The sequence below is a fragment of the Protopterus annectens genome, chromosome 9.part0 (assembly GCF_019279795.1).
Source record: "Protopterus annectens isolate FY-2018-M chromosome 9.part0, PAN1.0, whole genome shotgun sequence".
Lineage (NCBI taxonomy): Eukaryota > Metazoa > Chordata > Ceratodontiformes > Protopteridae > Protopterus > Protopterus annectens.
The window spans coordinates 275,421,916-275,494,004 of NC_056743.1; positions in this window are offsets into that span (position 1 = coordinate 275,421,916).

Genomic DNA, 72,089 nt, shown 5'->3' on the forward strand with positions numbered 1-72,089 from the left:
CTGCATCTTGCCTGAACATGCATTTGAGATAGAGTGTGAGTGGCCAGCTATGCGAGCTACAACACACCCAAGTCCAGGTTGCAAGACAGAGGTATTTCAGCACCTGGGACTCAGGCACTTGTAGTAGACTATGGAAAAATAAGAGGAGTTCTTTATTCACCCATATTTTGATTGAAAATGCTTCTTGTACTTTTATATTTGTGACTTTATATGTTTTATTTAAACCTAACAGGGGGACTTGGATACTGTGGTTATAAACTATGACTCATCCCAGGATGTAAAAATTTGAGCAAATAAAATGTCATATATTAGTAACTGTTTAGCTTTTTTCTAACTTCAGCATAAAAAGATGAACCATGACATATCATGGCTAATTAGTTTTTTCTATTAGTTTTGTTGTTTTTAAATGCTGGCGTTTTGTGTAACTTGATTTCACGGTGAGGAAGAATGCACTACCCAAAGCATTGTTTATTAAAAGTTACTTCATATTACTGCTGTTCTTGCTTTGTTTAATTTCCTTCATCTGGATAAGCAGTTGCAATTAAAGCCTGAGCAGATGGCATTATGCTATGGAATTCCAGAATAGGACCCCACTACATACAGCTGTAATACCCAGCTCCCATAGTTTGGGACAAGAGTGAGGAACGCTCATACGATACCATATACAATGACCCTGCTTTATAATTTTCCATCCACTGTCATTCAAACAGTTATTTGAAAAGCAAGAAGACAAAAAAACAGATTGAGGTCAGCCAGAGTAGTACAGAGATGTGAAATGAAGGAGTGCTACAGCAGGACAGCAGAAAGGAAAAGAAAAATATGAGAATCAATCAGCTACAAAAGGCTTTTTCAGAGCTTATGAGGAGGTTAGTACAAAGATGGGGAGCACTGGTTGAAGTGACACACTGACTTTACAGCAAGCTTAGGAACAGACACATGATCCTACAGGAAAGATAGGAGGAGAAAAGAGAAAAGATGGAAAAGTAAGGATTAGAGGGTGTGTTCATGAACCAGAAGTAGAGAAAAGGAACAGAGTAGACCAACAGCTAATCAGAAATGGGAAAGAAGGAAGGAAGTTGTGGAAACTAGGTAGCAAATATAGCACTGGAGGAAGGGTATTATGCAGGATCAGACAGCACTGTGGTCAGCTAGGTGCTGATATTCTGTCACAAAGGAAACATTAACTTTAGGAGTGGGGAATGGGTCTGGTCACAGTGAAGGCTGATGTAAAGACTGGTGCTGGATAAGACAATAAAGGTCATAAGATAGATAGTGGAGAAGGGTGGCACCAGGCCACTTTGCATAGTTCACTCTGGATCCACTTTTCACTATGGAATACCCCACAGGCTTATTTCTAAGACCATTATTATTTTCTCTATCAGGTCCACATTCCACTGTGGAGTACCCCCAAAGCTCGATGTGAGGACCACTATTTTCTCTTATTAGGTCCACTTTCCACTGTGGAGAACCTCAATGATCAGATTTAGGGCCATTGTTTTTTCTCTGTTTATCAATGTCATAAAAGTTGAACATTACCATTAAACCTAACTATGCAAAATCGTGTAACTTTACCCACAGAAGTAAACTAATTGTCAGTATTGGTAAAGTCAGAGGAATGCTATTTGCCATCCCTCAGAGGCTTGTGGGCCTATCTGTACTCAAATGCTATGACATACACAATAATCTAGTTCCCACTGTGAACCAACAAAAATAATTAGGCTTGACATTTCACCCCAGTCTATCTTTTATCAATATAATGAAAAACAGTGCAATGAACTCTATCACAATTAAAATTATGTTGTAGATTGTCATACCTACTTAATCCAGAAGTCAAAATATCCTTTGGAAAAAAATGTTTTAATTCCCAAACACAAATAAGCTTACCCATTATGATACTACACTCAAGCAATAATGCATGCATCCTTCAAAACACAGTTAGCAAAAAAGTTTGATTTGCTTTGCCTACTGACTAAAGAACTTATCATTTTGATTTATTAAAAAAATGGCTACCTACTACCATCAGGGTAATCTTGCTAATTAAGCATACATCTTTTCAAAACAATACAACTTTAGTACTGACCATCACAACCCACAAAACTATCACAAGATATTATGCCCACAGATGTAACAGTGTCCCTGGATTGAATTAGTCAGATGCTCAGCTGTTTGAGTTGTAAGACAAAGGGCTTTTTCTAAAAATAGGTTCTGCATCAGGGAATAGTTTTCTACTTAACATCAGGCTAAAATATCTATCAAAGCTTTCAAAACTAAGCTAAAACAATTTCTTAGTAAAAAGAACAAATTGTATTTATTACTCAAAAGTTACATAATTTCTAGAACAAAATTGCACCTGCATATTAAACAAAATGCCACTCTCACTTCCTTCAAAGAGAACCTTGATGTTCTGATGGGCATTGATAACTTCATCCTGAATGCAGCATGTATTGCTGGTCTGAAAATAGGAGGTACAGGCCAAGGATGGGTACATGCAAGATGCAAAGGGTCTCATTACATACTTGCCTTGTAACTCCTAGGTCTCTGTGATCATAAGTGTATATTTCATAGATTCAGGTTAGATTGCCATAACTTGCCACATGTCTACAATACAGGAAAACCATGCTAAACCTTAATCAGAACTTCTACTGTCTAAACTCTATTCATATGTAAATACTTACAAGATGTGTTGTCCCAACAAACTATGTATCATATTACAATAACTGCTTTTTCATTTCTGTACTATATGTTATATTCAGTTCTGTACAACAAAACCTGTATTAAAGTAACTGCTTTTTCAAGCCTGTATTACATAATTGTGATTTGCTTATAGTATAAAGTACTGAACTTGTACTTTTTTAACACTGTAGATAGAGCTCGGGCTGTGGATGAAAACACCCAGCTGACCAGCCCACTTACCCATTTAACAAACAAACAAATGGAGAAATAAACTCAATAAACTGGTATCACAGAAAGTACAATAAGTAGCCTGGAAGCACAGGGTGGACAGCAAATATCATGACTTTAGGTACATGCTGACTTTCAGAGGTGCTAACCAAGCAAATAGTGAGCAGACAAAGGAACCTAGGAATTGGGATTTAAACTTTATGGTAAGACAAGAGATAACATAAGGGTATATGGGCAACTAAGAGAGGTATAAACTGGGAAGGAGTTTCATGTTGAGGATGGGCTCCACCTTAGTAGTAAATGAGCAGTGTTGATGATGCATAGGTTTTACAAACATAAATGCTGCCCCTTTCAAATGAGGTGGAGACATATGGAAGAAAAAGAAATTGAACATGGAAATATTAATATGACAGACTAGAACTAGGAGGGGAATAGGGAACTACAATGAAAGATGTTTAATAAGCTAAAATGGAGGAAAATGACAGGAAGCAAAAAGGGGGCCAGTGGGCAATTTTTTGCAATGTCATGAATCTAAAATTCAAAACAAAACACACACACACAAAAACAAATTATAAAGCAAGTAAGTCATAAAATCATTTATACCTAGCCAATACTCTTTCATGATGAACCTCCACTAGAATGCAAGGCAGGTCACATGAAATAATGAATTTATAGATGCCCATCCATCATAAAGGCTTACCCTGAAAGCTATGAGAGTGCCATTGTTATACATGTAAGGGCATTTACTCTAGATATGGGGTAAATTTGGTGTAATATATCTGTCCCTTCACCGTGTTTTATTTATATGTCCGTGGGGATTTAAATCCTTACTTATTGTGTTCGCCACAGGCAGAGAAGTGAAGAACCAGTGGAAAAAGATAGTTGTGTGGATCATCCAAGGACTTGACAAGATGAATATATTGGTAGCATCACATGACTAGGGCAGTCAAAAAGAGGGAGTGTGATATAGCTTTTCCAAGTCCTCAAACCATTAGAAGTGACAGGAAGAGGAAAAGGGAGGGAGGACTGGTAGAATGTCAATGATGGGATAGCCTTCAAGGCTATGAGGAGAAAGAACAAGGAAAAGGTGGCAATGTAGTGGGACAGAATATAAGTGGTTAAGAATATGAATATGTGTGACACTGTAGTGGGTCAGAATATAAGTGGTTAAGAATGTAAGTATGTTGTTACTCATACTATAAGCAAAAGGTGGAGAAATCTGGTGGCTGGACCCCATATACCACCCTTAGGACATATCATTGGGGGAAGACATTCAATTGGTACACAGGTTCAGGACTAGAAATAGAAAAAGATGACAGTGGTGATACAAAGCTCTGGTTACCTAATAACAGCCTGGTCCATTTCATCTAGACAGAACTCTGGAAGAGATAGAAATTGTTCAGTTGGTGTAAAAAAAAATCACCAAACATTACACCATTCTAAATTTTAATACTCATCTGATCTGTCAGCTTTCATCATGAGGAGATGAGATCTTCACTGGTAAACGGGTATTGAGTTGGAGTATTTTTATATTAGGCACAGAAGGGTAGACCCAGAAGGCAAAGACAGTAGTGATGAACTACCTAATTATGGATTACAGATATCTGGCGGTGGAGCTGTGGAAAGAATTACGAAAATGGAAAGAAATGGAGGAGGCCAACAGCCTGTGCACAAAATTCAGAATCATTCTCAAAGGTATAAATGGGTGCTAGGCCAAAGTAAGGAAGGTATACATGGGTGTTAGGCCAAAGGAAGGAAGGTATACATGGGTGTTAGGCCAAAGGAAGGAAATTATACATGGGTGTTAGGCCAAAGGAAGGAAATTATACATGGGTGTTAGGCCAAAAGAAGAAGAAAGGTATACATGGGTGTTAAGGTCAAAGGAAGGAAATTATACATAGGTGTTAGGCTATAGGAAGGAAATTATACATGGGTGTTAGGCTAAAGGAAGGAAATTATACATGGGTGTTAGGCCAAAGTAAGGAAGGTATACATGGGTGTTAGGCCAAAGGAAGGAAGGTATACATGGGTGTTAGGCCAAAGGAAGGAAATTATACATAGGTGTTAGGCCAAAGGAAGGAAATTATACATGGGTGTTAGGCTATAGGAAGGAAATTATACATGGGTGTTAGGCTAAAGGAAGGAAATTATACATGGGTGTTAGGCCAAAGTAAGGAAGGTATACATGGGTGTTAAGGCCAAAGTAAGGAAGGTATACATGGGTGTTAGGCCATATTAAAGAAGTAAGGTATAAATGGGTGTTAAAGATGAAGTATGGAAGATATATATGGGTGTTAAGGCTGAAGAAAGGAAGGTATATATGGAAGTTTGGCTAAAGGAAGTGGAGGTATAGATGAGCGTTAGGCCAAAATAAAGAAGGCAGGTATAAATGAGTGTTAAGGCCAAAGTAAAGAAGGTATACATGTGGAGTTACGCCAAAGGAAGGAAGTTATAAATGGGTGCTAGGCCAAATTAAAGAAGGAAGGTGGAAATAGGCGTTAAGGACAAAAGAAGAAATATGAAGTTTAGAAAGAATATTAAGTAAGTTAAACAGAAATGTTAGTCAGTACTAGAGAATAAGGAGAAAGCATTCAAATGTTGGAACAAATTAGGATTGGAGGAAGAGAAGCAGGTCCATATTAAGCCAAGAATAAAAATAACTAAATGGGTGTTTATTTTGGCCAAGACTGATTTGGATAGTGATCTAGCCCAGGGGTAAAGAATAGTTAAAAAGAACATTTTGGATAATTTCTAAGTGAAAAAAGGGGATGTTAACCTAATCATCTTGGGCAAGAGTGGAAGTGAGGTTAAAGATGAGAACATTACTGATGTAATAAGGTTATTTACCTCAGTATTCATAAAATAGAGTGTGAAGGGTGCCAAGCTGGGAGGGGAAGAACTGTATGTTAAGTGCAAATGGATGATTTTTCCAGTAGGAATGAGTGAGGTAAAAAAGTGGCCATAAAATAGGGATATGTATACCAAAGTATCTTAATGGTTTAGTAATTAAAGTACAAAAAACACAATACCATGGCAGCACTACTTTCAGAATCTATGACAGATAGCTTCCCTGCAGGAAAGCACCAGATAAGTGAAAAATGCTTCAGTCTTCTCTTTCAACAGTGGTGGTACAAAAGCATACACAGACAATTATAGACCACACAGCAAAGAAGGTAATTAAAAAGACTCTGGAAAAGACAGACAGCTACAGGGCCCAAACTATTACAGCTTCACTGCCAAGAAGAACTGCCTATCAAGCCTTCTGGAGTTCTGCAACAGCAATGTTAGATGAGAAGTGACAGAGATGTTATTTATTTAGAATTCAATGAGGTCTTTGAGGGAAATATTGTAGATTCCTTGTTAAGCTCAAAGGACAGAACTGGAACAGATGCTTACAAACTGTGTTGGAAAGAGTTGTGAGGAAGAGGCTAAAAGAGGTGAGGGAAGTAACCAACGAAATGCATCCAGAATCAGTGATGGGAACCTTGTTCAATATATTGAGCATTGATATGTCAGATGGACTGGCTAACAGGGTCAGCTTACTTTAAGGTACAAAAGTCAGGGCCAAGGTTCTGGATGGGAAAAGTTTGAAAGAGAACCTGGAAGTCCTCTGCAGTTCAGCAGAGAAGTAACAAGTGAGGTTCATTGTAGATAACTGTACTGTTCTGCATTTAATATGCACCTGTATAAGTATTATTTTTCAGAGAATTTTGGGCACTTGGAACAAACGTATTGAGTAGTTTGTGAGTTATGGATCCGTGGGTCCTTCATGAGAGTATGGGACTGCTAATAGCTTTTGGGCAACACTTTGTTAGAGAAGGCAGCAGTTATATAGTACATGCACTATTCTTTCAGTTGTCACTCTATGTAAGGTAATGTACTTATGTTGGCTCCTTACTGTTCAAGACAAAACTGATGCTCATCTCCATCTAAGAATATGCTCTAGTCTCTGTGTTTGCTATCCAGTAAAATATTACTTCAGCAGTAAAAGGGAAAGGTCCTTAACTATTCCTTTTGCAGAGCTCCTATCCTGACTGGTCACAATTTAATTCCAAGCCAGAAACTATTCTCTTTGGGGTTAGCTCCTTCATGCAGAAGGATGATGCCTTGATTGTGACTCAGATGAAGTGGCATTTATTAGCACCTCAAGCTTCCAATTGTGAGGAATTGACCGGGGGGTGTTCTGCTGCAGTGCCAGTAACTACTTGACAGAAAGAATAAGAGAGAGAGAGAAGAGAGATGCAGGAATGGAAAGTATGGGCCAGGGATATGTATTTGATACTACCATGCTGTATCCATGCAGTGGCTTTTGTAAGGCATGATGGGAACATGCACACTTCTAAAGGAAGGCACACTAGGCTATCACATCTGTAAGTGTGCATAGCATCCAGCAATGGAGAGCTCAATAAAAAAACATGATGGCTGCATGGGTGATGGTCTCACATTAGTGGCATTAGCCCTAAAATATGGACTTAATTGTGATGATCATCTGAGAATGGGTTCATGGTTAGAAGGCAGGAGGTTAAAAGAATACAAAAAAAGACTTATTTTCTCCGATAGTACACAGTATCCTGGAGGCTAGGAAACCAAACAGCAGTAAATTCTACTTACCTAACATGGAAGGGGTTTTCAGTGTGATATGAATATAACCATTTCAGTCTCTTGAAAAGATGACTGCCTTTTGTTCTTGTATATCTGGCCTCGTTTGTTAAGTTCTTGTCTACCTTGTTCCTCATTTCATTTTGCCAGAAGTAAACTCCTGGTTCAGAATACTTCAAAGTGCCTTCCCTCAGATAACATCCCTTATTGTCAGCCAGCTCCATTTTGCATCCAGATGGAACTATTCAAATTATAACATGCAGAATGATGAAAGGTGATGAACAGACGGAGTCCTAATGCAAATGGTTGAGATGTAAGGTGTGCACATCTTAAAGAACCAGCAAGCTGTAAAGTGCTTTAGAATCTATGGACACTGCGGAATATCTCAGGTGCATTATATTTTGTAAAAGTGAAGCATACTTCATTCCCTTTAAATAGCTGAGATTGGGGAAAGGAAGTCCAGTGGCACACAACTTGGTGAAACTGCCAGATGCCTGCCTTAAAGCATTTCACCTGCAGCATGTTCACAGTGGAATAAAGCACACCACATATTTTGAAAATACATTTTAAAGAGGAGCAGCTTGTCTGCATATAAGCTGTTTTTGTGTTGATGTGTAAGCTCTGCAAGAGGACATCTACGTGCCCAGTAGGATTCAATGGTCATCCAAGCAAACTTTGTTTCTGAAAATAAAGTCCGACGATTTTGTAGAAGGAATACAATCTATATCTTTTATTCCTGGTCCAATTTGCTTGCATCACTGTGCAGATAAAAAGAACATTCGACATTCTTTTACTTTTGCTTACTATGAGCTATTTCTTTTTTATTTCTTCTGCAACCAGTGAAGTGAGAGCATTTTAATGAATCACAAAAAAAAATGGCATAATAAGTTATTCTACAGGTTATTACAGCATGGAATTGTTCTGCTTCTGAAAGCAAATTACTGCCGCATTCTCCAATATTTATGAAGAAAACTGCCTGACTGATAAAGGAGTACTTAATTACAGGCCAGAAGGAAGAGATTACAGCAGACTATGAGTTAGTTTAAAATAATTAATTTTAAAATCACAATGTGGGCAAAGAAGATAAGACAAAAGGTACACTGGAATTAGGATATTAGAAACGCAAAATGTGTTGCCTTGGAGCACTCAAAGCCATTGGGCTCTACAAGGTAGAACTGCAGTTCCTTTGTAATTAGTAGTAGTGGCAACACTAGCAAGAGAAGACAGATTTTCCTGAGCCTTAGAAGAGTAGCACAGGTCAAAGATAACCCAAGGGAGGTTTGCAAAGGTCAGGTCTTGAAAAGCACTTCATGCAGTATGCCTGTTGTTTAATGCTGTACACGAAAGATCCGCAGTAAATTACAGATGGAACTAAGAATAATAATAGGCCATGCATTCAGCTAATGGATTTGGAATATTGCTACCAGTCCTTGGACTTTTGTATCTCTTACACACACACACACGCACACACACACACATGCAGAGAGGCACGTCAATTGCAAAATATGCTGCGTTTTCATTGCTTTAAAATGCAATGCACAAATAGCTGTAAAATATTAAATATCTTATATATTATTGAACAATGCATATCTGCCAAGTGTTAGCAAAAAATAATATATCAGTCATAATTACATTGCTGTTAAGATGCTACATGTTTTTTTTCCTGCCAATTATTGCATATCTATAAGGTGAACATGTACATATTTTCTGCTTGATGCTAAACTATTTCTCTTGCTTTTATTGTTCTGTTATACAAATTATTTATGTGAGTGTGTGTTACTGAAATCAAAAACTTTCTGCAATACAAAATATTTGAACTGTATTTAGTTATTCATTTATTCATTCAGTCATTTATTTATTTATTGCATTTGGTAACCAGTATAGTCCAACTTGGCTTGAATCGCTCTTCAGCACAAGCTGGGGGAGAAAATCGCCAGTGTAACAGTAGTACAACACAATCAAAATAACAGAGATACATTTATGTGGCATTTAAACAATGCATTATAAGACAGGCTTTCCCTGCGGTACATAACAATGTAGAAGAATGCTTTCTCTGACTACAATGTACATATACAATATACAATGCAGTATAGATTAGGACTTTTAATATAGTGTACAAGCCATTTGGCATAAAGAGAAGCTAAACTACAATATGACCTAGATTGTGATGCTTGTAAAAGAAATATCTTGTCCCATTAATATTCTCCCTTGGAATTCATATCAATATATCCAGTTATGCATGCATATATACACATAGCCGGCCTTAGGCATAGGCCAATATATATATATATATATATATATATATATATATATATTTGGTGTAGGTAGACCAGGATGGGGGCACCAGGTGGTGTGGTGGGGGAGCTGTGAAGCCCTTTTGCCTAGGGCACCAACTGACCTAAGGCCGCTCCTGTATATACATTTATATGTTTATGTATAAATCTATATATATATATATATATATATATATATATATATATATATATATATACATATAGATATATGTTTATCTACTTACACAGGTATACATGTACAAATACAAGTACATCTAGTATGTGCATGTTTATATATTTATATACACATAAATATGTATGCGCAAAGCAAGAAAAAATATTTCTATGACTGTCAAGATTTCCTTGTAATTTTATACATTAAAATATTACAAAAACATTAACAGCCAGATTCGCAGAGGTTACCATGAGGTGTACATGAGATGTACACCTCGCCAAAACCTTTCTGTAGTCAAAGACATTCCAACAACAGTGTTTTTGTATGAAGATGTGCAGCACCAGGTCTGGCTGACTTCCTGGCTGTGCTACATGCTAATGATGTAGTACAGGGGTTAGACATATACTAATTAGCTATGTGATCTCCCACTAGAACTGCTTCTGGGAAGGTATCTATGTGGTGAGTGATTCATGGAGTCACTTGGCCATGTCGATTAACATGGCCAATCCTTACACCTCAGTGCCATGTTGATCCATTGTGGTAGAGGTAAGTGCTGGTAATTTAGTGGTAAGGCAGGGTTATGAGGTGGGTATGCAAGTGTATAAAAGGTGCTGCATGTGAATTTGTGTTTACCTAGGAGTGTGTGTGTGTGTGTGTGTGTGTGTGTGTGTGTGTGTGTGTGTGTGTGTGTGTGTGTGTGTGTGTGTGTGTGTGTGTGTGTGTGTGTGTGTGTCCATGTGTGTGTGTGTGTCCATGTGTATGATTGTGGGTGGGTAGGAGAGTTGAGGTGGCTGTCATACTTCCACACACCCCTAGACTAATAAGCAGAGCCTGCCATATTGGGTGTGAGGAACACTAGACATCAGAGATAACTCCTAGAAGTTGTACCTGAGCAGAACATACACAGAATGGGAATCACAGTGGAGGCACCATTACCCACCATGTGAATATATTTAACAATATGTGAGTAACAGGAACCAATACACAGCGGAAATCTCTTTTCACTTCTCATACCTTAGTGTCATTTTTAGCAGCATGCAAACCTGTGATGGGGGTACTAGATACCAGTGATAATATGCCGATTTATGACGTGAATAATGGCAATGTCTGGCATTAATGTCTGACTGAAATCTCTGATCTGTGAGGTTAGGTAGAGGATGTATAGGGAATTTTCAGACATCACAGGGACACATATAGAAACTGTGTGGGGGGGGGTGTTTATGAGTGGAAGTGAATAGAGTGCTCTGCTAACAGCATGCAACCACCAATACTGTTAACAACTACAGTACGTGCTGATTTGCAGTTCAAGGTAATTAACTGCAATTCAGAGAAATTAATATTAGCCCATAATGAGTTTTTTCCTCATTGACGCTAATGTATGTCTGAATTGCAGATAACCATATTCCTGGAACAAGCCCTTTACACCCACAGTGGGAATCGTTATGAATTCCCAGGTGTATGTTTACAATCAGGGAAAAGGAAATACTTTGTACTTCTCACTCACCATTCTACTTACCACTACATGTACTTTGTATGTAAAGTTGCATGGAAGCTACTTATTTCATCACTGGAAACCAGAAAGCACTTTAACCACTGCAATAAGTCTGTAATATTGCATTCAGTCCTTACGTTACTGAGGTGTTTCCCTTTTCTACATGAGTCTCAACAGAGTTAGAAGTGAACAGTGTACTCTGATACCAAAGCAGCAGACAGTGTAGAACTAAGTGGATTCCTGTAGTGAATCATACATATAATTTCAATTATTACATCATATTTTTTTATTGCTGTAAACCAGATAAGCCCATCTGATGCAAGCATAAAAATAGCTGTAAGAATTTAGGCTGGTTTCCAGGAACTATTAACAAAATTGGTGAACTACCCACCTTTGTCAAGAAAAAGAGGCAAAAACTTAAAAGATTTATTTTAGAACAGGTTGAATAAAGTGTCATCCCCATCTACAGTGAGATCTAGGGACATGTACAGATATCATGATTGCGTTTATTCTAAGTTTGTCAACAATGGTGCATCAGAGTTCAGTCTAAGAGAACAAGGTGGTTGTTCCAGGTGCTTTCACTTGTAAATCCAAACCTGTGGTTTATTTATTTTATTTATTTTACATTTATTTACTGGGAAAGTCCGACTGGACACAGGTCCTTTTTCAGCGGAGGCCCGGAGAGAAAAGCTCCTCATTTACATAACAAATCATAGAAGAGAACATAATAAAAATCCAAATTACAAACAGATAATACAAAGGAATAACCAGTAATACAAACAATAGCAGGTAGTAAAAAATAATAAATGAGAATACAGAGCGCTACAAAGAGAGTGAAGACTCTAATTACATGAAGAGGTAGTAGTATACATGCAATCAGTATATCCCGGTTAACATGGATAACAAATAGATGAGAATACAGTAGAAAACAGTGAGTGGACATAAGTTGTTGCACAGGAGTGATAAATTTGCTTGGATATATATTGCCTGATGTGGCAAATGCTAGGATGGAAGAACAACTAGGGAAATGCACATCATAATTTGTAAACACATTTATTTCATTCCCTCCAACAGAGCTCTGGAAGTTTGCACTATAACTTCCAGTGGGTGGAGCCAATGTTTTTGATAGAATCAGATTAAGTCCTCACATTTCAAATAAATGTTAATATCTCTGGAATGATAACTGTAATTTAAAAAGTGTAAATGTCAGACTCTTCAGCATAAACTATGTTTACATTGGTAGCATTCCTCAGATTCTAGGTCTTAAACTGTAAACACAATAACTATTAAGTTTGTAATATTCTGTGAACAACTTCCAATATCTCAGCAACTACTCAGGTTACACACATTCATCAGCAGCATTTTATTCGTCCAGTTGAGAGCTTTCATATGAGGCTGACAGCTCTGTCTGTGCTACTTTGTTGCTGAAATATTTAGAAACACGAAATATATGACAATATGAATACATATTATGGGAATAATTAATATCTTTTATCTGCACTAGACAAGAGTTCAGATATCAATACACTTGTGTTTGCCATTATTTAAGCTTTACGAAGAAATATTTCAGTGCTTTGTATGTAGCATGGTTTTGAAATTGTTAATGTGAATATGATAAAGCAATATTTGATGCCTAAAGGCATCAGTAGGATGTAACTGCAGAAATGCTTAGAGATGTCACTCAGCTGTTAATAGTCAAGGATGACCTCTCAGCATTGCCTGTTTAATTACCTTACTCAAAGTACCATAGCTTGCAAATGGAAATTGAAGGATTCCAACCCAGGAATACAGAATGAAGCTGACTGACAGCTTACAGCGCTGACTTTTGAGCTAAACTGCCAAAACATTTTGTCTCACACTCTTTCAACGTTTCCCTCACTCACTCACTCCTTCATTCCAGATATGTAACATTTATCATGGAGAAATGTTTGAATGCAATAACGCATGCTGCAGCTGTTATCAGAGTTAACTAAGAGAGATGTTTTGGTGGCTGTAGAAGGTAAGCTGTTACAAACAGATTAGGCAGAGGTAATACTACCAAAAAGTCCAATGTATGACAGAGCAAAATTGCATGAGAATAAAATTTAGACACCTTGTACTACAAGCGATACTCAGGTTCTGTAAGTAAGGCTCACTTTTAGTATGTTACAACTTGGATGTTGCCAGGAGATGCAATGCATGATAGTGGAAAAGAAATACTGCAGCACCTTACACTACCCCAAGTATCATACCTCTAATTGTCCAGATTTTTGCAGAATATTCAGATTTTTACCTCATATTTTTTGTCTGTTCCTCATAATATTTGCACTTTTCAGGCAATCACTGAGGATTGAAGACACTAAATAAAGATGTGATTTTCAGACTTTATACCCTTCAAATAATGCATGCTAACATAAAGCATGTTATTCTAGCAACTTTCTAAGTTTATAAGAGCAATATTTAAAATCTGTCCTTGTTTTAGGGTCTTTATTCCCCCATTATTTTAGGCTTTATCCAGATTTCTTGCACTGAGATGGTTGAGAGGTATGCCATATATGCAGATGTATACATGCACACACACACACACACACACACACACACACACACACACACACACACACACACACACACACACACACACACACACACACACAAGGACTTCAGCATCATATTTATTATCACTGTGCAACATCTAAGGTAATCATCATGGCTTCTCATGCTATTGGATGCATTATATGCAAAATATTAAAGTAACACAGCACCCTCTGCCTGATAAACTGATAAGAACAGTAGTAGCACAGGTATCGTGGGGACATAAACATTTTGCAAATCCGATATTTAGATACTCTGAATATATGTTAATGTAAAATGCTATATAGTGAAAGTAAAAGATGTAATACATACTGTATTTCAATATCTACTGTTTAGTACCTCTGTCAGCCTCATTATAGTAATCCCTGATTGTCACATATATGCCAAATGTGTATCCTTAGTTGAAACTACTACCCACTTTAAGTATCTAAACATCTGGAATGATACTACTTGCCTTTCCAATGTCATTGATTAACACACAAAACTTAGTTTCTTTTTTTATTTCTTTTTAAGATATTCAAGACAAATTACCTCAGAAGCAGGCACTGTAGTAAATAAAAGTAGTCCCTTACCATAGAGTATGATCACTGTTTAAAATTAATATAGTTTTTCTGAATATGCTGAAGAAAGTAGATAGGCAAATATTTACTTAATTTAATTTTCATCAGAGACTTACCCCTTCCCCACAAAACACAAACAAAAAGTGCTACATTTTAAGCAAATGTTCATCCCTGATCCATTTGAAACAGAATATCTGCTTTTTTTTTGAAAAACTTTTTCAGTTGAGTGCTTTGTCCTTGCTATAAGCAGTGCACAATGAGCACTTTATTGGTGTCATCAGTGCAACAGGTAGTGCACTCTCCTTTGGTGTTGGAACACTAGAAGGCTATGGTTCTATTCCTACTACAGTTGTTTGGATTGCTGACAATGCAGTGCAAGCATTGGGGGGGGGCCTTCACTCTTGAATCCGTCATCCTTTGTATAAGATGTTAAACTGATATCGCATCTAAATGAGTTGCTGGGAGCTCAGCTGGATACAAAATATCCCATGGTACCTAATGAAAATTCTATGGAACTTTTATTTATATTCTACATTAACAAAGACAACTAAGAAACAACCAGAGAAATATACACTACAAAATATATAAACTCGTAAGTATACAATGAAAATAAAACAACACATTTTAAACATAATAGACAGTATATACATCACCTCAACCCTTCTGGCACAGCAGTTTTCATAATTTTCCTAAAATTACATCACAGTCCTAAACTTTATTATATAATAAATCATGACTATGTGAAACCCACAAACGCCAAATTGTTCCAACTAACAAAACATCCACTTTTGAAAGACTAGAATTTGTCACATGTTGATAATGGCCATACAAAATCATATTAAAATTCAATGTACATCAAAATAAAGCAGAAAGTTTTTCCAAAGTATTTTGATTCTAGGACATTCTAAACAAAAACAAACAAGCAAAAAAAATTAGTAGAAATATAGTCTATGGGGCATGGCCAAGATGGCTAACTGAGATCAGCAACTGCTGAAAGCTCTGTAACTGAAAACTTTTCTCTGACAGAAAATATAATAAAAAGAAATAAATTTGGATATAATTGTTAGCTAATTTTATTCTCTAGTAGTCAGAGACAAGATTTATAGCTTCAAGTTCTTCAAAAGCTGTAAATTTTCTGTCAGAATTTCATCTGCTTGATTAAGAAAGAAGAGACTTCATCATGAGTCACTCAAGAAATGGCACTCAGGATTCTTGTATTAAAAAAGACATGCAGTCAATATGCAAGATGTATTACTTAAAATAGACAAACTGGATAATAAACTGGAAAGTTTCAAATGAGAGACCATAAAGAAGATGGAACATATAGAAATTCTTAAGAAACAATAAAGAACACAACTCAGCAGAATGGAAGACACTTTAAATGATCATGAAGGAAGAATAGCTGAAGGTGAGTCTCAGACTGAATTTCTTTTAAAACAAAACAACTAGCTCATAGAAAAACTCAATGATTAAAAAATAGACAGAGATAAAATAATATTAGAATTTATGGTACACCTGAAAAATATGAGGAGAGTCAAAATAATAAACGTCTTAACTAAAAAGGCAGGAGAAACAGAGGCAATCTCCAGAAAGGAAGTCTATTCCACAAACGACTAAGCATCAGTTAAAACCACAGGATTTGTTCACCTTAATACTCAGTTGAATAGTACTTTTAAGCACAAAATCTTCAAATGAATGTGCTTTTCATCCCAAACCAACTTAAAGCAGGACTTCACCAGAAAGAATCAGAGCACTTTTGAACACACTCTTAAGTACTAAAACTTTGCTTGCATCATAGTTGATTAATAAATCAAACAAGCACAGTAGCTAAAAATGCAAACATTTAAAGATACACCAACAAAAATTCATCAAGGTAAACCAATATACAAGTAAAAAAGTATACAAATAAAATATGTGAGTATAGTATATTCTAAAACTTTTAAAAATATGTTCTAACTTTTGCTTACAAAAAAGTCATTGTTTATAAAACTTTAGTTAAATTCTGTATACAGTCCCAGGTGAAATCTAAGAGAAGCACATTACAATTTGTTAGCTCTCTGTTTCAAAACAGGGGTTAAAAAAACATGATCATTAATACCGGGGGGGGGGGTGAATGGCATCCAAGTTCAATTGCCAGTAAAGTTCCCTAAGCTCAAGTTTGTCATGACATGCCCCTCCTCTGATATCAGGGCTAATTCTTTCCAAAAGTGTAAATGAAAACTGATGAAAATTAGTACAAACCAAAGACTGCCTATAAAAAGCATAGCTGTCATTGTGTGTATGATATAATGGTGTTTATAAATTAATTTCTCAAACTTTCTGTCTGTTTTTCTAATGTAAAATACAGAACGCTCAGAGCACAAAGCAAGATAGACCACTCCTTTAGTGGTATAACTACCTTTTGCAGGATGAACAGTACTATTCAAGGAATTATTTTAAGCTATTACATGCAGTTCAAGGATGTACTTGCATTGGGATGCACAATTACAAAACAATTATCAGATCACCCAGATCAGCATTTTTTAATGATGATGGAAATTAATTTGTTGGTAATGAAATTCATATCTACAGTGAAGAAGCCAACCCATTTGACCCTTCAGAATTTCCTCCCCTATGTTGGTCTGACAGGCTAGCCATTCGATCTCATTATCCCCCTGATGGTCATTTGGAGGAGATGACTTCTCCACCTTACCCACTATGTCAGCATGGGAGGAGATATGGCAAGGGCCAGTCCAGAAGAAGAAGGGGGGAAGGCAGGGGAAGGGGTTGGACACCATATAAGCCTTTTTGATTTAATGGTTTCTTGCAGCTCTGGATACAAGCAATAAAGAAAGGTGTGCTTTACCTGGCAATTTGACCAATCTTATCGAACTGCTCACTTGTTTTTTACACAAGATCACAATTCTGGCAATTGTACTTTTGCAGCAATCAATTTGGACCTATCTAAGTGCTCAAACATAAGGAACAACAAGACCAACACCAAAGGTACTGTTGTATTTAATTGAGCTTATTTAGGTGGTGTTCTTGGGTCTGAAACTTCATGTAGTGTGATGAAGCTTCCAAGTTTTAACACTTGGTAAATGCAGGATATATCCATCCCATTTCACAATGGGACTGATGACTACAGTGATGAAGGTGATCATCTATATGGTTTCATTGTATCCCTCTAGAAGAAAGTTAAATAGTTGCATGGACTACAACTGGACAATTTATTTTTGAATGAAAGTATTAATGTCTAGAGAATCCCTTAGGTACTGTAAATTCCCCAACAGGGTTATTCCAGGTTCTAAGTTTTACAATGATTTGGTTGATTATTCAACAGACAAGGCATAGAATGGTTAGAGATGATTATTAACAACAACAGAACTATTATAGATTGTCTTAATATTGAAGTTACCAATTTGAACAATAGAATTACCAATGATTTATTATTTGATATGCACAGGGACTGCTACAACAATGTTTTTTTTCTAGCATTGATAGACATTCTGACATTATTAAAAGTAGAAAGAACAAAAAGTGGTTGAGAGATAAGGAATATTATGATTCTGGTAATGTTTTTTTCTTTCTACACAACTAACATTGGATCTCCCAGACCAGCATCTTTTAATGATGATGGAAATTATTTTTTGTTAATGAAACTCATATTTGCAGTGAAGAGGCTAACCCATTTGACCCTTTAGAATTTCCTCCCCTACATTGGTCTGAAAGGCTAGCCAGTCAATTTTATTATCCCCCTGATGGTCACTTGGAGGAGATGACTTCCCCACCCCCCCCCATGTCAACATGGGAATATATATGGCAAGGGCCAGTCCAGAAGGGGAAGGGAGAAAGGCAAGGGAAGGAGTCAGAGATCATATTAGATATGCAGAGTGTCTTTAATACAAACCCACTCACTGTTCACTCAACCACAATGGAATTATGATTAGCTGCAATAACTTTATGATTTTAACCATTACTTTAGAATACTTTTCACTATCGGAAAAATACTCCACATTTTTCCCACTCCTAGATTTGATTAAGCTGATTCATTAATACAGAACATGTTTACATGTAAATTAAATTTTGCTATTCAACTTAAAGGGCAACAACAGGATTCTATTATTAAATGCTTAACCTCTCTGTCCTTTTTTCCCTGTTTATTCTCCCTGCTATGAATAAACAACAACACAGCATTTAAAATATTTTTAAATTGACTGTTTCTCTCCACTGGAACAGTACCTTACTGTACTGTGGTGGTTTTACTTTCAAAAAACGTTTATCCCACCCTGAAAAAGTCTCCAATTCATTGATGTCATCAAGGCCACTGAATACAGGTAGTGTTCTGGCCAATTTCCTCCCCAAACTGACATCACCATGACCATCCTAAACACCCATCCATGCTGTGATGTCAGAGCTCCCTGGTCCTTCCTTTGCCCTTATAAAAAGTAAAGGCTAGAACAAAGGAACTACATCAGTCAAGTCTCCTGCTGTGAGCTGTCAATCACAGCAGGTAACAGCTCAAATTACCCTTAGAACTTTGACAGCTAGGGAAGTTAGGTATGAAGGGAGATGAGAGATGAGTCAAAGTAGTACAATTCAGGCTTCATAAAAAACTGCAGTTTAGCCATTCTAAAAAGAAGCAGCAGTAAAAAGCACTTTAAAGTCTGTTCTGTGACATTTGCACTATTTGTGTTTTAAGTAGTCAATGAACGGCATGAAATCTTACTTAAAATTAACTGACTGAAAGACAGCAGTGTATGCATGTAAAATCAATGCAGTGACAGGAGCTTTAGCAAAAAATAGGCTTGCTTGATGTAACTTTTTACAGACGAGCACTGCATTGTGGGATACCTAGAGGCAGACTAAACAATCAGAATTACTTCAAGATGCCAGACTCCATGTGGTCATACTCAGAAATTACATATACAAATATTTAAAAACCTATAAATAGTCCCAGAGTGGTGTTAAAATGTAGAAAACACAAAACCATGATGAAATAAACATGTTTTTGATTCTGTGGGTGTGGTTCTTCAACAATAGTATAGACTTTGACTCTAATGGAGCTAAACACAAGGAGAAGAGCCTTACTATACCTTATCCCTATCCAACAGTACAGGCATTTTCTAATACTGTTAAGACAGAACTTTACAAACATTTTGCTAAAGGGAAAATGAAAACCTATGGTTCCAATTTATCAGTTCATGAACGTAGGTTACTATTAGAATTAAGGGAGAATCACTCTTTAAGAATAATGAAACCCAATAAGGGTGGGGGTGTAGTACTTATGGAATATTTTGACTACATTGGTGAAATGAGTAGTATCTTCCGCATCAGTGAAACATACATGGTTACATCCCACAATTAGTTACATATTGCTTATCACAAAATTGACTGGTACTTGGAAGACATTTTTAACAGAAACTTATTGATGCATGTACTTACAATTTTTTGAGAACTCCTAATCCTATCTTGCCAACTATTTTTGGTATCCCAAAAGTACACAAAAACATAAGTAATCACCTTTTAGACCAATAGTGTCAGCAGCTGACTCATAAACATATTTGTCTGCTGTTTGGATTGATTGAATGCTCAAACCAATTTAAGAGTTAAACACATGCATACTCAAGGAGTCTTGCGACTTTTTGGGGAGACTAATGTCCAGCTTATAGCACAAAGACTTATTGTTCCTGACAATTGATGTAATCAATCTATTTTCATGTATTCTGCAAGATCTTGGTCTACAGCTATTCCATGATGCATTATTGAATTTTGAATTTCTGTCTTCTCTGGATGTAAGGTTAATTATTGAGTACATGGAAATAATTTTGAGTAGCAATTACATATTCTTTGAAAGTGAACATTTCAAACAAATTACAGGAGTAGCAATGTGGGATGAGTGTGCCCCCATATTTGCCAACTTGATTGTGATATCTTGGGAGTCTAAATTTGTTTTCAGTTCTGAATTTTACCAATATATTAAACATTGCCATCAATTTTTAGATGACAGATTTATTTTGTGGATGGGACCTGCTGACTTGGCTACTAGTTTTATACATTATCTTAACCGCACCACTTCTTTTCTGAAGTTTACTTCTCAGATTCGGACAATACAGAGAATTTCTTAGATTACAATATCAAAAGGAAGTGGAGTTTTTTTTTCTCCAACATTTACCATAAGCCCATGTTTTTGAATTTTCAAATAGCTATTTACATTTTGATAGTCTTCACCCTTTTTTCCAAAACAAAAGTCTTGCTTGTGGGTAATTCATCTGTTTATCAAGGATGATTTCAGATCAAGTTACATTTAATCACAAAAGACTAAAACTTGAGAATATGTTCTTGAAAGGAACTATCCCCATGCTGTTGTAAAAAGTGCTAGTGCCAAAGTTTTGGGGAGATGGCGAACTACATTTTTACCACTTCTGGGGACAAGGTTGTTACCAAACATCAATAACTCATAAAATTTGACTACAAAGAATGTCAATGATTCCCCAGACCCTTCCTTTAAGCTCAAGGGAACACTGGCTGACTTGAATCCTAAATACACTAGAGCCTTGGCTGTACAACATGATACAGGCTCCAAAAGTTTAAAGGAATTGTTAATCAGTATTGGTTTATCCTTACAAGTGATATGTATATTAAAAATATTGTTGGTATGGAACCAGTGTTTATTTATAAAAAAAAAGCTAAGATCATTAAAATATCCTTGAAAGATGAAGCTGTCCAGACTATAGTACCAAGTTATGAAATGGCACCAGAAAATGTGGTACTTGAATTAATGCAAGTACATCCTTGAATTCGATTTAATAACTTTAAATAATTCCTTGAATAGTACTGTTCATCCCACAAAAGGTAGTTGTAACATTAAAGGAGTGGTCTTCCTCACTTTGTGTATTGAATGTTCAGTGTTTTATGTAGAAAAAAAACAGACAAATTTTAGGAAATGAGTTTATAAACACCATTATGATATCACAACATACAATCACAGCAATGTTTTATATAGACACTCTTTGGTTTGTACTAATTTTCATCAGTTTTCATTTACTGTTTTTGAAAGAAATAGCCCTGATTTCAGAGGAGGGTCATGGCAGGAAAACTTGAGCTTTCTTTAACCCCCAATTTTAACAAGAAAGCTGACAAATTGTAATGTACTTATCTTACCTGGGACTGCAAATAAGATTTAATTTAACCAAAAGTTTTATAAGCAATGCTTTTTGTAAACAAAAGTAAGAATGCATTTTTAAAGGTTTTAGAATATACTGCACTTACATATTTTATTTGTATAGTTTTTTACTTGTATATGGTTTATCTTGATGAATTTTGCTGGCGTATTTTTAAACATTTGTATTTTTGGCTACTGTGTTTGAATAATTAATCAAGTGTGATGTATGCAAAGCTTTAGTACTTAAGAATGTCTTCAAAAGTACTTTGAGTCTTTCTGATGAAGTCCTTCTTTAATCTGGTTTTGAATGAAAAGCACTCTGCATTTGAACCTTTTATGCTTAAAAGTGCTGTTCAACTGAGTATTAAGGTTAATAAATCCTGTGATAATCCTGTGATTTTAACTGATTCACAATTGTTTGTGATACAGGATTCCTTTCTTGTGTCAGGACTTAAGGTCCTTTTTTTGAGAAACTTCTTAACTACTTGGCTTCATAAAACATTAAATCTGCCTGAAACTTTATCTTTTGGAATTGAAATGGCACATAGATCCCTGAGAGCACATTCTAAGAAGGGAAACTCACCACCACATTCAGTTATAGTTGAGTTCATGTCTAGCTTAATACAAGATGAAATATTAAAAACAGCATGGTCCAGCTCATGTACTTAAATAGCTGAAAATGTAGTCAGATTTGACAATGATTACTCCAGTAAAGTAATGAGTAAAAGAAAATCGTGTTTACCACTGGAACTGAAAAAAGACAATATTCAAACCAATTTGGTATTTTCTGCAAAGATCCAGTTATTTCTTTCTGAAGAAACAAAAATATTTAACACACTGGAGGATCATCCACTTTTGTTAACACCAATAAAATCCTTAATAATACTGAAGAAATTGAGTGGAAGAGTATATCCATGAAAAGACAGTGTGAGGTGAATTCCTGGAAAACTGCTTCTAAAATCAAAACACCTAAAACAAATGGTTTTCATTCTCTGACTGCAGGACTATAATTTTCTGAAACAACAGATTTTCCATTTATGTAAAAGGTTTGGACTTGGCTTTAAGCTTCAAAACTTGTGTAAGTATGTATTTATATTTTATGTTAAATCATTTTTTGTGATGAGGAATATAAATTATTAGTTTTACTGTTTTACTATATTTACAGTAAAAGATCTAATATATTTCACTTAACTAAATTTATAAGTGTGTTTCTAAATGCTAAACAAATACTTCCTGTAAGAGAATGTCATTTATAAGCAACAGAACTGGTATCTTTAAGGCCATAAGTTAATAATTGCATTTTATTTGTCTACTATGCTTAGTTTGTGCATTGTTGGGTTGATTGAATTTCAAATCTAAGTAGTAGGTTCATAGGTGGTTGTTGGGCTACTGACCAGAAGGTTTTTTCAAGCCTAGCCAAATGTACTTAATATAATACTAGAGGAATGTAATATGAAGGGTCTTGCCTAAACCCAAGATCTTAATTAGCAATGACTGCCCATATCTAGGAGGGGCATAGGTGAAATCCCCACCAGGAATTTACAGTTTTTCATCCAGTCATTCAGCCTATACTTAAACAGGAGTAGCAACCTCTGAGAGACATATCTTTCTCTTCAGCAAGTCCTATTTATGTTGCAGGCCAGGTTAAGGCCCCTGTAGTGGGTAACCCTTGTCCCATTTGACTGCAGATGTGCAGCATTTCCATTAGGTTTGGAAACAAGATTGCTCTGTAGGCTAGGCAAAAGTCTCCTCTAAGTAGTCTGTATGCTACTGACTACAGTGACAGTGACTTCTGTCTGTCAATGTATGACGTGCTGGAGGCCCTGAATTTTCTTGGTTAGAAATTTTTGCATTCGCTCAAGTTGCTGAAGGTGTTAGGTACATACAAAAGGAAGCAATGTACTCAATTACTGGCCTTGGTGTTATCACCTGTTTTGCTCTTGAAGCAATGCCTTTGCTATTGAAATGTGCAATGTGGCATGCCTTCCTTACCACGAAAGACACATAGTGCTCAAAGTTTAGGCTACAGTCAATTTGCTTTCCCAAGTCTCTCAAAACTGAGTTGTTACTTAGGGTTTTATTATTGATAAGATAGTCTACAGGGATATCATTTTTACTGAAGGGGATGATAATGTATTTTTTTTGCATCGAGTATGAGTCCATGGGTTTGGCACTGATCATTGGTTTGTGTAAGACCCTCTTGAAGTATATTGATACAGTCTTCTGTTTTGGCCTGAACTTCTGAGAAGTATATTCCAAACAATAGGGGGCCCAACACTGACCCCCTGTGGAACCCCACTGGTGACAAGTCTGCTGGTTGAGGTAAATTCCCCAACTTTGAATGAGTGTGATCTGTCAATGAGCCAGTTAGCAACCCACCTGATGACATAAGGGTAGATATTCAACTAGGCGAGTTTATCAATGATGCCCAAATGTGGAATTGTGATGAAGGCCTTGGCTGAGTCAAAGTAGGCTGTATGCACATATTTGCTTTGGTCTGCAGCTCTGGTGATGTTTTTGAACAAGTTCACCAAGTTTAACAGGCATGACATGCCTTTGACAAAGCCAAACTGTGTCAGGTCACGAATTTAGAGATCACTTATGTCCTTCTTTATAAGGTCCATGATGATTTGTTCCATGGCCTTGCAGACAAGGCTGGTTAAGCTTAAGGAGCTACAGCTCCCAGGGTCTGTTGCTGTACCTCCTGATGGTTGCTGTTTTCCATTCAGCAGGGACAAAACCAGTACTCAGGCTGTGGTTGAAGGCAGTACCTAATGGAGTTACTAACTCATGTTTTAGGCCATATAAAATGCAACCTGGGATGCCATCCCATCCCACAGAGGCTATGTTTTTGGCCTTGGAGAGAGCATTAATGACTTGCTCTTTGGAGATGCAAGGTGGGGGAGATGTAGAGGGAATACTTTGTGGAATGTTTGGAAGGGACAGGGTGGGGAAATTTTTGCCAACCTGTCAGCTAATAGGTTAGTTATTTTTGCAGGATCAATGTGTGTGATACCATCCACAGGTAGTTTAGCACATGTCTGGGTCTTACCTTTTAGGTTATGGATATAGCTGAAGAATGCCTTATGGTTATCCTTAGCTATGGTTGTTAAATCCTTTTCAAAATTGACCTTAGAGGATTTTACAAGTTGTCTTATTTGTTTGTTCAAACAAAGGATATTGTTCTTCTGTTAAAATAAATAAAAAAAAAAATTGTTCTTCCAGTGCTGGGAACTCTCTGTTTTATTCTTAGACAGCAACTTCTTCCTTCCTTCCTAATTAGTACTGTTAAAGTGCTGGTGATTTTGTTTTCTTTGTTGTTGTATAACATATTCCTTTCACAGATCATTTATGAAACAACTGACACTAAGAAAAAGCTTGAGAACAAAAGACTGTTTCATTTCTGTCAGAATGCTGGATTCTTCCCATCTTGAACTGTCCTGAAGAAAATCTAGCTCAAAGTTCATCACTGATGCTGGTGAAAAAAGAAAAGAACTTTATTTTTCTTTCTTTTTTTTTCAAGTGTATATGTGAGAAATCTACTCCAAATAACACCTTTTTTTCTTTTATTAAAAGTGAAGAATTGGTAGAACAAAAGCTATAGTAATGTTTTATACTGAGATGTTCTAACATATAATTTACTTACATTTTTCAACTATACATTTTAATTGTACATATTAATTGAAAGAGGTAATGTTAAATGATTGTTACTGATTAGAACAGTTTAAAAAACTAAGAGGAATGAAAAACAAAGGAAATTAGCAGCTTTTGTGTGCTACGCATTGCCATTTTCACATGCTGTACTCAAATTCTGATGTCAGTATGTCAAGCTTAGATCAGAGTAGCAGTTTACAATGGCTAAAAACCTACATTTAAATTAAACAGCCAGGAATTCTTTTATGTATAGTCAAGATTGCTTCTGATACTATAATTAATAAGAGTAAACATCTTATGTATAATATGTATATGCACAAGGAATGCAGTATCTGCTATGTAAGATTAATAAAAGAGCAGTATCAGTAAGTTAAGAAATATGTACAGATACTATAATCTTGAATAGAGAACTGATGATTACATAGCTCTTTGATATGAGATTTTAGAAATACAAGATATATAGAATAAAGAACATTAGTGGGGAAACAAGACAGTAAAATATATTTAAACTGCTTTTAAGAAAGATGCCTATTACACATACCTGCATATGGCAGAAATGTGAATGCATTTCATATAATTTACATAGAAAATGATATAAAATATTTGAAAATAATCTGAAAGCTGAAATTTGAAGCTTGGTCATGTGATCTTTGAAGTTTTTTGCATGTTGTATGTTATTAGGTTAACTAAGACAACCTGAAATAACTCATTTCATAAGTCAAAGCTGAACTTTAAGTGTTTTATTGTTGAATCAGTACATATAAATAATTTGACATAAAATAGACTTTTCAATATGTCTGAACCCTGTAAGGGAGAATGGGATGTGAATTGAACACATTTTAACTTTTGAATACAATATAGACTGTAAATATTTTTTGGACTCCATAGAAATTGCAAGACATTTTCTTCATCCTCAGTAATGTATACATTTATATGAAGTAGTTTAATAAGCTAAAGATTTTTTAAATATTTTGATATTTCTCATGTTGAGTATTACACAAATTTGAGATATAGACACTTGTACTTTAAAAAAAATTAGAGCTTTTGTTAGATCTATAAAATATGTGTGTGCCTTTTAATATGATACATAAATATGTGCATTGATTTCCCTTTTCTATTATAGATTAGTATGATAAGATTATCTGTCACCTGTAAGTTTACAGATGTCTTTATACCTTCAGATCCCACTCTGTTACACTTATTAATTTAGAGATCTAGTTATAATAATGTTGAATGAATGAATAATTTAGAAATATTTAATATGTAATTTATACTATTAGATAAATAGATATATAATATACAATTTGTTGGATTATTTCATATTTGTAATTACAAGAGGATTATTAAACTTTTATGTAGTAATGGAGGCAATATATAGTTTAATTAATAATCTCTTCTTATTTTTAACCTCTATATAATATTATATTAAGTCACAGTTGCTTTTGTCTAGTTTTTTTGATGATTTTTTTTAGGTGTTTGTAGGTACAGTGATAGCATAGTAATTTATCTATTTGATAAGTAAACTAGAAACTATGGTATCCATGGTAGGTTGTGTTTTATTAGCAATATATACAGTTATAGTTCTAGACTTGTTTTTGTTATTATTTATGAGTTTTAGTAGCTTAGTTTGTAGAAAGGAAGAATTAAAAAAAAACTGGAATGTTAAGATACTGTTGGAGGAATGCATTAGAGTCTTACATATATTAAATTAATATGATGGATAAATGTGTTATATTATCTTTTAAAAGACATCTTTCTAAATACATAGCATGGATAGTTTAAAACCATTATCTATGAATATAAGTATAATAAATAATGGCAATAAAAAGGGAATCATTAATGAGATATCTAAAATTAAATAGAGGAGACATTAAATTCTTGCAAGAAACTAGTTTGATAGAAAAACATATACAGTGTTTAAATAACTTATGTTATAAAATGTTATCATCTGCTTCTTTTAACAAAAAGAGCAGATGAGCTGCTATACTTTGGTGAAAGTATACTATAATGCCTAAAGTCATGAAAGTCATGAAATCCATTAAATATCTCAAAATAATGTATATATTTGTAATACTTAAATATAATGGCAAGCTCTGTACACTAGCTACTTTTTACGAGATGCCAGGAATAGGTGCATGAGTGGCTACAGATCACTTAAACTTAGTTCAAAGTCATTGGAAGGGTAGTTTAATTTTAGCAGGGGATTTTGAATTCATATCTAGTATAGAAGATACAAGTGAACAGAGAAAAAGCTAAAATACTGGCATCAGCTAAAGCACTACATATATATATATATATATATATATATATATATATATATATATATATATATGGATTAATAATAATAGTTTACTTGATTTACTAGTAAAAGCAGAACATAATTCATTGTTCTTCACTCATTATTCTTATGCACATGGGATGCAGACTAGAATTGATAGAATTTATGCCTCTATAGATTTACTTAATAAAGTATTAATATAGTAACAGATAAAATATAATTCCATATTATTTTATTGAATCTCAGTACATATGATGAAATTAAGAGTTTAAGAGTTACCTTAAGGAACAAAATGAGAATTGTTTTATCTTTTTTTATCTTTGAATGATAATGGTCATGTTAGTAAAGTCATTCTATGGGACTCCTTAAAATGCATGCTAAAGATAGAAAGGCAAGATAGGCTAGTAATAAAATGAAAGAGTGGGACAAATAGTTGTTAGAAATACAAGATGAAATGTACAAAGTGACGTTTGAACAACAAACAAAGAAATTAGGTAATACTGAAGTCATTAAAAACTAATGACAACATATCAAACTGTTTTAATGCTTAAAGTGGAGGTAGCTTTAGAAAAAGTAAAATTGCACATTTATGTAATGACTTCAAAAAACCTGCATAGATTAGCTAATAGAAGGAAGATGTTAAGCAAAAAGGAACAAATCAATAATATCAGAAATCCTAACACTAATATGTTTATTTCAGACATACAAGAAATGCTTAATATTTTTTTAAAAATCCATGAGGTTCTTAATAAAGATAAAAAAAGTAATCCTGATGATTACAAAATTGTCAATTATTTAAAGAAATACATTATTAAACTTAATGACAAATATGTGTGTTGAATAAGCCTATTACCCTGACAGAAGTTAAAGAATCTTTAAAAAAGGGAAAATGGTAAAGCTCAAGGGTTAGAGGGTTTAAATATGAAATTATATAGTCTGCTTCTATTAAATATTTTAGAATTACTGAGTGATGTTTTCAGGATAATTCGAACTGACAAAATAATTCCTACTTCATGGAAATTTTCTGTAATCTCACCTATACTTAAACAAGGAAAGGATAATAAGTTAGTTTCCTCATACAGACTTATTTCATTATTAAATGTAGACTATAAAATATTTACTTCCATATTATTAATTAATAAAGATCAAAGAAGATTTATAGCCAATAGATTAATGTATGATAACATAAAAAGGGTATGAACTATCTTAGATTTAGCAAACTAATGAAAAAGAAATTGGGCCTAATTAGCTTAGAAATCAAGAAAGCTTTTGGTTCTGTAGATTGTCACTACTTGTTTAAAGCTTTAGAAGCATTTGCATTTCCAGAATAGTTTATTGGGATATTAAAAAAAACTGTAATAGACACTCCAAGGCATATTTTAAAATTGGACCTTACATTTCTCAATGATTCACTTTAAACAAAGTCACAAAACAAGGGTATCTCTTTTCCCCTCTACTATTTGCATTAGCTATCAAACCCTTAGCTAATAATATAAGAAGCAATCAAAAACAGATGGATTCTCAATTAACAGAGATTGTCAATCTAATATACAGCTTTATGTAGATATTTTACTAACTATGGAAAATTTAAATTGCTCAAAGAAAGAGGCAAGGAAATCAAAAGCTTTCAAAAGTATCACTGCTGAAATTGAATAATAATAAAACAGAAACTTTAGTGTCAAATCAATTACTAGATAGTAAGTTTAAAGATAAATATAAATATAAATTGGGAAGGAAAATATTTAGGAATAAAAATCTATCGAGATGTGAGTAATAATCTTGAAAAAGTAATTGAAGAAGTGTTACTTCTTGTTGAAAAATTTAATGATTTTTTTTTTTTACTTTTAAGGATAGTTTAGTACATATTAAAATAATTATATTACCCAAGATTTTCATATATATATATATATATATATATATATATATATATATATATATATACATATACACACACATGGGTTTGGAAGATGAAAATACCAGCAGACCAACTTTTAAAATCCTGAGACAAGAAAGCCAACAACCACAGAAAATCAATGTCTCGGAAAACCAACTTTCAACTCCAAGTAAGTAACCCCTTGGCCACCATGTTGAACTTTGCCCCTTATCCCCATGGTACTTCAACTTCAGAGTTGGTACATTTAGTTAGGGGGTGTGGAGGCATAGCCCCCGCATGGTGGGGTGTGGATGGTGAAACCCCCCACATTAGTGAGTCTAATTTGCTTCGGGCTTAGTTTTGTTTTCTTTGGCTAAGTGGTTACTTACCTGGAGTCAGAAGTCAGCATTCTGGGATGTTGATTTTCTGTGGTTGTCAGCTTTCTCATCTCAGGATTTTAAAAGTTGTCCTTGTGGTATTTCGGTCTTCCGAAGTAGACCCATATATATATATATATATATATATATATATATATATATATATATATACATATAAATATATATATATATATATATATATATATATATATATATAAAATCTATATCCATCTATATATATATATATATATATATATATATATATATATATATATATATATATATATATATATATATATATATATATATATATATATATATATATATATATATATATATACTGCATTCAATAACTTTAATACCTGGCAAAAACTTTTAAATAAAATGGAAAAACATTAACTTCATTTTTACGGTATCCTAAATAGCAGAGAATTGCTTATAAAAATCATATAAGATTATTGGAGTATGATGGCATTAGCTTCCCAGATGTAGATTGTTTTTCTGTTGCTGCAAGTTTTAACTCTTTTATACACTGGATAGAATCAAATTACAATTGTCAATGAAAAACTATCCAGGAGCTGATTGTACTAAATTATTATAACTTTATTAAATATAATACTTAGGAATTTGTAATAATCCTTTCATCTGGTTAACAAAATTTACCATAGAAGGAAATGAATTGTAGTCCTTAGACTCTGTATATATGAAATCAATTCTTAAAACATTTAAGAAATGTGTTTTTAAAACTCCATTAATATCAAAATGAAGTTTTTTGTGCTTTCCCATTGTACACACATGTAGCTTTAAAGAAACTCAGAACTATGTTAAAATGAATTTACTAAAAAGGAATGAAATAGTATTATGATCTGATTGCTTTGAAAAAGGAAAAGCTAAGTCCCCAGGAAATTTAGTTGAAGAATATAAGTTGGATGAATCTGCTAACCAGTTAATATTACCCATCAGTAAGAAATGAAACAAATTTGTGGATAATATGAGTGAAAAGGAACAGAACACTATTCCCCTATTATATGAATATATGAATGCTATTATTGAAGTAGACTGACCTACAAAGGAAGCTTGTCCAAGTTATATAAGTTGATTATAAATAATAATAATGATTTTGATGCAGAATTCTGGAACTTTTTAGATAGTAGTGAATTGGTTGACTCATTAGATAGTAAGAATAAAACCAGTCAAACTTCTTCGAGTTTATACTGGAAACTTTTTTTTTTATGTGTGAGTATATACATAGAATTTTGTAAGTCCCTATAGCATCTCTAAGTTTAGTAAAATGACTTATTTAGTTTGTTGGAGATGTAATAATGATGTAAAAGCTGATTGGATACACATGTTTATGGATTGTGAAAAAAAATTGTATACTGGGAAGCGATAAGTATGTTTTTTAAAGAGTTATGGTCTGATAAGTGTTCTTTAACTAGATCAGTAATACTAATGAATGTTCCACTTCCTGTATCTGTAAAAGCCAAAGAGCAAAAAATGTTTTAGGGCTCTCTTGGCAATTGTTAGAAAAGTTATTACAAAAAAATTGGAAATCAAACTCAGTTCCTGCATTCAAAGAATTTTTAAAGTTAACAGTAATACTATGTAAAACTGAAAAAAAAAGTGATCAGAATAAGATCAATAAATCATACTAAAACTTTTAGTGGTTGTGATAACCTTGAAATGTTGCTTTTGAAATGTCAACACTCTTAATGTGCTAATTGTATGAGATTACCTTGATGATTCAATGTATTCATGTCATTGCATAACAATACATGATGTAGAATTTCTTTCTTTCTGTGTATATATATATATATATATATATATATATATATATATATATATATTGTAAATATGATAAATGAATAAAACTTTTCTTAAAAAAAAAAAACAGATTCCAACTTCTGACATATATGATATAATATTTGACTATCTGCTTTATAAGTCACTTGCTCTTTGCACTGCTCTCACCACATGCATACACCTTATCTTAGGCCTTTCTCTTTTCCTGTTACCTGGCAGCTTCATCCTTATCATCTTTTTCCCAATATACTCTGCATCCCTCCTCAGCATATGTCCAAACCAACGTAATCTTGCCTCTCTGGCTTTGTCTCCAAACCTTCCAACCTGGGCTGACCCTCTAATATACTTATTCCTAATCCTGTCCATCCTCATCACACCCAGTGCAAATCTTAACATCTTTAACTCTACTACATCCATCTCTGACTCCTGCCTTTTTGTCAATGCCACTGACTCCAACCCATATAACATAGCCGGTCTCACTACCCTCTTGTAGACCTTCCCTTTTGCTCTTACTGGTACTCGTCTGTCACAAATCACTCCTGACACTCTTCTCCACCCACGCCATCCTGCCTGTACTCTCTTCTTCACCTCTCTTCCACACTCACCATTACTTTGAACTATTGATCCCAAGTATTTAAACTCATCCACCTTCACCACCTCTGCTCCCTGCATCCTCACCATTCCTCTATCCTCCCTCTCATTCACACACATATATTCTGTCTTAGTCCTACTGACCTTCATTCCTCTTCTCTCTAGAGCATATCTCCACCTCTCCAGGGTCTCCTCCACCTGTTCCCTACTCTTACTACAGATCACAATGTCATCTGCAAACATCATAGTCCACGGGGACTCCTGTCAGATCTCGTCTGTCAACCTGCCCATCACCATTGCAAATAAGAAAGGGCTCAGAGCTGATCCTTGATGTAATCCCACCTCCACCTTAAACGTATCCATCTTTCCCACCGCAGACCTCACCACTGCCACACTACCCTCATATATATCCTGTATCACTCTTATATACTTCTCTGACACTCCCGGCTTCCTCATACAATATCACAACTCCTCTCTAGGAACCCTGTCACATGCTTTCTCTAAGTCCACAAAGACACAATGCAACTCCTTCTGACCTTCTCTGTACTTCTCCATCAACACTCTCAGAGCAAACATCACATCTGTAGTGCTCTTTCCTGGCATGAAACCATACGGCTGATCACTAATCATCACCTCCCTTCTTAACCTAGCTTCCGCTACTCTTTCCTATAACTTCATGCTGAGACTGATCAATTTAATCCCTCTGTAGTTACTAAAATATTACAATATTTACATATTATACATTATTTACAGTTCTTTGCATTTGTTTACACTTATAATCTACCATCCTTTTTCTGCAACTAAAATTGTATTTCATCAGTATTTCTGATAATATCCATTTTTCATTAAATTTTATCTCATTTAATCTTTTGTTCCATATAGCGCATATTATATAAAACATCTTTTTATCTTTTATTCTGAAAATGACTTAGATTGTTCTTGTCTTTGTTATCATTATACCCATATTCTAACATAGTCATATTTTTATCTATTATTCCTTTAATACCTTCCAAAATCTTATTTTCACATAATTTTTCATAATTCTTTTAACCTTTTATGTCTTAAAATAGTATGTCCTGTAGTTTTGACTTCACCACAATAGTTACATACTCCGTTATTCTGTTTCTTTATATGGCATATTCGCTTTCATTGGCAACTTCATTATTATTAATCTCTGCAAAAAAAAAATTTCTACATTCATAATCTGTTTTTCACCACTCTAATCTCATCTTTATGACTTTTATTTTTTTCATTCTCTTGTTGAGTCCATGGACATATACAATAATTCTAATTCATTATATTTAAATACCATTCTTTCCTGCTCTTTTCTATATTGCTGATATTTATTTTCCTCATTTAAATGTCCTTTCCATATTTTCAGTATACTCACTCTTTCCCATATTTCCTTATATTTTTATTTCATTATTATACTTATCAAAGATTTGTTACCTTCTTTTAGCCATGTCAACACATTATATAAATTCAGTGATGGTGCATGGACAACAGGATTAATCAAACCTAATCCTCTTTCCTCTTCTTTAACATATAACACCCATGCTTTCACTGGGTTTAATCTGAATCCTTATATTGATGAGAACATAGCTGACATCAGTTATTTTTCATACTTTGTAGGCACCATAAACACATTCTCTAAATATGCAATTTTTCCTAATAAGATGGAAATGATTACGTATACTTTCCTCCTATACATCAACTTATATGTCCTCTAGAACAAACATATATTCCTTACTTTTTGCATTACATTATCCCATTGTTGCATTCTATGTAGGTCAATCCCAAATCTTATACCTAACATATCTATTTCTTCACTATTAATCTGAATACTTCCTATTTTATCTATTCTTCCTATGTGTTAACTTTTATCCGTATTCACACTCATACAAATAGCCTTTAAATATTAATTAAGTTGCTTAATAACTTCCTCCATCCATTTTTTGACTTTTTGTTATTAAAACTATCATATGCATAAAAAAATCACCAGTACTTGAATTCCTTCTGTAGTCTTTTATCCTGTTATTCTTAATGCTATATTTATCTTGCTAACAAATACAGTCATAGTCAATGCAAATAAAATACTACTTGCTGAACATCACTGCTTTATACTGCTTCTTATGTCTATTTCTTGATTAACCAGCCATTCACCACTATTTTCACTTTACTATTTTCATGCACAGAAATAAATATTTTTTACAATTTTTCACATATATTATAATCATTCAGTGTATCCTATAAAGTTCCTTGCTGTTAATTATCAAATGCTTTTCTCAAATCATCTGCCATAATTTTGACTTTGGACTTTCTGTTTATTATATCATCTACAATTTATTTCATTATTATCAACAGTTCTGGACTTCCTTTCCTCTTTTTTGCCAAATGTTGTTTCTTTGAGTGTTTTATTTACTTCGTTTTCTAATCTCTTCTCTTTTATCTCCTCTCTATTATTTTCACAAATATCTTACAGTCTGCATTATTTAACATGATCAGTCTCCAGTTTCTTATATCTCTATATTTCCTTTCATCTATACAAATGTCACAGCTCTAAGACATATTTCTTTTTCTTCCACATCTTTCTCTAACCATTCATTCAATGCTTCCACAAAATACTTTTTCTGCCAATCTTTCTTATCTTTATCCGTATAATATTCAGTCCTATCCAATCCTGCGGCTGAGTCCACATTTACTGCCTTTAAGACATTATTCATTTCTTCCACAGTTATTTTCTAACCCTTCATTATGCCCTTTAGTTATTTTTTTAAGTTTCCACTTTTGTTTTCCTTCTTACTCTTTTTAAATGTCTTTTTTATATATTATTTTATTACATATGTTATTTCTTATGTGCTGACATTTTCTCCATTCTCATTTTTTATTTCTCTTATTATTATTCTATTTTCTTTTACTATTTTATTCAAATAAGTTGCAACCTCTTCTGTTTTTCCTTGTAAAAATACCTTTTTTAAAAAATTTTTTTAATTTTCTCTTGATACATTTCATATATCTTCCGCTCTTCTTTAAACACTTCATAACGCACTTCCTTATACTTTTGTTTCTCTTCTTTTCTTTTTAACTTTGCCATTCCAAGAAACATTTTTTATATATTTTCCTTTAAAACTTATCCATCAATGCATCCTGTCTTTGTAAAGCACTCTCATACCTACTTGATCTTTCTATAATTGTTTACCCCTTTCTCTATTTTTTGAACTAAATCTTTTTTATTTAATCTTTTAATACCTGTACCTATCTTTATATACTCATCTTTTTCTTGAATCTCTACCAAATTGCTAAATGATCTGAAAATCCTGCCACTTTTATTCCTTCTTGTATAACTTTCAAACTTTCAGAGATTATAAAACAATCTATCTCTGTTCTTATGTTACTCTTTTTATAGGCCCATTGTTTACTATCCCTTATATATAACTTACACTTTTTACTATCTCACTATTATCTTAACATCAGGTTCCTGTGTTCTTCATTTTCTTCTTAGTTCACAATTAAAGTCCCCCACTAATATTATCTCCATGTTCTCATTAACATAATCTAGAATATTTTGAACATAACCTCTCTTCTTATAACATATGCATAAACTGCAATAATTCTGAAAACCTGCTTTTTTCTACCTCACATCTACTACTGTTACATTACCCAACATTACTAAGGTATAATCCAAAGTTCCTATTGACTTTCAACATAATTTACCTATACCTGAGCATGTTTCTTTTTCCATATTCCAAATAATTTCACCTTCCCATAATTTTTCTGTTTGTAAACTCTCCCATTCTGTTAAAATTCTTGTATCTTCCCATATAATTATATTCATGTCAGGTGTTATACACCATTCCAGTATCCTTCTTTTGATATTCTTTATACTATTCACATTTATAACTAAAATTCTCAGCTTCTTTATTTTATTGTTTGTTTTATTTTTCTTCTGTCTTTTACTTTTTTATTTTCTCTTATACCTACTCTTTTAAATTTCCATTTTCTATCTTTTACCTTTTTTCCAATAGAATTATTTTCCTTAATCACTTTCCAGTTCATATCTTCTTCATCAGTTAATTCTACCATTTCTCCCTCCCCTTCTCTTTCTCTACTTTTGCATTTTTCTCATTTTCTTCTGTTCCGTTCTTCCCTACCATCATTTGTTCTTCCTGCTCCTTTTCTTGATCTACTTCTGTATTTCATTCTTATGTTCTCTCTTGTTCTTTCTCATACATTTCACTTCTTTCTCTTTATCTTCTATATTTTCCTTACAATCCACCCATAAATGTCCTATATATTCACATTTTGTACATTTTATTTCACATTTTTAGCTTTGTGTCTCACTTTACCACAAATAAAACATTTTTTGTCAAATTGGTAATTAAATGATCATTCTTACCACAAAAAAAACATGTTTTCAGTTGCCCCCAATAGTTCAGAGTACCTCTATTACCTTCTACATTTATCATACTTCAGTTATGTATTTTTTTTTTCATTTTCCCTTTTCAGTATAAAACTACATTCCCAAACCCCATTCCATAAACCCATATTATCATATGTTTTTGAAATTTTCATAATATCTTTACATGCAGTCTTTAAATATACTTTTAATACTTCTTTTCAAACTTCATTTCAGAAGTGCACATAAATACTCTTTTTTGTCTTTCTATTAAATGCTTGTATAACATATAAGTTCCATGGACTGCAGTTTTTCTTTAGTTCATACTGTTCTAAAATGTTCTCCATATACTGACCTGATTCAAAAAGAATGTCACAAAATGTCTCTTTATTATAATGAATAAATGCTCTTAGGTGATATCCCCAAAGTACTATTATATTATCCCAAATGTCATACCTTTCTAGTTCTTTCTCTTTTTTACTGCTTAATCTTAATAAAAATGTATTTCTTCCCAAATCCATTTTCTTCTCTTCTTTCCTTTCTCCTTCTTCCATGGTTTTTGCTTACAACTTCTTTGTCTCTCTTCTACTTTCCTGCACCTCTTCTTTCTGTATTCTATCCATGATATCCCCACACGGCACAGCTTTTTTACTCTCTGGTTCAATTTGATTTCTTAAATCATTCAAATACACATCCCAGAACCCTCCAGACTGGAGGATTGTAATAATACTGTCTGCAGCTCACTTTCTCCTTCAAATAATCCCTCCTTGAACAAGATTGTCAAATCTTGCAAAGGGTTTCCCACCTTTAAATCTCTTGAAACCAAAGAAAATAAATGCCAAATAAGGGTCCAGAAATGGGTCCAAGAATGAATTTATTAAAACAACATAAAAAAATAAAATGACCACTTTTGTCTCATACAAGAGACCTCATTTGGTGTTTATTTTCTTTAGTTTCAAGTTTGTATGGTTGATACTGCACCATATCTGCCATTTCACCTTTACATCTCTCTCTTGCATCACTTCTCACTCCTTGAACAGCCTCTTTGCTCCTTTGCATACCTCTTCTCCTGCTACCACCTCTTTCAGCAAAGGATCAACTTCCTTCACATTCAAATGGAATTCAACCATTTCTTGCTTAACTTCTTTTCCAGCCATCTCCTCTGTACTGTCAACATTCCCCATACTCCTTCCTGCTTCTCTGAGCCACCTCCACACCAAGACCAGTAACAGAATGTCCCACAAAAAACATCACGCCTGCTCCCTGATGCCCTGCGCAGATTTCCCCTACAAGCATAAATACTGTTTTAAGTTTCTCCTGAAAAAAGACCACTAACCTAGTGAGATTAATCTAGTCAGCAACAAATAAATAAAATAAAATAAAATGAGCACCATTTATTTACTACCATACTTACTGTTTCTCTGTAAAACTTAAGGATGAAGATGCTGCTATGTTGCTCCAGTTTAAGCTTGTTTTCATTTCCTGTACCTCCCTTGTTGCCTCAGTTATGTTCACTTCTATAATATACAACTCAACATATAAACTCATTTGGACTGATATGGTGTTCCTAGCCAAAACCTCACCTAACAGTAGGTCAATGAACCATCACTAGTCCTCAGAGCCATATCCTAGGAATGTCTCTCTAGTTAACTGAGACACCTATACAGTCTGCATGATATTTGACATCCTCTGCTGTATTTCCATAATCATCCCATATAGGTAGGTTATGGGAGATCATAATCTCAAATGCATTTCTTCAGTGTACTTATTGTCTCTTCTCTAAGTGGTACATCTGTTAAACAAGTGTTTATCACAGGTCAGAATTCTCACAGACTTTGATTACAGGAACTGCCTGTAGACTGGTTATAATCCTTTATACATATATGGTGTAATGTTCAATGATTTGTTGTTGGTTTTGCTCAGACTTAATCTTAAAACTATGGCCATTACTGTAGCTCATGGATTTTAAAGCTATGGCCCATTTCTGTAGATTATGGGCTTTAAAATTATGGTCCATTACCATAGCCTGAGTGTTTTAAAACTATGGCCCACTACTGTAGTTTATGGGTTTTAAAACTATGGCCCACTACTGTACATTATGGGCTTTAAAACTATGGCCCACTACTCTACCTTATGGGCTTTAAAACTATGGCCCACTACTGTAGCTTATGGGTTTTAAAACTATGGCCCACTATTGTACCTTATGGGATTTAAAACTATGGCCCACTACTGTAGTTTATAAGTTTTAAAACTATGGCCCACTACTGTAGTTTGTGGGTTTTAAAACTATGGCCCATTACTGTAGTTTATGGGTTTTAAAACTATGGCCCACTACTGTAGTTTATAGGTTTTAAAACTATGGCCCTCTACTGTAGCTTGTGGCTGACCCATCCCTACCTTTTTCCTACTCTACTAATACCATCCCTCATTACCACCTTCATCACCTTTAGCTCTTACAGCCCATTAATCTTTCCCCTGTATGATACCAGGGAAGACACTAAGTTTTATTCTCCAGTAAAATTTCTTTCATTGTTTAAAAAAGGGTGTCATTGCCATGACAGGATGTCATATACTGTTCTCTTAGCATAAACTGAGAGTCTCGATTCCATTATATGTCTGTTGTGTTATTTATTTGCTAATAGTAGGTATACACTGATCAGTAACCTTATAGCTAGGTGTCAAGTAAAATAGTTCCTCTGCCTATTGTTTTATACTTCATATGGCATATTGTCACTGGAGAAAGAATTTTGCTTCTAAGATATAAGTTATGAAAGTATTTACTCATACATACACAGACACATTCAGAAGCACAGACAGATACGCAAACATATACATAAAAATATATACAGACACTCATACACAGACACACACACACACACACACACACACACACACACACACACACACACACACACACACACACACACACACACACACACACACACACACACACACACACACACACACACACACACACACACACACACACACACACACACACACACATACATATATAGAAAGAAACACACACCCTGCACTTAACATCCATATTGTTCACTGAACACATAGATGTATTGTTATAAAAAGAAAAAAAATGTAAAGCATAGCAACTCCAACCCCCCAATGTCCCTGATTTTGCTGCACAACACTTTTCAAATCATTGATTTATCTGTTTATCACTGTTTATTAATGTCAGTCATTAATGCAAAAGATTAAGTCTTATTTTTAAACAATCTGTGATATTAGACTGCCTGTTGCAGTCATCCCTGTCTCTCTCCCTCTCATTCATGCATTCAAGCACACATGCAAACACTCATACATATACTTTTATTCTTCATTGTTTTAACTTTATCATTTTAATGTTACAGTTGCTAATCAACAAAGCACTGTTAAGTGACCATAAATAATGGCGACCATTTGTTTTGTAACTGCCCAAGCTTCTCGGCAGCTTAATTTGCTGCACTGAAAGGCAGACTTGTTTTTTAGTGGGTATTACCTATACATTAACACCATGCTGGAGACAATTTGTTCTCCTGTAAGGATGGTGATATACTGGACACCCACTCTCTAATAAATATTAAAGCAGAAGACAGTTTATTACAATTGGCTTGTCTCTAACTTACAATTGTAATCATGTGTGCATGCAGTATTAATAGTATAATATTGGTTAGGTCACACATCCTTTTTTAAGGAAAGCACACTATGTCTAATAAGTTAATGATCTTTATACGTATTTTGTCTAGTTGTTTGTTTTCTGTATTATAATCTTTAGCCTTTATCATCGTCAGATCACTTAGCTATTTAGTATACCTTTTACATATAAATTTTATAAATTTATTTCATCCATTCATCTGCTGAACTCCTGCTGTAGACCTGTTAGTGAATAGCAGCATTTAAAAGAAGTAGTATTTTCTCTGAAATAATAATGTTCTGAAGCCCCTGAAGCAGAAACTGCTGCTTGCTTTTCCATATACATGCTCCTCAGACCTGAATCTCAAACACTTTCTGAAGCCTTGTATTACTGATGTTCAGGGAAGATGGACATAGAAAAGAAAATATTTCTTTGCATCACAGACCTGCAAAGCATATTTCATATGAAAGATAATGGTGTCTGCCTAGTCTTTATTAAGCAATAAGGCCTGTTAGTATGATTTGCGATTTGTAATAACAACTGTGTAGCAGGTGCATGTGTATAATTAAGAACAAGACATGATGACATGATTTATAACAGCGACTGTGCAGAAGGTCTGCAGCTATAATTAAGCAATAAAGAACAATAGTACGATTTGTAATAACAAGTGTGTAGGTGTGCACTTGTAATTAGGCAATAAAGAATGATGGTATGATTTGTACTAGCAAGAGTATAAAATGAGCATGAGTGTAATTAAGCAATAATGCACAATAATGTGATTTGTGATAACGTGTAGTAAGATTGCAGTTGTAATTAAGTAGTAAAGCTTGATAGTTTGATTTGTAATAAGTGTGAAGCAGGTGCATAGGTGTAACTAAACAATAAAGCAGGATAGTTTGGTTTGGTGTGTGTGTGTGTGTGTGTGTGTCTGTGTGTGTGTGTGTGTGTGTGTGTGTGTGTGTGTGTGTGTGTGTGTGTGTGTGTGTGTGTGTGTGTGTGTGTGTGTGTGTGTGTGTGCTTCTAATAAGTGTAAGAGGTGTGTGGATGTAATTACGCTACAAAGCATGACAACATTATTTATAACAAGTGTATAACAAGTTTGTGGATGTGATTAAGATATAAAGTATGACATGGTCATTTATAACAAGTTTGTAACTAATATGTGGATGTAATTAAACTATAAAGCATGACAGTGTAATTTATAACAAGTGTGTAGCAGATACATGGGTGCAATAAGGCATTAAAGCTTGATAGTATAACTTATAACAACATGGGAGCAACTGATGTTTAGGTGTAATTAAGCAATAAAGCAGTACAGTGTGATTTACAAGAACAAGTCTGTATTAGATATGTTGATCTAATTAAGCAACAAAAGTACTATAGTGTGATTCATAATAACAAATGTGTAGCAGGTTTGCAGGTATAATCAACCAATAAAGCAGAATAGTATGATTTTTATAATAATGCATATAGTAGGTATGTGGTAACAAGTGATTAGTAGGTTTGCAGGTGTAATTAAGCATGAAAATCTTATTTATAATAGCAAGTGTGTAGTAGGTGTGTGGGCCAAGTAAGCAATAAAGCATGGTAGTGTAATTTATGAGCATGTTGCAGCTGTGTGGATATAATTAGGCAATAAAGCATGAAAGTGTGATTTATATTTTTATTTATTTATTGGCATTTGATTACCGGGAAGGTCCAACTGGGTAGAAGCTCATTTTCAGAGAATGCCCAAGGAGACAAGCTCCAAATGATTACAAAACATTTTAAGAAGAAATAATTTTAGAATCTTCAAAAATAAAACAAAAACATCTGCAGGTTCAATAATTATAACAAATTAGACATAATATAAAAACATTGCTTAAGAAACGATACAAAGTATATGACACTCATTTAATATTTAGAGAAATTTTAGACAGTTTGTATAGAAATTAAAGGTAAGTTAGTCTTATACAAATATTAACTGGTCTGTAGCAGGTATACAGGTGTAGTTAAACAATAAAGCACAGCAGTATGATTTATGAGTAAGTAGAACGTATGCAGGTATAATTAATAAACAGCAAGATAGTCTGATTTATAATGTGTATAAAACATAAGTAAGTAGATTTAAGCAACAGAGCGTAATAGTATTATTTATAATGACAAGTGTGCAGTGGGCATGTGGATTATCGTGAGTTCTGCTTATGCCTAACAAAGTCCGGTTAAGCCTAAATGACCAAATGTTCTGGTTGAGCAAATCCCTGTATAATTCACAATCCGTGCAACATGAATCATTGATGTTATACAAGTGTGTGTGTGTGTGTGTGTGTGTGTGTGTGTGTGTGTGTGTGTGTGTGTGTGTGTGTGTGCATAATATGACAGACATATATATTGTATTAGAATGTGTGTGTGTATGTGTGTGTGTGTGTGTGTGTGTGTGTGTGTGTGTGTGTGTGTGTGTGTGTGCGCGCGTAATATGACAGACATATATATTGTATTATAATGTGTGCGTGTGTGTGTGTGTGTGTGTGTGTGCGCGCACATAATATGACAGACATATATATTGTATTATAATGTGTGTGTATGTGTGTGAGCCTGTGTGTATACGTATGCATAGATAACATTACCATCAACCACCCCTTTTTCCCATTTTCTACATGGAGCTGGAGTGTTGCATCAGTTATCATCACCACCTCTTTTGATTCAAAGTTACTCTGCTATCTTCTTTGGCAGTCAGCCTAACTGTAGCAGCTTTTTTTTCATGTAATACATCCATCTCTCAGCTGAACCTCCTTGTTTCCTATTGCTTTCTTTCTGTCTTTCTGAAATATTCTTTACCAAACCATCTTCTGCTTTCCTGCACATGACTGAACCACTATAATCTGTTTTATTTGACCTTCTCTCCAACTAGCGTTTCTTTGACTTTTGCTTTGATGTCCTTATTTCATTGTCTGAGCCACCTTGTGCATCCTTGTGCATCCTACCTATTTCAGGCACTTTGTCTTCCTTGCTTCAAGCTTTTGTAGCTGCTCTGCTTACACTGGGTAGGTGGTGTCTGCACCACATAGAAGTACTGGTCATACAATTGTCTTGTAAACCCTGCTTTTGGTTTCTTTGGCATTCTTCTGCAACATGTTACCTCTGATATTCTCTGCCAGTTGGTTGCAGCATCTCTCTTTCTAACCTTGATGACCTTAATCAGACTTCCCTTCTACTCAACCACACTTCAATATATGTGAAGTCATTAAGCTGTTCCACTGTTTTCCCTTCTATCTCAGTTTTCAGCTTCTTCTGATTCCATCAATTGCTTCATTGACCACTGTCTTGCCTGTACACAGTTTCATCCCATATGCTTTCAGTTTGCTGAATTTGCTGAAGTTCTTGTTCAGAATCTACCTGTAGTATCACGTCATCTGTATACAGCAGCATTATTGATTTGTCCCATCTGATTTGTTTGATAATGTACTCCATCACCAGTATAAACACTAGTGGGCTCAGAGATGAACCCTGATGAACACTTACTCCTATTGAGAATTCCTCCATGAGTCCAAAGAGTCTCTGTACTTGTGTCAATGAGTCTTTGTACACAGCCTGCACTACCTTGTCATATGCTTTCTCAAAGTCTAAGAATAATCAGCTAGACTGAACCTGATCTACTTATTTCCCAGCTTACTTTCTACTACTCTGTACACATATTTATCAATTACCATGGTGGTGCAGTGGTTAGCGTTGTTGCCTCACAGCAAGATGTTCTCCGGTTTGATCCTCAGCTGGGGTGCTTTCTGTGCTGAGTTTGCATGTCCTCCCTGTGGTCGCATGGGTTTCCTCCAGGTGCTCCAGTTTCCTCCCACATCCCAAAGACATGCTGTAGGTGGATTGGGCACTCCAAATTGGCCCTAGGCATGAGTGCGTGCATGTGTGTGCCTTCCGTGGAAGGTTGGGTGCCGGGCTGGCAACTCGACACTGAAAAACTCCACTGCCAATCATGAGTGGACAGATGATCCACTGTGGTGACCCCTAACCGGAAAAAGCCAAAAGAAGAAGAAGACCATGTCCAGCACTTCCCTGTAGTGTGACTGGAGTTTCTTACCTCTGCACTACCCACAGTTGTTAATGTCCCACTGACACCAGTATATTTATTCTTCAGTCATCTAAGATATGCCTTTTATCCATACTACAATGAGCACCATCAAGAGCAATTTCTCGCCTTACTCACACAACATTTTGACCATGTTTGATGTGATTTCATCTGAGGTTGCTGCTTTCTCTAACCTAATTTTCCTTTAGCTGTTCAAAATTCTTCTAAACTGGGTTCTTTCTCTTTCATCATTGGCTGTGCACGGGGCAAAAGAGATTCTGTGAGGTCTTCTTCATTCACAAGCTGCTTGAAGTACTCCACCAGACTTGCTTTGATCACCTCTAAACTAATGAACAAATTGTTGTTGGCATCAGTTATACCTTTGTCTTGCAACCCAATGGACCTTCTTTGTGATATTGGCTGAGTTGCTTCCCAGCTACTAGAAGAGTTTCTGTGATGCCCTTTTCTTTTCCACTATGACTGCTCTGTGTAAACTAAATACAATATATTTATAAATTCTTAACTGTCAGCTTGCACTTGGTTGACTAGGTTTATGGTGGTCCCATTCTAGTGAACCACAAACCATTGAATTAGTCCTGCAGGTGTTAGCATCCCCTATTCTTGACATATTGGAAGGTTAATGAATCAGGATTTGACAAAACGGAGTTGATGAGGCCCCATTAGCCAAAAATGCTCTACTATCTGGCTTATGCACACATACACACACACACATACCCATTTATATTTCATTCGATTGATTTACTGTTGGCTCAAATACAGATGTGCACTTTACAAAATTAGGAATAAAAGAACTCACAGAATGTTAACATTAACACTGCATTCCATGTAGCATATAGTTATCAAATTGTCAGATTAAAGTACATTTTAGGATTTATGTTCTTTGACAAATCTTAATGGTTTAATTTTAAATGCTTCTTGGAAGTACTGCTCAGGTTAAGAGCTGGCAAAGATCACAATCCATGTATGAGGATATCTCTGTTTGATAGATGGGTATTTTAAATTTGTACCAAATCTTGATGAAAGAAATAAAACTGTTAGGTTGCATTCATATTTATTGGTTGGTATGTATTAATTACATTGCAATGGCAGCACTTTCTTTGATTGATTGATTGATTTATTTATTTATTTATTTATTTATTTATTTATTTATTTTAATCAAGAAGATGGTATCACATCCATTTGGAATTCTTGCTATTGAAATAAATTGGCTTAGGATTCTAACAGCTGATAACAGCAAGTTGTCCCGACCCCCCTTTAAATAACCACACCACACACATAAAGACATTTGATGACCTTTATTAAACTGTATTATACAATGAACTATATACACATAAAACCAACATTAATTATCTTCCTCAGCAAACGATGATCTCTGGGCAGCATCACCACTCACCCTGGACAAACTTTACCTCAGGGCAGTGTACCTACTCACCCTGATACCTCCTCCACCGGGGCAGAGCACCTACTCACCCACATAAAGAGGCAGCGTACCTACTCACCTCACCACCATACCAAACCATAAACCAATAACCACCTTCTTTAGAGGGGGAACAGAAGAGGACAATCCTGTCCCTCTTCTCTGCCTCAAATTGCCCACATCTTCCATCCATATATAAAAGAGGAGGGTGGAAGGGCCACCAACTCACACCAAATGTGCCTACTTCCTTTAATCCCTAACACTTAGTACTGTCAGAAGTCCCACCTACTCCTACCTCACTTCCTTTTACATCTCCCTCTCTCCTTAACCCTTTCATTACCACAAGCCCACTATCCTAGCCAACTACAATGCTTACCTTACTTTCTACCTCTATACCCTCCCCACACCCCTTACTCGAGGGACCAGGACAACATAGTTTGTCCCAAACTGCATTTGTCCCATCCCCCCTTTAAATAACCACACCACATAAATAAAGACATTTGACGACCTTTACTAAACTGTATTATACAATGAACTCTATACACATAAAACCAACCTTAATTATCTTCCTCAGCAACAATGATCTCCAGGCAGCGTCACCACTCACCCTGGATGAACTTTACCTCAGGGCAGTGTACCTACTCACCCTGATACCTCCTCCACCGGGGCAGTGTACCTACTCACCCACATGAAGAGGCAGCATACCTACTCACCTCACTACCATACCAAACCATAAACCAATAACCACCTTCTTTAGAGGGGGAACAGAAGAGGACAATCCTGTCCCTCTGATCCCAGGCTGTTCCCTCTCCTAAACCCTAGCTGCAATCATATCCTCTAAAAAGAGTTTCAGATGAAAATTAAAAAGATCCAATCCCATGTCATTAAGGTGTACTCCATCCGTTTGATACCAAGACTCCTCTCCATCCCCAAAATCTCTATGGTCAACAGTATGCATCCCCAAAATCCTTAATTTCCTGGCCAACCTTTGATTGACACACCTTCTGACCCTTTCAATCACCTTATAACTATATGCAGCCCTCCAACACAAATGCGGAACCAACTCTGACCACACAATTTCCATACCTGGGTACAATGCCTGTAATATCATCAAATCTCGCAGCATAATGTCCACCAACTGTTTTTTAGAAACAATGCCCAAGTCATTGCCCCCTAAATGAATGACTAGTATACAAGGACAACCCACCTTCAGTTTAGCCCTTTCAAATTCATGCAACAACCCGTCCCACCTAAGACCCCTAACACCATGCCAGGACACTGACCACCCTAAATGTGCTAAACCCAAATTTACCCCATCATCCCTAACTAAAGCACGCTTCTCTGCCCAGTGGATGAACGAATGCTCCAAGATGATAATGTGCTTCCCTAAAAGAAAAGAAGAAAAATTAATAATCAGACCACAACTTATCTAATATAAGACAAAAATGCATTTGAAGACCACCTCCCCACTCTTTTAATCAATTCAATAGAACTACTCTCTCTAGTTAAATCTGAAGCCCTGCCTATCCTGAATGAGTGAGCTGTAAACCTCTCCCCCAGAAATCCCATACAACGTAAAACCTTCCTCACCAAAAGTATGAATCTACTACTCGACACCACCTTCCCATCCACTGAACAAAAAATTAACTGATTCACACTCCCCTTTTGCCTCCTCACAAATTATTTTGCCCACATTACTGGACAAATGCAAGGATTCTTGTCAGTTTTAAGCACCACTACACATCCCCTACCCAACTGGTCTGTCTTACTCCTCCTTAATGCAATAGTAACTTCACCCTCCCCTATAATGACATCCTTCCAACATAACGAGCCTAACAACTCCGAAATACAAAAAGTGCCAAAATATAACCATGTACATAATGTACCCCACATAAAATAATCCATAGACCCCTTTTGCAACAAACCTAACCCTTTCAACAAAACTTTCAATATAACCCTCGTAAGCAGCCATCAAATATCCTTACGTTCCACCACCATTCTCCTCCAACCCCTCAACATACGCCCTAATGTCCAAGACTTAGTGAAATCCTGCAACCCTGCTACTTTACCAAAAATGCTAATTGCAGCCAAATCCACCTTAACCATCTGCAAAGCCTTGCCTAACCCCCAAGCACGAGCTACATATTGCAGTAGTAATTCCTCCGACCATACCCCTTCCTCCTCCGGCAGCAGCAAAATAAACTGATTAAAATCAGAAAGAGTCCTACCATTCGCTTTCCTTGTAGAAGGAACCCAGGAATGCCGTACCAACTGCCTGGATACATCAACCCAAGATTCCACACCTCCTCTGGCAGGATTTCTGGCACCTCCTCCGCCCATGGAACCAACCCTCGAAACCTGTGAAACTGAAATCGGGACAAGCTATCAGCAATCTCATTCCTTACGTCAGGAACATGCACTCCTGTAAAAGAAAAATTTATTAAAAGGCTCTGCAAAACCAGTTTACGTAATACCAAAAATAACAAGGTAACTTAGCTGTCTTCTTTTGCAATACCCTCACTACAGCCATATTGTCAGAGTGAAAAACTACACGTTTGCCCCTCAATTGTTTCTTCCACACCACCGAAGCTGCCCATATAGGCATCAACTCCAGAAAGGCCACATCCTACTTCTATACCTCCTCCCAATCCCAAGGCCATTCAGCCACAAACCACCAACCCCTGAAATAGGCCCCCATGCCAGCAGCCCCAGCTGCATCCGTAAACAACTGAAGTTCCTCCTGCCCCACCCAGTCTGACTGTCAAAAAGATATCCCATTAAATTGTTGCAAAAACCCATTCCCCAACCCCAAGTCCTCCCACACCAGTTGAGTTACCCTAATGCAATGGTGTTTGCTCTTACCCCCTTTCAGCAAATACACCAGTGACCTGCAAAAAGCTCGCCCTGGGTGCACTGCTCAACAGGCAAAATTCAAAAGCCCAAGCAACTCCATAGCTGAACGAATCCGAATCTTATCCTTACCCAACACCGAATGTATCACCGACCTAATCCTCTGTATTTTATTCCTCTGGTAAACAAAACAGTCCCCTCTCCACATCAACTGTTAATCCCAGAAATTATAATGCCCTTGCCGGACCCCCCATCTTATACTGAGCCAATGGTACCCCTAACCCCTCACACATAATCATAAACTCCCGCAAACCCTCCTGTGCTCCTACCCTTCCTTTGCCCACCAACAAAAAAATCATCTAAATAATGCACTGCCTTTTGAGTCCCCACTTTCTGCTGCCAAATCCAATGCAATACTGTACTGAACTTCTCAAAAGTTGCACATGCCACTGAACAACCCATAGGCGTAGCTTTATCAAAGTAGTACTTATCTCCTACCTGCATCCCCAGTAGTGGCCAATCCTCACTCCTAATAGGCAACAATCGAAAAGCCGACTCAATGTCGACCTTAACCAACCATGGCTCCCTAAATTCCCTAATCACTTTCACTGCATCATTTAAGGAAGCGTAATGCACCCTAACCTCCTCTTCTGCAATAAAATAATTTACTGAATTCCCTTCTGGATAAGACAAGTGATGTATCACTCTGAATTCCCCTTCTTGTTTCTTCGGCACCAACCCCAAAGGTGACACCCTGTAAGCACTAAAAAGCAGACTGTCAAAAGGACCCAATAACCACCCTGCCCTACACTCTTTCTCCAGTAAAACCTCCAAGATGTCCTCTTTACCTTGAACATATCGTAAATTCTTGCAACCCCCCCCACCCCTTCCCACGGTGGACTTAATAGGAACCCCCCCTTGAAATCCCTGTATTATCTCCTCTTTGATGGCCAAACCAGGAAACCAATGAAGCATACCCCGGAGAACCTCCACTTTAATAAGGAATGGCGCCCCTCCCTCTATTGCTTCTAAAGAACCCGAGTCCAAATCCCTGGGACCCATGAAAATTACCCCTCCCCCAAGCCAGCTGAACGCCTTGCCCACCAAATCTACCCTCACGACCCATAACATTAGAGTTCCAGGACAAATCCTGCCGACCACAGCCAGTGGCCGAATGACCCCCTCCACATCTCGAACAAACAGGGGCAAATTTACACCACACACATGAACAGGAGCGACTATTAAATGACCAACACACACGTGCTGTTTCTGGCCCACTCAACCTTCTGTTAAAGCCCCCGTAACTAACCATCATTGTAGCCCCCCATAGATCTGAATGATGCACCTCCCAACGAAGTGACTGGTCCACAGCCTTCAGTTTGCAGAAACGCTGATCATACCAGAGCCACGCATTACCTGGCCTTAACCATTGCACCTCATGAATAGTAAGGAAATAGCCTAGCAGAGGCAGGGCCAAAGACCCGTCCTTCTCCAGCTGAACTGCCATAAAATAAATAAAGCCAACCACCCAATTATCCCATGTCCTAGGGCGAAGCTTACCTACCCTCTGCCTTCCCAGTACTGCTAAGGCCTCTAACAAGTCCTTACTGTTACTGTTAGAGGACTCTGCTTCCACTAGCCATTGGACCCCTTCCGCATCGATCAGCTCAAACAAATCCATATACTCCCCTTTCCAAATTTTTTCCTTAACCCGAACCCAGAATGTCCAGAGTCAGGAAAACTGCTCCTGTCCCCTGCCCCAAAGATTGAGTAGCCAACCAGTCCCAAGGCCACAGCCCAAAATCAGAGCCTACCTCCGAGCCCAAGACCGAACTGTCCCCGGAACCCACTGCCCCCCCGTCACATCTCTAACTGGGCACCTGGCACCCTGTGCTAGTTGCCTCTGTGCCTCCTCTATCCCTTCCACACCACCCCCAAGATCCCTAACTGACAAGTCGTCACCTCCCCCACAATCCTCAATCCCTAGCTCCACCGACAATGCTGCCATAATAAAACCATTACCTGCACCTTCATCTTGCGATGTGCTGGGAACCAGTGTCTCCACTGCTACCACCTGCTGCAATGCTCATTGCTTTCCCCCCAGCTGGGGTTCTCACCACTGTGCGTCGCCTCTTCCAACCTGGGGTCTGTTCAGGTTCCTGTACCACCTCTGGAACAGCTCCTCCGCTTGGGCCACAATTTCTTGCCACCTCTGCTTTAGCTCTGGTAATTTGGCCATCTGTAAAAGAGAAACAAAATATTAAAACTATTCTATAAGCTCGACTGCCCTACTTCCCCCAACTCCTAGTATTGCTTTGCCCCCGCACCTTAACTTACCTTTGCCTGCCCACACTTCACCTTTCAACCACCCTGTCAGCCACACCTCCTACCATTTGCACCCCTTCTTAACCCTGGAATATCCCCTATTAATATCTCTCCCCATGTGTATCTATGAGAAAAAAAAATAATATAAATAAATAAATTAATTAATTATTTAATCCTGTCCCTCTGACTATATCCCTATCTACCAGCCACCCAATCCCATCATCATTCACACAATCAAGCCTAAAAACACTTACCTTTCCTCCCAGCATGATCCTCCATAGTGGTAACGGCTAAGCAACGCAGTGCGCATTAGCAAACCGGCAATCGGAACCAACGGCCAAAAGAACGGCAGAAGCAACCCACTAAATCACCAGGGCATACGGAGAAGATATTCCACCACCAAAATCCAGGACAGAGGGACACCCAATCGACCGGAATGCTATCCTGAAGCCAGAAGGACCGGAGAAGACGGACTGACACCCACGAACCCACCAGGGAGCACGAACAGCAATCTGCCACTACCACCAACTATGATGAAGCAGGATGGACCCCCAAACGCCTGCCACAAACACTGGGATAATGAATACAGACACAGCAGCCCATGAACCCACCAGGGAGAAGATATTCCAGCACCACCACCACCGAATACCCCGACCGCATGGCACCGACGGCCTACTACTCGACGGAGCTAATGACAGGCCGAGCCTCCCCCCATGGATGTCACTCGACTGCATGGCTCCACGGACGACAGTGAGCAAAGAACACCTCAACACACAGTTATGCCTAGCACTACTCCCATCCACTTCATTTTATATATATATATATATTTATATATATATATTTATATATATATATATATATATATATATATATATATATATATATTTTTTTTTTTTTTTGACCACTCCAACCATTCACACACACACACACACACACACACACACACACACACACACACACACACACACACACAGTATTCTATCACCCTTTCCTACCAGTAAGCTCAAACTATATTCCCAGACTCCAGCCCCCCCTTTAAATTAACCTCTAGAAAACACCAAAAGGTGGACTGACTCAGGCAACCTAACCCCTTCTCTCCCCACCAACCAAGGCCTACCTTCATCCACGATACCTACAGGTCATCTGGACGTAAGCTAGTTGTTACTCCACCAACTCATGCCAAATGTGCCTACTTCCTTTAATCCCTAACACTTATTACTGTCAGAAGTCCCACCTACTCCTACCTCACTTCCTTTTACATCTCCCTCTCTCCTTAACCCTTTCACCACCATAAACCTACTATCCTATCCAACTACAATCCTTACCTTACTTTCTACCACTATACCCTCCCCACACCCATTTACCCCCTTACTCGAGGGACCGGGACAACTTAGTTTGTTCCAAACTGCATATGTTCTTGTGGTTGGAATTCTCCATTGCTAGTCAGATAGTCTGATTCTCCAATTTAGTTGCAAGATTGCATAATATACAATAATAAGCAAGTAATAATGCCTGGCAGGGTATGTGTGTTAATGTGTAATTAATGCATGTACAGGGGAGTTATGTGTGGTAGAGTGCCTCAACACCCCTGGAAGGGCATTAATTACACATTAACACACACCCTGGAGGGCATTATTGCACCTAGAGAATGGGCTCTCTGTAAAAATGTTGTGTCTTACTTGCTTATTTATTTTTTAAGTACTATAATATTTTTTTAATATATTTTTAATGTAAAATAGTTCCTCCGCCTACTGTATCAAACTTGCTGTAGTATATGCTAATAGTGTTGGAGGAAGCATTTTACATCAAACATATATAAAAATAATATAGTGCTTAAAAAATAATAAGCAAGTGAAACAATTTTACATACAGCCCATTCTCTCTCCCATACACACATACACAGTCTCTTCTGCTTTCACATACATGCATATACACACACATTCTCCTCTGCTTTCATACACACATTTATTCACAAAGTATAGGTCTCACCCTCTTTCTTAATCTCTCAGTCTCCAGCTGCTTTCATATACACATTCAGTTTCACTGTCTCTCGATCTCTCTCACACGCAGTCTCCTCTGCTTACATACATGCATTCACTCACACATCACTCTCGCTTTCTCTCTCTCTCTCTCTCTCACACACACACACACACACACACACACACACACACACACACACACACACAGTCTCTCTGCTTTTATGCACTCATTCACACACATGCAGACAGAAACAGAAACACACACTTCTGTTTCGCCTAATCAATCTCTCTCTCTCTTACTGTCATACATGCATACACTCTCATACACACACTTTATTTTAATTTTTTTCTTTTTTTCTTTTACACTTGCAAAACAGCAAAAATTCTGTTTAGCGAGTGTAAAATAACAGGTCGCTCACTCTCAGTTTCTCAGTTTCACTGACTTGCACACATACATAAACACACACACACACACACACACACACACACACACACACACACACACACACACACACACACACACACACCTTTTTGTTGTTTCCTTTTTTTAATATTTTACACTCACTAAACAGCAAAAGTGCTGCTTAGCGAGTGTAAAATAATGGTGGCCATTCCGTTTTCTCAGTCTGAGCTCCACGGCAGTTTGATATGCTGCTGTGAAGTGGCGGATTCGTTTTTCATCTAACATTACGCTCGTTCTCCAATCAGGGTACTGATGTACAGTAAGCTGAATTATTGTCTAATATACAATAATAATTCTCCAGTTATGGATAGCTCAAAATGCAGAAATGAGCAGTGTTTTTTATAGATTATTTTCATCCTCCAATCAACTAACCATCAGCTCTCAGACAGTCAACAGGTCCATTTGTTCTCCAAATGGTTGAGAGCCAAATGAAGGAGGCCATCATCCAGGCAGCATCCAGGGGTTTTGCTGTAGTCCCTAATCTCACCACTGGTAGCTGACATGAAAGGCATGAGTGCTTGCATCATCTTCGGGGCCTACAGTCCTCTTCCCATGTATATGCATGCTTCTACAAGCCTGATAATGAGATCTTCCATCACTGGCTTGATACTGCCAATCCCACATCCCTACTCTTGGTCATTTTGGTGCTTTCCAAGCTTCTGTTTGCTTGGTGATGCCTAGATGACTGCAACTACTACTTCCTTCCCATGATGAACAAGTCAGCATTAATCACTCATTCCCATCATACCAAGCTCCTCCATTAACTCAGCAAATAATCATTCTCAGGTGATCTGGGTCATCATCACAGCTTTATCCACCAATACCACACAGATGGGTAACCTAAGCAGAGTTTTAATAATTCTAATAAAGATTAAAGCAACCTTGCAATACCTTACTGGTATTCTGTAATTGCTCATTTCTAATAGTATTTTTTTTATTATTTTAGTATAACTGATTGAAGCATGTTTATGTTATTGTGAAATATCATCACTGATATGTATCTGAGACAAAGCAGCCAATCAGATGTTTCCCACTGGCAAAATTATCATGTACAGTTTCTATAATCTTTTTGGAGTTGTATCTCACACCATATTTGTGTGTGCGCATTTGTGTTTTGGGGTCTTTATGTTTTTTGACAACTTTTTCTTGTGCGTTTTGAAAGAAGTTGAAGGATGCATAGCATTTCACAAAAGAACCATTATGAGTCTGACAAGAAATGTCCTAAAAGGTGAGGTGAACTGGCATATAATCCCACCTGCTGCCAGTAAATAATATCTGAAAAGTTGGGACTAAAGTGCTACAATCCAAACCACTGCTGACAATCTATATGTAAGGAGTGATTAGTTATAACAGTATATGGTAAATTCACACTGCTGCCTCGGGTAGTAGCCAACACCTAACCTACCCAAAAAGCTTTACACTGTACAGTTGCAAATCAGGAGTTATAATCACTTACTCACCAGGATTTCACCCACCTCAGACTTGAAACCTGATCAAAAGTATTTATGCACACACACACAATGAAACCTGAACAAGATTATTTTGCATATGCACATATGTACACACACACACCCACACACACACACACACACACACACACACACACACACACACACACACACACACACACACACACACACACACACACACACACACACATGATGTAATACCTGTTATTAGACCAATATAGGTTTGTATATACTTGAGCTTTTGGATTAGCAGGACCCATCATTGGGACTCCTGTAAGTACCCAAAAAACAGGTATTTGCAAAATATATGTTGGTTATATTAGAAGTATTACATCACAGCTATGTTCTGATGTCTTTGTGATTACAAGTCAGTATTTTATTTGCCTGAAGTACTTATCATCCATACTTGTAAATACTATTTCTATTAACATTTGTGTTCATCTTATAAAGTTTACTTTCAAAACATTGGAGATGCAGTTTGGTACCTTTCAGCTTGACTTTCTGAGGCTTTGACTGTTTTATAAAATCAGTAAATTTATTGCACTAGCAATGCTGCTGGCATTCAAGTAAGGTAGTGTTGTCTTTGCTCGAGATGAGACATAAAGAAAAATATCCTAAGCAAATAGTAGTTCTCCGATATTATGCATGAAATTTTCCCTATGTAGTTTGAATACTGCATACTACTTTCTGTGGCTCTACCATAGTATCATGTTGGGGTCTACAACAGTATCAAAGGCAGGCTTACTCCAGCTTTACCATCACTCATGCTGACTTTGGTGGTAAGGAAATTTAAACAGGTTTTTTTTTTTTTTTTTTTTTTTTTTGCATGAAGCACAGCATTTCTTTTTTTTCTGAGTTGGTCTAAGCTTGGAAATATATATTTAGAATCAAGGGTTGTGTGGCACAGCCTAGATATCTGGGGAGTGGGAAGGTGCGGTCTCCCTACCAACACATTACTATAAAACTAACATTTGCACAATACACAGCCATGTTCCACTAGCTGCAGTAAAGTTATCTCCAGTAGATTGTGAATAGTAAATTAGTAAATCAGTAAATTAAAGTAGACTCATGCTGTTGCACATGTACCACTAAAATGCAGTAAATAAGTGTAAACTTTCTGGAATTAATTCCTTGCCTTATTAGCTGCTTTATTCATTTCAATGTTGAACAGGAGTTGGAGTCTCTCCTATCATTCAGTGGACACAAAGCAGAGCGAGTAGGATGGCAATCTGCCATGAGATGCACACACACACACACACACACACACACACACACACACACACACACACACACACACACACACACACACACACACACACACACACACACACACACACACACACTCATGCACATGGCAATGTACACTTGTAGCTGCAGGCAATTAGGAAGATCACAGCTTTGCCACTAGCAAGTCTTTGGGATATGCTACCTGTCTAATGTAGAAGTAATAAAGGCCCAACTAAGACCCAGTTAACCAGGATACAGCTAGTGACTCAGGCATTGCAGTGGTCAACTGAAGAGGAAGATGAATGATGAGTAGGGAGCCTGCTCACCTGTCCCAAGAAGAAGGGTTGGGGCATGTGTCCTGGGATACACACTCTGCCTACTACTAGTAAAGATGGATGGAGGTAAGTGTCATAGTGGTGGGTTGGGCAACAGGAATAGTGGCACTTGCAGAAGTAGGCAACAATCTTTCACAGTGCCACCCTGCTCGCCCACCCCCTAGGATCTTGAAGACATATGCAGGTGAATGTTAGTGCTTAAGTAAAGATGCACTCTGATGGCTGCCTGGATGGTGGCCATGCCCCAGTGATGGTACCGGACCATAAAGGGGAATGAGTGGGTAATAGGTGCAGTGGTTTATGGTCAATAGGAGTAGAGGACAAAAAATACCCTCCTACAAAAACGTCTTTGGGATGGGGAAGAAACCAAAATGCCCTTTGAAAATCCATGCAGACTCCATACAGAAAACACCCTAATGGAGAAACAAACTGGTATGGAGCAATGCTGACCACTGTGCAACTGTGCTGCTTATTTCTATTTATTTATTTATTCTTTCATTGATTGATTAATATATTTGTTTATTTATTTATTTGTTAACTAGGTACTTAAAGGAATGCTCTTTTCAGAAATTTAATTTTCTAGAGATGAAACTCAAGCACTAAGAATTACATAAAGAAGTGAAGTAACAGTCTCCTCACTTAGTGGTGGTGCCCAATAGTGCTAAAGGAATGAAGTATATAGTAGCATGGGCATCATCTTCAAACAGCGATTCCACTATACACCAAAGAGACCATTACTGTATGCATGTTAATGTTATGTAGTTGGACAAAAGCTAATACTGTGGTCCAGATTCAATAAAGTCTACACTAAATATACACTAAGTGGGGTCTACTTTATGTGCTCGAAGTCTGAGAATATCGAATACAATATTCTCAACACGAGTAAACCGAAAGCGCAAAACATTGAAAATGTAAATAGAAATCTCCGTAAATGGATATTTCCGTTTACTTCAATGTAGTGCAATCTTGGAGTTGGTATATTTAAGTAGCATGGGGGGGGGGTGCAGGGGGGCTTGCCCACCTGCCTACACTAGTTTAAATGTTTTTTTTTTTTTTGTGTGTATTTTTTTTTTTGGACTTCGATTGTTTAATAGTTCGATGCATATGGTTCGATCCATATGCATTCGAGCTATTAAACTTTCGAAGTCCTAAAGTAGACCCCACTAAGTGTACATGATAAGTATTCAGTAAAATTCTTATCGCATTTTCTGTGCTTTCTAGTCACTCAAAAAGATTGCACTAAGTGTACATGAAGTCTATACTTTGTGGTAACCTTTATGAATCCCTGTCAATATTTAAAGCTGCAAGAATATTTAGTAGGAAAACTAAAATTAGGAGGAAGTTGTGAGTTATGTCTGTATTGTCTGTTCATTCAGAATGGTGTATACTTAGTGTAGGCGTTATTGAATCCCTGGGATTATTTATTTACATTTCAGTGTGGTTCAGAAAAAAGGCCTCAGACTGAAATGCCAAGCAAGACTTTTATTTTTCTGTTTACAGCATGCCTTCATAACCTTGTTTTTTCTTGTTTCTAGGCCACATACAGAAGCAGCATTTGTTTTCTCTTGTTACATAACAGTCTATTATACATTAATTATGCATACTATATATAGGTTTAAGAAGCTGAATAAATATGCAGCATTAGTCTAGCAATGAATGCATAAGCTAACAATTTAGATTTTTAGATTCTAAACAAATACCTCACTATACTAATAAGAAAAAAGAAACCAGCATAGCATTAAAATACAGCAGCATGGTTCATAAATGAACACGGATGAAAAGAAGTTAGGACACTGTGTTCCTACCTAACAAGTCAATGGTAATCCTATCAAAAAGCCCTCCCCCTCTGCTGCTAATTCTGCAGTGTTTCACAGATGCTAACAATTCGCCCCTTAACATTTGCAACCAGCAGATGCTATGTTCTCAAGCCAGCTGTATTTACTTGTTAATTCATTTGTTATCACAACATAAAGTGCAGCATTACAAATGAGAGTTTCTTCATCTGTTTCCAAACAATCCAGAAGGAGGTTATCATCTAGTTAAGATATTTCTTTCTGCATCACTCACTTCCCCCATGTTATCTGGCCCCTAAACAAATCTAGCTGTTTAATTGAGCTGACCTTGCTACACAGAATGCTAGCTGGGATCATAGTAATACCATGTTTTATGATTTAGGTGATCCTTCCACATTTATAGTAACACAGAACCATGTTTTCTTGTTAACTATCTCTGTGAAGTGAAGTATACACAAATCTTTGTACTCCTTTTCTAATATGACAAGCCAGTCTCTTCATACCTATGAACCTCTCAATGCAAGAAATCTGGACAAAGACTAAAATAATGCGAGGCCAAAGGCACAAAAATAGGGGACAGATTTTAAATATTGCTCTTACAAACTTAGAACATTGCTAGAATAGCAGAGTTTGTGTTTGCATGCATTTTCTGGAGGATTTAAAGTCTGAAACTCAAATGTCTGTCATTATTTAGTGACTTCAATCTTCAGTGATTTTCTAGAAAACCAAAAATTTTATGAGACACACACCAAAAATAAGGGGCAAAAATATGGACATTCTGCTAAAATCTGGACAGCTGAGAGGTATGACAGCCTCTTCCATTTGTGAGTAACTTCACTCTTTTTATAGGTTCATAGGTAAATACTAGGCTATCAGTCTGCAGACCATTGCAAGCCTAGCCAAAACCCAAAGGTCAGAATCAAACCCTGTACCTTTCATCTGTAAGATACCAATTCCCCCTGCCAACTTCTTTATCCCACATTTGGTTCCTGTGCAAACTTTCAGTGTCCCACATTTGTTCATTCTCTGATCTCAGTTCTTTATGTAAGTCAGGTTACTTTCTTTACACTTTCAGATAACTTCTTATTCACTTTGTTTCAGTGTGCTAGCACACAGACCAGTATGTATGGAGGCTCAGCAAAACAGGTGAGGCTGGAGCTACTAGCAGATATGGTTAGGACAATAGCTTTTAGCAAAGTTGAAGAAAACAATAAACTACCCACTCGTACTCTTTGTCTGACAATAGATTATGTTCACTTAACTTTTATTTTATTTTCAGTTCATTCAGAAGCATATAGACATTTTTAAAGAAAGATAGGTTCCAGTCTTTCTGAGTACATTTTATATTTTGTTAAAGAGAGCAGAGCACTGGTCCATGTGGACATTTTTTCTATCAGGCCCTGGAACACTGTCTTGTTAAGTGACACAGCAGACAAATGGAGGTTGAAAGAGTCAGACCTTGTACTTTTTGGTTACAGGAAAAAACTTATTGACAGCTCAAAGACTTAATCCTGCCAGACAACTTGCATACTTTTTTTAGGAAGAACAAATTGAATAAAAAGAATTAAAAGGCACTTGTAACATGCTTAGAAAGTGATCACACATAAAAGGCATCCGCATCCAGAGCAGGATTACTGCATTCCTAAAACCAGCTAAGGGTAAGGGGATAAGATAAAAAGTATTTTTCTATCACCACCTCTTTGTGCCTTCAATTTTTCCTGACATTGTTTCAGATAAAATGCTAATACAAGTCTCAAACTGCCTCATTTCTGGTAGTGTTTGCAAACACCCAAATGTTAGCTGCCTCTACTACAGATTAGTCTCTGTTTGTATTTAGTGGTTGATTTAAATGCTGACTGATAAGGTAATGCTTTCCTAAAGCTAAAATGTTTGTTTTAGTGTGCAGGTTTAATGTGAACAGTAGTGCCTACTGTCAAAAGATTTTAATACTCTTAACATATACTGGAAGAATCACGCAGATAAAAGTAAGCAAAAAGGTTTATTTTACATGCATGGAGACATACTACAAAGTACATGGTATGTCAGCAGTCTAAATTCTGTACATTTCACATGGGTTTTTATACCCTCTCCTGCACGTACACAGTGACTGGTTACTAGACAAGGAATTTCACTCAAAGCTATAAATTCACATCCTGGAGCCTTAGATGGTCAGAGTTCAGGCACAAGATAAGCTTGTGCCTGGATCAAGGTATCATCTGTGCATTCCTCTTTGGTCAGCAAATCCATTAAAAGAAAAACAACTTATTTTAGCTTATTTCTTAGCACGCAATGCAGTTTCACATTTTAACCCTTACTATACATGATACAAAGATGTTGAACACAAAGATTCTTACTACATTTCCCCCCTAACAACACTTTGTATCATCAGTAATACATTTTATTCATACAGTTTTTCGCATGACTCATGTTCTGTATATTCAGAATAATAAGCTTTAGTTGCATTGGCAGACAATACATTTGATATTATCATATGGATGCAAGGAATGCAGCAACAACCCAGCAGTAGGAATATAATGGCACCAACACATATAACAATTAAGACATTCATAAGTACTGTTCCCCAATTTCCAAACCAATTTTGGAAAAAGTCAGTTAATGGATTCTGTCCTGGTTTTGTAAGTTCAGAAACTTGCTGCAGGATCTCTAGATGGCTGTTAATGTCATGTTCATTGTCTGGTATGAATGAACAACACTCCTCCTGGATAAGAGCGCAAGTACCTCCTTTCGCTGCTAGGGTGAAATCGAGCGCCATACGATTCTGAAACACTACAGTACTCATTGCAGTTAACTCATCCGTCACCAATTCTAGCGCAGAAAAAGTTGCATTGCTCAGAGTTTCTAACAATTTTGACAGTTTTCTGAGCTCCCAAATGGATTTTACTGTCCCATAAGCTGGAAGAATATCAGCCCAGGAAATAACATCATCGCCCAAGTCCATGTGTGATAATCTCTTGCTGCTACTATGGGCCAAATCGTGGTGATAGATCCAGGATGCATCAACGTTACCTATGGGATTAACAGGTTTATTAACAGCATGTACATTTCGTATTTTACCTTGGAGAAGAGAAAATGTATGTCTTATAGCTGGTGCTAAATAACCCAAAAAACAACTGCCTGACCAATTCCTTGGTAACCATTTGTATGCTTTTCTACCACAGATAAAATAACAATCATTTACTTTAAGTGTAATATTGACTGGAACAGAGTGATTTCCTTTGTCTTGCAGCCCTTTAAACAACAGGTCATACACAGATAACATTTTTTCAAAGAAACTTGTGTCATTAATAAGCCCTGTACTATTAATAAGCACTTTTATAGGCTTGAAACTCATTGCACAGTGCCCATCTATTGTACAGTTATGAATTATGGTTACATTACACTGACTCCATCCAACCTTAATCTTGCCCATTCTCTGGAAGCATACAGTTCCATTCTGGTGACCCATGAGGGGTAATGCTATTTTGTACTTTAAGGCTACCTTTGAAGTTTCAAATAGTAAATTAGTCCATGTATCATTTTCCCCCAAAGGGACTGTACCTAACATTAGACCACTATGTACAGTAGGGATAGCCGTGCATATCCAACAATTTGAAACATTAAAAGATAGAGCATATGCATACTTAATAGCTTGGTATGTATTAAAAGGCGGATGCCAGGCTGTATTTTCATCTCTCTTTACTTGGCTAGTCTTGTTTGAAAATAAAAACGGCCAAACCAGAAAAGTAACAATCACAATTATTAACAACAACATTATTTTGGAATGCTTTTGTGGGAAAGGCTGCTCCCTTCCGGTATTTCTCTGCATTGCTACAATAGTCAGATATTTATACAAAACAAGATTACTACTAATCAGTGTTCCTCAGGGGAACCCAAATTTTTGTTCAGTTCAAACTGTTTCACCAGTTTACAATGTGTCAGATGGATCCACGATATTCTTTCCTTTATTCAGACTGCTGTTGGTGTTGCTATCAAAACCTGGTATGGACCTTCCCACTTTGGCGAGGCCCAGTTTTTCCTCTTGACAATTTTAACCCAGATCCAATTGCCGGTTTCCACTTCCAGGATCCTGTTGTTCTTCTGATCTGAAAAGCAATCATTCATTAAAGAGGTTTTAGTTCTGGTCAGCAACAGTTTCCTCATGTAATCTGCTATCTCTTCACCCCCCTCACATTCCGCAGGCAAAAGATTTTGCCACTGTGGGACGTAATAAGGTCTCCCGTATAATAGTTTAAATGGTGTGACCCCTTTTGAGGTGGGAGTGGTACGCATGGACAAGAGCGCCAGAGGTAAGCAGTTTATCCAAGATTGATGTGTCTCGGCCATGAGTTTACGTAACTTGCCTTTGAGAATGCCATTATGGCATTCAACCAACCCTGCTGACTGTGGGTGGTAGGCACAGTGATGTTTTAACTCGATCTGAAAAATGGCGGCCAGCTTTTGAATAACTTGGTTTATGAAATGTGTGCCATTATCAGAATAGATGCATGTAGGTAGCCCAAAATGAGGGATAATGTTATTCATAAGGGCCTTGGCTACCGACAGTGCATCTGGGTGTGCTACCGGAAAAGCTTCAACCCATTTCGTAAAAGCGTCAATAATGACTAACACAAATCGCTTCTGTTGAATAGGAGTTAGTTCAATAAAATCCATGCAGATTGTGTGAAATGGATACGGAGGCAGCGGAAAAGCTGCTGGGGTGATCTGCACCCCACCACCATGGTATCGTGCACAAAGCAGGCACGATAAACAAAATCATTTAGCGTACGCTATAAAGCCCTTGGTCCAGAAAATTTGCTGGATTATTTGAACCACAGCAGCAGGGCCCAGATGAGATGGGCCATCCGTCACTAATGAGGCATACCTAAAAAGGTTAGTTGGCAAGACATACTTATCATTTGGACCTACAAAAACTCCCTGCTTTTGAATAGCCCCATATTTAATCCATCACTGTTTTTCCTGAACTGTACTAAGTTCCTGCATTACCTGTAAAGTTTGTAGATCAAATTTATCTGTAGGGTGAAGTTCCTTCTGTGTGGTCTCGAGTGCAAAGGTAGAGGTTAAGGCTATACTTTTTGCAGTTTTGTCAGCCAGTGCATTTCCAAGTGATACCGGATCCTTGGCATTCGTGTGCGCTGTGCACTTACAGATGGCCAGTCCCCGTGGCAGTTGGACAGCTTGTAAAAGGCTAAGGATTAAATCCTTGTGGGTTATTTCCTTTCCTGAGGCCATAACCATTCCCCTATTTTTCCATTGCTGTGCAAAGAAATGGACCGTGGAAAAAGCATACTGACTATCTGTGTAGATAGTAACTGCCTTATCCTTGGAAATGGTGCATGCTCTGGATAAAGCAATCAATTCAGCCGCTTGTGCGGACAGGTTTCTGGGGAGGGGTTTTGCCTCTAGTACCTCAGTCTCAGTTGTGACTGCATACCCTACTTGTGTGATACCTGCCTCGTTCTTACGTGCTGACACATCTACAAACAGGGTCCAATCTGAATTTGCCAAAGGTTGGTCCTTAAGGTCTGGTCTGGGTAAGACATTAGAGTGTATTAAATCTAAACACACGTGAGGGGCACCATCGTCAGCTGTAGGTAACAGCGTGGCTGGATTACGAGTGGTGCATCGCTCAATGGTCATGTGTGGTTGTGATAGTAATGTTGTCATGCAGGATAAGTGTCTGCTAGGAGAGAGAAAGGTAACTTTATCCTGTAGTAGTATTACCACGACAGAGTGGGTACTCGTAGGGTAAGGTCATGAAACAAAACTAGGGTTGCAGACGCTTGCACAGCCAGTGCGGCTGTGACTACTGCTTGTACGCAGTGTGGCAAAGATCGTGCCACTGTGTCCATTTTCCTGGAATAAAAAGCTAATGGTCTCAACTTATCCCCATAAGTTTGCAACAGAACCGATGTCATAAAGCCCTGCTTACAATCTACTGTCTGAACAAAGGGTTTTGTATAGTCAGGGAAGCTAAGTGTTGCAGATCCTGCTATCAATTGTTTTACCCTAGTAAATGCCTGTATTGCCTTATCCGTCCATTGCAGCGCGTCATGTGCTGCCATGGGAAGTGTGAAAATAAGTTCCAAAAGTGGACTTACTTCCTCTGCATAGTTGGGAATCCAACTACGACAGAAATTTGTTATTCCTAAAAATGACATCATTTCTTTTTTTGTGCTGGGCATTGGAGCCTGTAAAATAGCTTCTTTTCTACAGTTATCTAGTTGTCTACCAGCAATTGAAATGGTATAGCCTAGATACCGTACTTCAGTTTTACAAAATTGTAATTTAGATTTATTTACCGTATGTCCCTCTTTCGCCTTGAAATGCAATAACCGAATAGTTTCAGACTCACAGACAGCCTCCGTGGGTGCAGCCAGTAAGATGTCGTCCACGTACAATAGTAGATGACAGCCATGCTTTTGTTGAAACTGTGCCAGGTTTGTTGACATTTCTTGAGAAAAGATTGTAGGACTTTCACAATATCCCTGCGGCAGTCGTGTGTATGTGTACCGCTTGCTCATAAACGTAAAAGTGAACCAAAACCTACTATCTTCCTGTAGGGAAATAGAAAAGAATGCGTTACTAATGTCAATAACAGAAAAATACTTATCCGTGGGAAGGATATCATTTAACAAAACAGATGGATCTGGGACCATAGGAGCCCTTGGCACTACAGCAGCATTTACAGCCTGCAGATCCTGTACCATTCTCCATGTCCCGTCCAGTTTCCTTACTGGGAACAAGGGTGTGTTACACGGTGAATCTGTACATGGAATTAAAACCCCAGCTTGCAGTAGAGGCATGATCACTGGTAGAATGCCTTCTTCTGCCTTTTTACTTAATGGATACTGACGCTTATGAGGTCTAAAATCGGATTTTGGAGTTATTTTAACCTGTCCTGCTGTTTTTATTAGCCCAATGTCGTGTTGCCCGTGGGACCATAAGGAGTCTGGCACTGATTGTAACTTTAATTCTTCTTGCGGGGTTAGGAGATATAGTCAGAATGGCCCTCCCCCGGGTGGCGTTAGCCTGTCTTCGCGGAGGTGCACTGTTGGTCTAGCCTGGGTGACCCAATTTAGTCTTTGTACCTGAACTCCTTTACATGCCAATTGTTCTGGCGTCATTTCAGTCCATTCAGTAACTCTCCTCCCCACCAGATACCACGCCATTTGTTCTCCCCTTGTTACAGAGACATGTGCAATAGAATTATTGTGAAAAAGTAACTGCATATCTTTTGTAAGACTGCATGTAACTGCAGAATTTCCTAATTTATCCCAATAGAGATTTTGTAACAGGATTTTTGTAACCTTGTGTTTAAAAAATTGCTCCTCGTATTTGTCGTCTGGTCCCACATACTTTCTGTAATACATTGTACAGTGTAGTTGTTTAGCTACCACTGGTGGTTGTGTGCCATATTTGCTTAAGGCCAAATTAGTTAGCTCATTTACTACATTTTGTGGTCCAGTTTCAACAAGATCATTACTGTACCAGTAGTGTAAATCACCCTGCCCCACCTGTAACATAACATCTTGAATTTCTACTCGTTTGGCTAGAATCCCTGATGCAGTCAGTACAGCTGCTATGCCAAACACGTGCATTAAATCTCTTCCTAATAAGTTTACAGGGCAAAGTTTGGAGATAATGACTCAAAACCTGATAGTTTGGTTAGTTTCAGGGTCCGTGAACCATAAAGGTTTAGATAATGGTTCCTTATAAATGCGGCCATTTGCTGCCTTGACTAATACATAGTCATCAGAAGTTACATCGGATGGCACTGCAGAGTTTTTCAGCAGGGTCCTGGAGGCCCCTGAATCACACAAAAATTCTACATCTTTACCCTCTACTTCAAGTGTGATTATCGGTTGTGCTTCTAGCTGCATAGTTACAGACAGCGCTGTTAAATTAACAACCTGATATTCGCCTTCTTCTGAAAAATCAGTCATTTCATTCTCCCATCCTGCACATTCTCCCTTACCCTCTTCGTTTATGTCCTCAAAATCTTCCTCTTCACTCTCCCTTATTGATTCTGGCCAATCAGCCTCTTTGTCCGGGTCTGATTCACCTCCACCACCATCATATAGTCATGCTGACTCGTGATCCGGGGTGGTTTTAGTTTTTTCAGAAGACCGGCAATCCCTCGCAAAATGTCCCTTTTTACCACATTTGAAACATTCTCCTCTTTTTTTGCCTACCTTCATAGTCTTCGGAATGTCCCACATTCCCTCTTCCTCTACCCCTGCCTCTGCCCCTTCCTCTACCCCTGTTAGTCGGACCTTGCAATAGCATAAGTGTCCCATCTTCGCTCACCATAAAGGTTTGAGCTTGTTTTCTTTTCTTTTCTTCTAAATATTTTTCTACGTGTCTTGCATACTCCAGTAGGGGCTGCAGACGTGCCGTCTGATGATCTATCATATGCTTTTGGACAAAGTTGCTAATAGCACTTTTACACCCTTTTAAAAAGGCATTTTTTAGTTGTTGTTCATATGAGGAGTCTTTTGACTGATCTATTTCTTTTTGCATACCACTATGGTTATCAAAGCACTGGGTAAGTCTCTGCAAATAGTTGTCTACTTTTTCATTGTCTGCTTGTACACATCTATTGATACAGGTCCAGTCTGCCCTAGGCTTCCATTTGTCCAAAATACGGTCTAGTAAATCCTTGACCTGCTTTTGGTATGAGTCCGAATTGTGGGCAGGTGGTTTATTGTCTACTCTGGTTATGGGATCCCAGTCCCCACAGGCCAAGTGCCAGTCGGGACCCAGAATTTGTCGAACTACTTGTTCCAACTCTATGGCATTTAGCTTATAACTTTCTATCATGCCTGCGACGTCTTCGCAAAACTTGGTCATATCTAACCTAGGGTGTGGTATTCCTTCTACGGCTTTTCGAATGTCTTCCCACTTCCAGGGTTGATAGACTAAAATTATGGGACCCTGTCCAGACGTACCCGCTTGCGGATTTGCAACTTCTATGAGGGGATACTCTGTTGACGCCGAATTGACTTCGGCTTCCTTTTGTTTCCATTCTGATTTGTCTATACTACGGGTTCGTAGGTCCAGAGTGTCATCTGCCTGCTTTTGTAAAACTACGGGAGGTATGGTTTTGCTTTGTCTCACTTCTTCACTTTCCTGATACTGAGGTGGACTAGTTTTAAGGGTTTCCGGGTCTAGATATAAGGGTGGGGCCGTCGCCTTGCGACAGACGACAGATGTTTCATTATCATCCTTTTGGATGAAAAATTTATCTTTTGCACTCGAACCACCACTTTCCTTATTCGAAAACTGTTCCCTATGTCTCTTATTAGCTTCTTCTAACCATTTCTGTGCTTGAGGGAATCCCATCTTCACTTGATTTTTAACTTTGCCTCCTGCGTCCCTACGCAGATCTCTCACCAAATTTTGACATTCTGCTCTATTTATGTAACCACTAAACCCATAATTTGTCTTCCATTTTTTTATGTATTTTAAGTTTTTTGGATGTAATTTAAACATATATTCCTCATCTTCAGTCCTTTTATTTAAGCAGCCCTTACTAGCACAACAACTGCTTCCTATTCCCATTTTTCTTATTTAAAAGAAAAACTATTTTCCTTTTCCTGAGATCTCTACCGGTCTTTTGTAAAATTTAAACAAAAGAAATTCCTTTATGACTAGTCCCTTAAAAAAAAGTACTTTTATAAATGAAAAAAAGCTTACCTTACTATGGATCTTCCGACCCGTTCGTCACCGTCCCATGGATCGAATCTAAGAGTGACTGGCCTCTACTTACGACTTCTTCATCGGAGGTCTTTCCATTCAAGGGAGCCCGAGATTCTTTCTCCCTTTCCTGTACAGGTTTTTCAGTCCCTCTTATGCGATTCGTACCGTGAAGAGGTGGCCCCACGGTCTTGGGCACCAGAAATGTCAAAAGATTTTAATACTCTTAACATATACTGGAAGAATCACACAGATAAAAGTAAGCAAAAAGGTTTATTTTACATGCATGGAGACATGCTACAAAGTGCATGGTATGTCAGCAGTCTAAATTCTGTACATTTCACATGGGTTTTTATACCCTCTCCTGCACGTACACAGTGACTGGTTACTAGACAAGGAATTTCACTCAAAGCTATAAATTCACATCCTGGAGCCTTAGATGGTCAGAGGTCAGGCACAAGATAAGCTTGTGCCTGGATCAAGGTATCATCTGTGCATTCTTCTTTGGTCAGCAAATCCTTTAAAAGAAAAACAACTTATTTTAGCTTATTTCTTTGCACGCAATGCAGTTTCACATTTTAACCCTTACTATACATGATACAAAGATGTTGAACACAAAGATTCTTACTACACCTACACAGTGTAGTTTAGCACATGCTCATTCTTCCTACAGTCGCTGTCCTGCTAAACACTGGAGCACAGAAACTACCATCTTTCCTAGCTTTAATATGATTTTTTCACTGATTTTTTGGCTTGATGTATCATTGCATATTGTGTTAACCTTTTCTACAAATGCAATTCAAGTTACTGCTTTCAGTCACTCAGGGCCTCATATTCTGTCCATTATAAGGAATTTGCGAACAAACATTATAACCCTCAGTACTGCCTAATACTAAGTCCTGTTTAAAAGGTAAAAATAAAGGAAAAGCCTCTTTGTTTGAAGTAATCCACTGCTGTACACCTGTAGGTATTTTGCACATAGACAGCTAACCAGAGTAGAATGTACATATTCTCAAAATCAAGCAATGACATCACAAAGCAATCTTTCTTTGAGCTTTAAGCTATCCAGTTTATAAAAATTAATGAGCGCCATCATCTATCAGACTTCATCAGGTAAAATGTTTCCTCCTGAAAAAACATTACAATTCTAGTTGTTTAAATAAGCCATAAAAAATGGGGTGTAGTGGAAAACAGCCGTTATGATTAAAGGTAAGGCTATAGTTCCTGATTGGCTTATAGATGGGCCTGCTTGTTAAAAGGGAAATCAACTTCCTAATTAAAATAAAAGTCATGGACTGGCTAATAGTTAGGCCAATTTCACTTTTAACAGCTTTGCTACATTTCCACAGAAAACAACAATATTATCTGTTCTATACAGCTTGTCACATTTCACATCTCTGCTGCATCTGTACTGAAAAATCACTTGCAATTTGTACATCTTTGCTGCACCTTCACTAAAAAAAACTTCAACTCCAGGTTTTATATGCTTTTTACAAGATGCATTTGTATCTGAATCACTGAACAACTGTCAGCAATTGAAAAAGACAGCAGCCAAGGCCAACTGCATGCTTTGCTGCAGCTCCAGAGACACAGGATCCAGGCACAAAGTAATAATATTCTGAATCTATAAACCATTGCTGAGACCTCCCTTGGAATATTTCATTCAGTTCTTAAGACTGTGCAAGGAGAAAAAATAAAAGAATTAGAAGGTGGAACAGAGGAAGGGCCCTAGGATGGTAAAAATATGATGGAGGCGAAGTTATATGAGGTAAGACTGTACAGACAAGACCTGTTCTTCCTAAAGGGAAAGGAAAGAAAAGGAGATATGATTCAGCTCCCCAAATTCTCTAAAATAAACTGTGAAGGAAGTTAAATAAAAATGAAAGGCTGGGTTCATGAATTCCAAATGAAATGACAGTCTTCAGCTGAGACATGAGTCATTATATGCCCAGGCAAAGTTCGTCTCCTCATTCTGAACCAATGGTTTCTATCACAAAAAAAAGCTAGTTTAGCTAAACCATACTATGTATGTTTGTATGTATCAACAAAAATAGACTAGGTGCCCTAAGCCAGATTTGTTACTGATTTCCAAGACTATATCTGGATACTGTGCCATTTTATCAGTTTTTATTTATTTGTTTCTTGTTTCATAAACTACCTCATATTTATGGTAATTGAAAAATGCAAAAAATACCTTTCACTGCGAATTTAAATTTTATTCCAAAGTAGTGAAATTGCAGATTTACTTCAGGTATTCCATTCTAGTTCTGCTTTCTTATCTGTGACTGTTGACACTTCATAGCACAGGTAGGACATCTTCAAGCACTGTGTAGTAATCTATAATGTTATTAATTTTCCACGATTACCTGGATAACTCCAATTCTTTGGTGGTCAAAATTCAAAGTACTTAACCAATCTGTTCATATAGTTTAGCAATATAAATGATTCCTGCTCTTCAAATAAAGATTTTTCAGCATTTGCCTCCTTGGTGAGTAGTTTCTCTATAGTTTTCTGTGTGCATTACAGCAACTGACTGACCACAAGATGAAGATCTAAGATGTAAAACAAGTAGACAGTGGCAGAATGAAAACTACAAAAAGTGTGGTCCCCCTTGTACCATACAGGCTGAGAACATTTAAACAGTATGATACTTGAATAGCAATACACGTGGTTCCCTAATAATCCATTGCAAGATAGAATGGAAAATTAAGAAATTAACTCATTCACTCCAATGGAGCTCAGCAAGTTTACACCATAATTTCCAATGGGCGGAGCCTAAGCCTTTTGATAGAATTAAATTATGTCCTCACATTTCAATAAAATTTTCTTATCTCTGGAACCATAGGTGTTATGAAAGAAGTATAAATGGCAAACTATTCAGCACAAACTATTTTATAGTGGTAGTATTCTTTAGGTTCTAGGTCGTAAACAGAATTTTATAAGTTACAGTAAACACAGTAACTATTACATTTGTAATATTTATAAACAACTTACAATACCTCAGCAACCACTCAAGTTTGCACACATGCTGTCAGCAGCATTTTAGTCATCTAGCTGAGAGCTTTCATACGAGGCCAAGGAGTTTTGTCTTTGTTACTTGGTTGTTGAGATATTTAGAAAATGTGACAATTATATCTATATAAATTAATATCATAAAACCAACTGTTAATATCTCTTTACTTGCACTAGACAGAGGTCAAATATTAATGGAGTTGAGTTTGCCATTGTATAAGCTTTAAGATATATATTTTTTTAAATCTTGTACATAGCATGGTTTTGGAATTATTGATGCAAATAAGAACAAGGAATATTTGATGCCCAGAGATGTCAGTAGGAGTTAACTGCAGATGTACCTGGAGGCATCACTGGGCTACACCCTGGTGATATCACAAAAATAAAAACTCATCAAATGAGCAATAGCTAAGTGTCCTCAGTATAGGTAATGGTACAGTACCACCTCTGAGGAAATAAGCAAATGTGTGGACCTGGAAAACAGCAATGAGCAGAAGCCATAAAAACAAAAGCCAGAAGAAAACCATGCGAGTTCACACACATGCAGTAGTGTCAATAATGGATCCAAACAGGAGTCACCACACGAAAAATCAAGTAGAACTTTCTTTATTGTTACATAAAAACCACACAAGCGCTTTCACGTAGGTTAACTACGCTTCATCAGGTGTAAATGTTAGAAATAAATGAACCATCTTTATACTTGGCTTTTAGGCGGGAAAACCAGATAATCAAAGCACAATTAGATAGCAATTAAGACAACTTGTGTTATATTTAAAAGGGCAATGGTCTATCATTAGGAGAATGGTATGAATACATGTCAAAACCATTCAATGGCAAAAGTTTCAAATGCTCTTTTATACAATATATTGAGTGTGTAACACATAAATCACAATATCATTAAAAATAAATGCAACACAAAAACATCGTTGTTTAAATGAGTTGAGGCTAGTCAGTACTAGCTTGCAATTAGTTACCACACTCTTGTAAATAATGCAATATTCTACACATTCATGCATTATCCCAATAATGTTATATTCCTCTGACATGGAATATACAATAACAGATTAAAATTATTTAATATTTAAAACCAACGAAACCATCGTTTA